The following is a 72,089-nucleotide window of genomic DNA, read 5'->3' as shown; positions in this document are numbered from 1 at the left end:
CCGCAGCAATACTTTCATGGGGCCCTCAGATGTAGGCACTCTTGAGCAATGCCACCTACCCCTGCTCTATGAATAGGATTTAATTGGGCAATGTACATTCTCATGCAATCTACATTGCATATAGTCCATGGGCAGTAAGACAAAGTCAGGAGGTGGAGGAACACAAGAAAGTTAATAGTGAATACATCAAGTACCAACTTGGTACCCTCTGCTCCAGGGCCCCATAGTAGCTGCTTTGGCAGCTATGGCTATTGCTATGCCCTTGTTGGGGCTTCTTTCAGCCTCTAGAAGTCACATGTATCCCACGCCGCAGCTCCTGTCTTCTCCCGGGCCCTCTGGTTGCCTCTGCAGTATCGTGGCCACATCAAGGAGAGCGTACTGTGCATATGCAGTACTACCGCACAGGCGCAGTATGCTCCCGGTGACATAGGCACGAGATTGCGCGCATGCGCAGAAGACACAGACCCATCATGAGTTGGCAACACAGCAGAGGCTGCCAGTGGGACTGGGTGAAGACTGGAGCTGCGGAGAGGGACACACATGACCGCTAGGGGCTAGAAGAAGCCCCAGGTAATTAAAGCTAACATTTATTTTTCGTCTCAGATATTCATTAAGGTGGCCATACATCTTGTGATTTGGCGGCCCGATCAACCAACCGCTTCGATAATTAATTGAATCGAGAGAGAGTCAAGTTTGTTCCAGTATGGGCAATTAACAACCTTTGAATGAGATCTGGTTCAATCATGCTGATTTGTTGATTGAGCAGGATGGAAGATACTGTAGATCGTAAAGGAATCGGCTATCGTTCACATGATTTTGATCGACAAAGAATCAAGTTTTGGATTCAGAGTATGGTGGCACAACATCGTTTAGATCGATTAGTGAAGGTGAATTGCATAGAATATCACTTATAGGGCTTGATTCACTAAACCGCGATAACTCATATCATGGCTGTGCTAGTGTTTTCGCGTTTTGTCTGCGTTTTTGTGCGCAGTTGCGGATTTTTCGCGTTTGCACGAAATTTCATGAATGCGCGCGAAAATGGTAGCGCGGACGTGATATGAGTTATAACAGTTTGGAAAATCAAGCCCATAGTGTGTGGGCCGCTAGTTGATCAACTCTTGACCAACCGAACTGTAGTTGATCGCTCAATGCAAAATCACTCGATGTACGGCTACCTGTAGTTCTGTCAGGTGATCTCTGTGAAATTTTCATTGACTTCTCTGGTCTCCCAGAATACTCGGGGGGGGGGGGGGGGATTCTAAATAATAAACAGCATACAGCCTCAGTGGGAGTGTAGGGCTATGTACCGACATACAGCAGAATATATAGGAATTGTTTTTCATGCTGAAACCAGGATATTAAGGCTGCTTTTACACTAGGCCTCTTTTTCACGTTGCATTGCCCTTTCTGCATGCAGGGTAACGCAACAGCAAGTCTATGGGTCCTAGTACACTTATCCTGTTGCATCACATTGGACCGGAAGTTTCCAGGGACGGCAAAGGACGTGCGGGGATGGGGGGCGGTCTGCACTAGGCATATGACCCTGTCGGAGCACTCTGCCGCAGGGTCATATGAATGTAGTTTTTGGCATTATGGTCAGGGGCATAATAATAGACCTTGCAAGGGATGCAGCCGCAGAGGGCCCAGAAGCCACGGGGACCCTGTCCTGAGAGACTGACAATTAAGGGCAAGGAGAGAAAAAACTTTCTGCTCTCCCACAATTGTTCTAATGACTCCATCTGCTCAGCCACTCATAAGGAATCATACAACGTTTTGTAGACAAAGGTTAGTAGACAGTCCCTATTCATTGTGCAGTAGGGTCTTGTGTATAGTGTTTTATCACAGAAGCTAATGTAATTGATAGAGAAAATGTGTGCAGTGCTTCACTGCTGTCAGTTTTTATCTACATGGGGAAAACACATTCAAGTGTGCACTAGCCAATTGAGAATAACATTGGTTCTCAGTTTACCTGTGCAGAAAGTGGGGGAAATAGGGGGAGGGGGGTGGGAAGGGGGCCCCAACCACAGTTTTGCAAGTGGGCCCAGTGATTTCTAGTTACGCCACTGATTGTGGTGCAATACGATGGGGGCTGCACATCGCACAGCAACACTTTGGCCAGGCGTAAAACCGTCCTTAATATAACAGTGGGAATCCTGGATAATGTACTGCATTCTACTATACATCATTACAGTTCCTCTATAAAGAGGAGCTGTCAGTCATACTATCTCAGAAAAACAACAACACATATATAAGTAGATAAATACTTGCTCTCATTGCATAACATATGTATTGCACTGTCCATGTTTTGATTTTAGTGATTTTTCTACAGTAAAAAAGGAGAAAATCCTTCTTAGTATTTCTCATTTTAAGTGTGGCTATTTTGAAGCCAATTCTGATGTCATTTCCTTCATTTAGTCTTCTCTGCCTGATTTGCCCGCCCTTCACCATAGAAAGTGCTTTGTCTCAGAATTAGAAATATTGGCCAATCAGAGAGGAAGAGAGGTGTGGGAGGGGAAAACAGGAGGGAAAGAGGCTTCAGCCAATCAGGCTGCATCAATTATGTCTAAGGGGAAGTACAGAAGAGTAAAAGGACAACCCAGCATGCCCTGCAACTTCCTTTTTGTGTACCAAATTTTGTGTGTACCAAATAAGAGTCAGGTAAACAGGGGAATGATCATTTATCAACAAGAAAAGTAATAGAGATTTTAACTTTTGGATTGCCTGGTTAGCATCCTTATTACTTGTTTACCAGATAAAAATAAAGAATTGATTTTTTATTTTATGCCCAACAGTTCCTCTTTAACATCCTGTGTGGTGCTCATTGGAATCTAATTTCGGACCTAAATAGAAAAAAAAAAAATAGAAGAATTGAAGCTGGACAATATTGCTCATCTTTAATAAGCATAACTTGCACACATAATGACCCACGTCCTGAAATGCATTACTTCTGCCTCCCATCAAAAGGATAAAATTGGAAACATCTTAAAGCACAAGCTCGCCTTTGTAACATTTTGCACCTGTTCCATATTTGCTGTGTATCCTTTATGTTCTCAGTTACATTCCCCTCTCTTACCCCTATTCAGGATCCTTCTCTTGTGTCTTCTCGTCTGCCCCCCACCCTTCCAGTTTTGTTGGTTGTCATGGTGATTTGTACACACATGGAACACATATGTGTGCCAAACAAAACGGCCACCAGAATGACCCTGACCTGCTTGTAGCTGCCAGTCATGCACAGCAGAGCTCACATCACCTCATTGCTTTTTTTTTTTTTTTTCATCCTTTGGAACCAATTCCCCTTGTTGCTTTGCTTTTTTCCCACTGAGCTCTGTTTTATGTCTGATATTTAGATTTAAAATTGGAAAGTTATTTGGCTACTAAAATTGTTAAGCTACTCTACATTTTATGTCTACCTCTAGAATATTGCATAATATATTTTTTAATTAGTAGGAAAACAAAAATCAGGTACAGTATTAACAAAAAAGCCCCAAGTGAAAGTGATTTACCTACAGGGGCCCTAGCTGAGGTTATCAACCACAATGTTTTTTTGGCATAAGATGTGCCAATAGTTTGAATATCAGTAACATAATGTTACCAATATTCTTCTGTAGGTAGCAAAAAATCTTTATTGATCGGCTGTTTTTCCAATGCCCCCCTTATATCCTCCTTCTACCCTATACACTAACACTCTTGACGATAATACACCTAACACTAACCTTCCTACCAATATGTTTAACACTAACCTTACTACTGATATGCCTTACACTAATCTTACTACAGATATGCCTAACACTAACCTTACTACTGATATGCTTAACACTAACCTCACTACTGATATGCTTAACACTAACCTCACTACTGATATGCCTAACACTAACCTTCCTACCCATATGCTTAAAACTAACCTCACTACTGATATGCCTAACACTAACCTTCTTATCGATATGCTTAACACTAACCTCACTACTGATATGCCTAACACTAATCTTCTTACCGATATGCTTAACACTAACTTCACAACTAATATGCCTAACACTGAACTTCCTACCGAACCCAGTGCGTAACACTTGCCCGGCTTGCTGAATCCTTCTGATGCCTGCCACCACTTGCCTAAACACTTACTGATATCGGCTGCCACTTACCAAACACTTATGCCGCTTGCCAAATACTTGTTAAATCAGGGCCGGTTCTAGACTTTTTGTTGCCTGAGGCAAACTTTTGAGGATGCCCCCCCCCCCCCCCCCCCCACTGAATTGGAATGATCGCACAGCACCTGACAATTTGCACCGCACATTAATTATAGATGCGGTGAGCCCCCCAAAAACACCCTCACTATAGGTAGGTAGCCAGGTATAGGTGCTCCCAGTATTGGTAGGTAGGTACAGTTGCCCCCAGTATAGGTTAGCCAGGTACAGTTGCCCCCAGTATAGGTTGGCCAGGCACTCTCTTAACTTATTGTTTGTGCTTGGTGCTGTCCCCAGACTTCTGCCACCTGAGGAAGTCACCTCACTTGGCATCATGGGTAGACCGGGCCTGTTGTTAATGCCTGCTGCTGCTTGCCAAACACTTTCTGATACCCGCTGCCACTTACCTAACACTCGCACTGCTGGACGCATCACTCGCACCACTTGCCAATGCCCCATGCCAAAATAAACATTGCAGTGTATAGTACTTGCGAAATGTGCATCGCCCTTGTGGTGCCTACTGTACATGATAGATTATTAACATTCTCAAAACACATGTTGCAAAATCATGCTGAGCCTGACAACTGGACAGTGAGAGATCACCCATCACAATACTCAAATACTGGAGCTATGGGCAGACGATTGCTGGTGCAGACTTGGGACCTGAGTAAACTCCTCCATGAAGATCTTGGTTCTTCCAGCACCCAAATAATTGCCTGGAACCAACAATCAGCAGTTTGGAAAGGTTACAGAAGGGAAAAAAGGGAAAAACGAATTAAACTATTCAGGAAAATTCAACGTTAATAAAATCATATTTTACTAATTTCACAATATTATTGTAGTGATTAATATTAGTTAATAAGATACTAATGGTTTGGAGCTAATACACATATAATGTTCATTTTATGCAGCTTGGACTTGCACTTTACTTGTCAGTATAATGAAAAAAAAATGTTATCTTTATGACTTATTTCATGCATTTCCCCTGCACTGCAATAATCCATCAAAAAACAAATGAAACACCTCATGATTCCTTAAAATACGGCATAAGGTTAAACATCTTAGTGAAATGTCATGCAGTTTTTCAGTAAAATTTAAAAGAGTGGGGAGTCTTGACACCCTGAGGAAAAAAAGACACAAAGACAACAGGAGCCTGAACAGCACAGCATGTTGGTAGCTAGAGAATGGTGTATAATAAAAAAAAACCCCACAAAGGTGTGTTCCAGGAAGGGCAACCAACCACTTGAGGCAGGTGGAGACACTGAACCCGACTCCGCTCAGGGTGTCCCAACGGAACAGGGTGCGGTCGCCCTCTTAGTTCAAAAACAACCGGATGTCACAATGGCGTTCCACCCTGTGACACCAGAAGGATCCTCTCCAACCTTGATGGGATGGGGGGTGGTATGCATACAATATGGGTAAAGAGGTGCCTAGTTGTAAAATACCAAACTCTTACCACATGTGATAAAATCGTATTGAATTTTAGAGAGTATCGGTGCATTGTGGGTAACCACAGAAGTTCACTTTAAGCTGAATTATTGCAAATAACTTCTGTTTTAAGAAGGCAAAACACACTAAGGAATGAATTTGGAAAAGAGCCTAAAACAATCAATGTGACATTTTACTAACCCTTTATTTTTTAAGTGTGTCTTAGTGAATTGAAGCCATTGTGAAACTCCCTGATGCGGCCAAACCCAGTTCACACTTTAACTGCCATCATTCCTGCTAAGGCCTGTCTTTGTGAGACCACAATAAGAGGGCAGATGGGAGGTATACAACTAAGACCTCTGCATCTGTTACTTCAATATTAGATCACAAAGCCCTGGTGTACATCTGCATTGATGGCTTACAGCAGCATCATAAGTACTGTGTTCTCATCTATGGATACCAAACACAACGCGTGGCTGTGAGCCTTAATTGGATTTTAAAGTGCCCACAGAGCACACATTTACCTTACACATAGACTGGTCTACTTATTCAGAGGCCTGGCTATTGATCACAGCTCCGTCATCAGTAAACAACATCAGTTTGTAGTCATCCCAAGAGGGACTATTGAGTGCTCGGAACCCTGCTGCTTGGTCTGTGAATGGAGATGGTATGAGCTGTCATAGCATTAGCAATAATTGCACAGTGATTAAAATGCAATCTGACCATCTCTGAGAGTGTGAGGAGTCTAACGGGCAGCTATAGATGACTTTATAAAGCCTGGCACAAAACATTAAGGAGGAAGGGCAGAGCTCGTGTGGAGGTGATAATAAACAGGGATTATTCCCACTTCCCACTTCAGCCACCACTCTTGGGCTTTTTTTCTCTTGGATATTTGTGCATAAAGCTGAATGCTCACCTGAAGATGGATCGGGGAACCTCACAGCGACGGCACCAGAGGAAGAGCGTCGCCTGATCCGGAAACGCGCGATGCACATGACGGGCACAAACGAGAGCGTAATCGATCGCAGCACTTTGTGTGGTAGTTATTGGGAATCTTAAAGATCCGATCCTTTGTGACGGTCGTAATCGCTGGGTGTTGCAAAACGCCATTTGTGTAATAATACACATGTACCCACGTCGCAAGATCGCGCAAATGATCACTTGTTGCTCACAAAAATCGCCAGTCATCGGAAGAATTGCGCAAAAAATCACGACGTGGGTACGAGCCTTTACGTTGTGAACCCCTGACAGTGATGAACGTAATCTGCTAATTGTGATTACGCTAAATTTTGTGTAAAATGTAGCAAATAATGCCACACATGATTACGAGTTGGAAATGTAATTGATTTCACGGAAATCATTCATAATTTTGCGTAAATATGAGTAATTTTGTCCTGAATTTAGCGGTTAATAGCAAAGTCCCCATACATGCTATCATCACCATAATTACTAAATTTCTTTCAAAAAGACCTTGTAGTTTTTGAGGAAATCGATTTTAAAAAATTCAAAGGAAAAATGGCTTTTAAAAATATAATTTTACTGAGTTAAAAAAAAAACATTTTTCCTTTGAATTTTCAAAATTGATTTTCTAAAAAACAACAAGGTCTATTTGAAATGTTTTTTTTACTTGTTCCCACTATAACATATGTAGCAATTTTGGTGACAATAGCATGTGGGGGCTTTGCTGCTAACCACTAAAATCTGCACAAAATGATGGGAAATTGTGAAATTACGGTTCCTGATTACAGTTACAAATGAAATTAATTATGATTTTTTTTCTAAAAGTTCTCATTACGATTTTGCATTGCAATTGCAAATTACTATGCAAAATTATGATTATGCGGAATTCATGCTGATCAATAATCCCTGATGCGTAGCTCCCAACAGTCCCTTTTTCGGCTGAACAGTCTCTCTATGGGAACCAAATCCCTTTGTCCCTCTTTCTTCCTTATTTGTCCCTCTTGTAGGACTGATGTACAGATCTATATAATTGTATTTATTTTCCCACTGAAAAATGGCTTTGATTGACTGTAAATTTTATTTACATGCTTTAAATTGATGTTATTTTCAAATGTTCTTATGAAGGAACGTTAATGATGGTAGAAAGTACCACTGTGGCCTAAATAAAACCACTTCTTTTGCTTATGGATTTTGTGTGGTAGGCATGACTAGGGGTGTGGTGGAGGTCATGATAAGATGATGATCAGAGGTGTGGCCGGGACGTGTGAGAAAGATGTTCCTCTTTCTTGCCTCAGAAAGTTGGGAGGTATGCTGATGTGTCCCTGGAGTGAAAAATATTGTATGTACAGTACATGTTTGTGGCACTCTTTCACTCATTGACTTGAATTGCTGAAGTTTCAGTCACCTGACAGCAACTTGTGGTTAAAGTGATTTTCAGGTCAGACAAGCTGCCCAAGTTCAGTTTCCATGTCCTGTGACATTAGAGTCTGACCCTCTGGAATCGCTTCTCCTTAGGCAACACCTAGATTCCCTGTTGTCTACCATTTATGCTACTTTGGTGGGCACTACCACTGATAGAGTTGAAAAGGCTTACGGCTGGTGGCAGGAAGATATCCCTATTTTAGATGATCAAGAGTGGTCAGATCTTCTGAAAAATACAGGGGATTACCTCATATCTATAAAGGATAGATTGGTCCAGATTAGAGTTGGGCCGAACCTCCGATTTTAGGTTCGCGAACCGGGTTCGCGAACTTTCGCGGAAGGTTCGGTTCGCGTTAAAGTTCGCGAACCGCAATAGACTTCAATGGGGATGCGAACTTTGAAAAAAAAAAAAAATTATGCTGGCCACAAAAGTGATGGAAAAGATGTTTCAAGGGGTCTAACACCTGGAGGGGGGCATAGCGGAGTGGGATAGATGCCAAAAGTCCCCGGGAAAAATCTGGATTTGATGCAAAGCAGCGTTTTAAGGGCAGAAATCACATTGAATGCTAAATGACAGGCCTAAAGTGCTTTAAAACATCTTGCATGTGTATACATCAATCAGGTAGTGTAATTAAGGTACTGCTTCACACTGACACACCAAACTGTTCACTGAACAGAACAGGTATGCAGTGGCGGGTTCACTGAACAGGTATGCAGTGGCAGGATCAATGAACAGGTATGCAGTGGCAGGATCACTGAACAGGTACGCAGTGGCAGGATCAATGAACAGGTATGCACTGGCAGGATCACTGAACAGGTATGCAGTGGCAGGATCAATGAACAGGTATGCACTGGCAGGATCACTGAACAGGTATGCACTGGCAGGATCACTGAACAGGTATGCAGTGGCAGGATCAATGAACAGGTATGCAGTGGCAGGATCAATGAACAGGTATGCACTGGCAGGATCACTGAACAGGTATGCAGTGGCAGGATCACTGAACAGGTATGCAGTGGCAGGATCACTGAACAGGTATGCAGTGGCAGGATCAATGAACAGGTATGCACTGGCAGGATCACTGAACAGGTATGCAGTGGCAGGATCAATGAACAGGTATGCAGTGGCAGGATCACTGAACAGGTATGCAGTGGCAGGATCACAGTACAGGTATGCAGTGGGCTGAGGGCTCACTGAACAGAACAGGTATGCAGCCAGGAAGAAGTTAAGCCTAACTAATCTTTCCCTATGAGAGACTGCAGCAGCTCGCCCTACTCTCACTAATGCAGGCACACGAGTGGCCATAACGGCCGCCGCTGCCTGCCTTATATAAGGGGGGGTGGGGCTCCAGGGGCTAGTGTAGCCTAATTGGCTACACTGGGCCTGCTGACTGTGATGTAGAGGGTCAAAGTTGACCCTCAGGTGCATTATGGGGCGAACCGATTTTTTGCGAACTTTTGCCGCAAAACGTTCGCGTGCGACACCCGCACGCGAACCACCTAAGTTCGCGCGAACCACGTTCGCCGGCGAACCGTTCGGCCCAACTCTAGTCCAGATGAAGTTCATATTTAGGATCTATTATACCCCGCTCTAGTTAGCACATATGTACGATGATAGATCGGAGTTGTGTCCTAGATGTGGCCTTGTCGCGGGTGATTTTATTCACATTAGTCTGGTCGTGCTCTCATATCCAGAGGTGCTGGGACTAAGTGGATAAGATACTTATTAAAATCTTTGAGAAACCCATAACGCTTGACCCTAAACTGCATTTACTGGGAATTGTTGGGGACACAGTGTTCTTCCAGAGGTTAATGCTACTATGGAGTATGTTGTGCTTCTATGCTAGGAAAAACTATTATCATACATTATACAGTGGATCGGAGATAAACTTTTACTCATTGCATAATTGTGTTCCTTTCATATTGTTTATAATGCATTCCTCAAGCCAAATACATTTTTGTTTTTGTTTTAATACTCTTATTACCTATAAACTAAACAAGCTTCACCCACAGCTTTTCAGAGTGCCTTGGCATTTTCAGACAGTAGCAAGGGCTTATGGGAGCTCAGTCTGGGCAGGAGGAGGGGGAGGTGTTACTAGCCAGAGATTTCAGAGGCAGAGGGGAATTAGGTTTTCACAGGCTGAGTGCTGGAGATGCAGATCAGCTTGCCTGTGTGTAATGTTTACAAACAACCTGGCTGCTGTCATTGTATAACAGGAAGAAATAATCATATTCTGTTGAAGCTGTTTGCAGCTATATTTGCTGTGTAAACTATCTAAACTTTAAATAAGATATATAGACAAGTTACTTGTTATAGTTAGTTTTTCATCTCTGATCTACTTTAAACAACAGGCCCCTTCAGCAGGAAATTGGGTTAAAATGGTGAATGCTGTGCTCCCTATGCACAAATTGACCTAATTGCAGAGGGATTGCCCTCTTAAGTTTGACAGAATATGGACTCCATGGGTGGAATACCTAAAGGATCAGGGTATTGATTATGAACAACCTGATTCGTAAATATTTTCATTGTTGCTGGGTTCTCCCTGGCAGACTGGACTGTGAAGGGATAGTTGGTGGGGTTGGGGATATTAATGTTTTGTATTTTTTGTACTGCTATTAAAAATAATAAAAATATAAAAAATGGATGCTAACAATGTGTCTTATCATTACATTCTACCGCCTCTTCTTACATTTAAATGTTTGTTAGAGGTTTTTTTTTTTACCCTACTTCAGTGGGCTGCCATCTGCAGAAATAGCATGCAGAAAAGGACTGCTGTAATTAGCAGTAGCAATGAGCAAACAAAAGCTTCCATCAGCAGGGGTGGGGAGATAGTACACTGTGCTTCAAACAGTTTAGAGAAGTCACACTTGATTACCTTCACTCCTTCCCATGGATAAATACAGGCTGAGGGAAAGTGGGGGGGGGGGGGGGGGGGGGGAAGGATGGAAGCTTCTACAGTTATAAGACAACAGGACAAACTGCACGTCTTTCAGACGGATGGCTAAACTGCTCACTTGTTGAGCAATTCAGCCTGCAATGAGGTTACCCCTTCAGCAAAAAAACAGCTGTGACTCGATATGGTGTCTGCCTCTTTATCACTCGTGCAGAGCACTAGTAAGCGCAGGAGGAGTGGACAGGTGATCAATTCACCACCTTCAGCCTCCTGTGTGAAAGAGGCATAAAGTCTTGTACACATGCTAGATGAAACTCTACTGAGGCGGCCAATAATGATCATGTCTGCTGAGAATCTAGCTCCCATACAGCCGTCTCCTATCCCCACTGACACCTCAGCAGAGTGCTGGCTGAGAGCATTGTTTTCCCTACTCACCATGGTCATCGTGTGACATCACTCCTGTGCCTCACTGTTGGCCCTTCACCCACCCCTGCTCCCCTCATAGCAACAGAACACATAGCTAGCTTGCAGGCTGGTGATGCATCTGTACCGCCTGATCCCTGCCTGAGAGTTGCCTGAGAGATCTAGTCCCAATCCCTGCTGGGCGTGATGCCTTGTACATGTGTAAATGCTTAAAAGAAACTTCAGGTGTGAGACCTATGGAAGCTGTCATATTTACAGTGGCTTGCAAAAGTATTCGGCCCCCTTGAAGTTTTCCACATTTTGTCACATTACTGCCACAAACATGAATCAATTTTATTGGAATTCCACATGAAAGACCAATACAAAGTGGTGTACATGTGAGAAGTGGAACGAAAATCATACATGCTCCCAAACATTTTTTACAAATACATAACTGCAAAGTGGGGTGTGCATAATTATTCAGCCCCCTGAGTCAATACTTTGTAGAACCACCTTTTGCTGCAATTACAGCTGCCAGTCTTTTAGGGTATGTCTCTACCAGCTTTGCACATCTAGAGACTGAAATCCTTGCCCACTCTTCTTTGCAAAACAGCTCCAGCTCAGTCAGATTAGATGGACAGCGTTTGTGAACAGCAGTTTTCAGATCTTGCCACAGATTCTCGATTGGATTTAGATCTGGACTTTGGCTGGGCCATTCTAACACATGGATATGTTTTGTTTTAAACCATTCCATTGTAGCCCTGGCTTTATGTTTAGGGTCGTTGTCCTGCTGGAAGTTGAACCTCCGCCCCAGTCTCAAGTCTTTTGCAGACTCCAAGAGGTTTTCTTCCAAGATTGCCCTGTATTTGGCACCATCCATCTTCCCATCAACTCTGACCAGCTTCCCTGTCCCTGCTGAAGAGATGCACCCCCGAGCATGATGCTGCCACCACCATATTTGACAGTGGGATGGTGTGTTCAGAGTGATGTGCAGTGTTAGTTTTCCGCCACACATAGCGTTTTGCATTTTGGCCAAAAAGTTCAATTTTGGTCTCATCTGACCAGAGCGCCTTCTTCCACATGTTTGCTGTGTCCCCCACATGGCTTGTGGCAAACTGCAAATGGGACTTCTTATGCTTTTCTGGTAACAATAGCTTTCTTCTTGCCACTCTTCCATAAAGGCCAACTTTGTGCAGTGCACGACTAATAGTTGTCCTATGGACAGATTTCCCCACCTGAGCTGTAGATCTCTGCAGCTCGTTCGGAGTCACCATGGGCCTCTTCATTGCATTTCTGATCAGCGCTCTCCTTGTTCGGCCTGTGAGTTTAGGTGGATGGCCTTGTCTTGGTATGTTTACAGTTGTGCCATACTCCTTCCATTTCTGAATGATCGCTTGAACAGTGCTCCGTGGGATGTTCAAGGCTTTGGAAATCTTTTTGTAGCCTAAGCCTGCTGTAAATCTCTCAATAACCTTATCCCTGACCTGTCTGGTGTGTTCTTTGGACTTCATGGTGTTGTTGCTCCCAATATTCTCTTAGACAACCTCTGAGGCCGTCACAGAGCAGCTGTATTTGTACTGACATTAGATTACACACAGGTGCATTCTATTTAGTCATTAGCACTCATCAGGCAATGTCTATGGGCAACTGACTGCACTCAGACCAAAGGGGGCCGAATAATTATGCACACACCACTTTGCAGTTATTTATTTGTAAAAAATGGTTGGAATCATGTATGATGTTCCACTTCTCACGTGTACACCACTTTGCAATCGTCTTTCATGTGAAATTCCAATAAAATTGATTCATGTTTGTGGCAGTAATATGACAAAATGTGGAAAACTTCAAGGGGGCCGAATACTTTTGCAAGCCACTGTATTTCCTTTTAAACAATACCAGTTGCCTGGCAGTCTTGTTGATCTTTCTTGTCAGTAGGGTCTAAATTACACATCGGAAACAAGAATGCAGCGAATCTTGTCAGATCTGTCATAGACATCTGATCTACATGCTTGTTCAGGGTCTATGGCTAACCACTTTGCAACCAGACCTTGTTTCCCCCTTATGGACCAGAGCAGTTTTGACATTTCAGCTATGTTTCTGTTTAATCAGCAATAACGTTATCCCTACTTATGACACCTAAATGAAATACAGTGGTGTGAAAAACTATTTGCCCCTTCCTGATTTCTTATTCTTTTGCATGTTTGTCACACTTAAATGTTTCTGCTCATCAAAAATAGAGTTGGGCCGAACCTCCGATTTTAGGTTCGCGAACCGGGTTCGCGAACTTCCGCGGAAGGTTTGGTTCGCGTTAAAGTTCGCAAACCGCAATAGACTTCAATGGGGATGCGAACTTTGAAAAAAAAAAAATTATGCTGGCCACAAAAGTGATGGAAAAGATGTTTCAAGGGGTCTAACACCTGGAGGGGGGCATGGCGGAGTGGGATACACGCCAAAAGTCCCCGGGAAAAATCTGGATTTGACGCAAAGCAGCGTTTTAAGGGCAGAAATCATATTGAATGCTAAATGACAGGCCTAAAGTGCTTTAAAACATCTTGCATGTGTATACATCAATCAGGTAGTGTAATTAAGGTACTGCTTCACACTGACACACCAAACTGTTCACTGAACAGAACAGGTATGCAGTGGCGGGTTCACTGAACAGAACAGGTATGCAGTGGCGGGTTCACTGAACAGAACAGGTATGCAGTGGCGGGTTCACTGAACAGAACAGGTATGCAGTGGCGGGTTCACTGAACAGAACAGGTATACAGTGGCGGGTTCACTGAACAGAACAGGTATGCAGTGGCGGGTTCACTGAACAGAACAGGTATACAGTGGCGGGTTCACTGAACAGAACAGGTATAGAGTGGCGGGTTCACTGAACAGAACAGGTATGCAGTGGCGGGTTCACTGAACAGAACAGGTATGCAGTGGCGGGTTCACTGAACAGAACAGGTATACAGTGGCGGGTTCACTGAACAGAACAGGTATACAGTGGCGGGTTCACTGAACAGAACAGGTATGCAGTGGCGGGTTCACTGAACAGAACAGGTATACAGTGGCGGGTTCACTGAACAGAACAGGTATACAGTGGCGAGTTTACTGAACAGAACAGGTATGCAGTGGCGGGTTTACTGAACAGTACAGGTATGCAGTGGCAGGTTCACTGAACAGGTATGCAGTGGTGGGTTCACAGAACAGGTATGCAGTGGTGGGTTCACAGAACAGGTATGCAGTGGTGGGTTCACAGAACAGGTATGCAGTGGTGGGTTCACAGAACAGGTATGCAGTGGTGGGTTCACAGAACAGGTATGCAGTGGTGGGTTCACAGAACAGGTATGCAGTGGTGGGTTCACAGAACAGGTATGCAGTGGTGGGTTCACAGAACAGGTATGCAGTCAGGGACAAGCTAAGCCTAACTAATCTTTCCCTATAAGAGACAGTGCAGCAGCTCGCCCTACTCTCACTAATGCAGGCAGGCAGTGGCACACGAGTGACCGTAATGGCCGCCGCTGCCTGCCTTATATAAGGGGGGTGGCGCTCCAGGGGCTAGTGTAGCCTAATTGGCTACACTGGGCCTGCTGACTGTGATGTAGAGGGTCAAAGTTGACCCTCATGGTGCATTATGGGGCGAACCGAACTTCCGCAAAAGTTCGCCTGCGGGACGCGAACGCAAACCACGGAAGTTCGCATGGAACCGTTCGCAGGCGAACCGTTCGGCCCAACTCTAATCAAAAACCGTTAACTATTAGTCAAAGATAACATAATTGAACACAAAATGCAGTTTTAAATGATGGTTTTTATTATTTAGTGAGAAAAAAAACTCAAAACCTACATGGCCCTGTGTGAAAAAGAAATTGCCCCCTGAACCTAACAACTGGTTGGGCCACCCTTAGCAGCAATAACTGCAATCAAGCATTTGCGATAACTTGCAACAAGTCTTTTACAGCGCTCTGGAGGAATTTTGGCCCACTCATCTTTGCAGAATTGTTGTAATTCAGCTTTATTTGAGGGTTTTCTAGCATGAACCGCCTTTTTAAGGTCATGCCACAACATCTCAATAGGATTCAGGTCAGGACTTTGACTAGGCCACTCCAAAGTCTTCATTTTGTTTTTCTTCAGCCATTCAGAGGTGGATTTGCTGGTGTGTTTTGGGTCATTGTCCTGCTGCAGCACCCAAGATCGCTTCAGCTTGAATTGACGAACAGATGGCCGGACATTCTCCTTCAGGATTTTTTGGTAGACAGTAGAATTCATGGTTCCATCTATCACAGCAAGCCTTCCAGGTCCTGAAGCAGCAAAACAACCCCAGACCATCACACTACCACCACCATATTTTACTGTTGGTATGATGTTCTTTTGCTGAAATGCTGTGTTACTTCTACGCCAGATGTAACAGGACACGCACCTTCCAAACAGTTAAACTTTTGTCTCGTCGGTCCACAAGGCATTTTCCCAAAAGTCTTGGCAATCATTGAGAAGTTTTTTAGCAAAATTGAGACGAGCCTTAATGTTCTTTTTGCTTAAAAGTGGTTTGCGCCTTGGATATCTGCCATGCAGGCCATTTTTGCCCAGTCTCTTTCTTATGGTGGAGTCGTGAACACTGACCTTAATTGAGGCAAGTGAGGCCTGTAGTTCTTTAGATGTTGTCCTGGGGTCTTTTGTGGCCTCTTGGATGAGTTTTCTCTGCGCTTTTGGGGTAATTTTGGTCGGCCGGCCACTCCTGGGAAGGTTCATCACTGTTCCATGTCTTTGCCATTTGTGGATAATGGCTCTCACTGTGGTTCGCTGGAGTCCCAAAGCTTTAGGAGTGGCTTTATAACCTTTACCAGACTGATAGATCTCAATTACAGTACTTTTGTTCTCATTTGTTCCTGAATTTCTTTGGATCTTGGCATGATGTCTAGCTTTTGAGGTGCTTTTGGTCTACTTCTCTGTGTCAGATAGCTCCTATTTAAGTGATTTCTTGATTGAAACAGGTGTGGCAGTAATCAGGCCTGGGGGTGACTACAGAAATTTAACTCAGGTGTGATAAACCACAGTTAAGTTTTTTTTTAACAAGGGGGGCAATCACTTTTTCACACAGGGCCATGTAGATTTGGAGGTTTTTTTTCTCACTAAATAATAAAAAACATCATTTAAAACTGCATTTTGTGTTCAATTATGTTATCTTTGACTAATAGTTAACAGTTTTTGATGAGCAGAAACATTTAAGTGTGACAAACATACAAAAGAATAAGAAATCAGGAAGGGGGCAAATAGTTTTTCACACCACTGTATATACTGTTTTTTTCAAGACTAACTAGGCTTTCATCCTATGACATTTTTTCCCTTGAACAATTTTGTTTTCAATGTATTTTAATGGGGAAAAGAGGGACAAATTGAAAAAACACATTATTTCTCACTTTTACCAATTCCAGTTTAAAAATTAAACACACTACTGTAAATAAAAAACACAAGTTTTGTTTGGCTATTTCTGTTTATCACAAAACTTAAATTAAGTTCCTGTCACAAATTTATGATGAGGAAATGTGATTCTGAAATAATGCTACTGTGTGTTTTGGTGTAATGGAAAGAACTGATCTTATTGGCTCAGGGAACATATATTCGCTTTCACCAATTAGTGCTGCAGCAGATGGTGCCAGAGGTTTTGCACAGGAGCCAGTCAAATCAAGCACAGCACTGCTTCAGCTACAAGACGTATATCTACGTCCTCGTGGCTTAGATGAAGTCAGAAATGACGTAGATATACTGTAGTTGTGGAAAAAGTGGTTAAAGGGATCCTTAAGCCTGTAAAAAAAAACAGCTTTACTCACCTGGGGCTTCTACCAGCCTCCTGCAGCTGTCCCGTGCCCTTGCAATCACTCGCAGATCCTCCTGTCCCCCGCCACCAGCTAGTTTAATTTTTGGCCGACAGGCTCACTGTGCCTGCGCAGGCCTGGCCACACGTCATCTTCTTCTCGTTTCCGTCTGCAATATCACTATTTCGGACAGGAATGCGAAGAAGACTACGCATTGCAGACCTGTCGGGCCTGTTGGCGAATCGAAACTAGCTGGCGGTGTGGAACAGGAGGATCAGCCAGTGACTGCGAAGGTACGGGACGGGGTGAGTGCTCTTTGGGAGCCTCTTTAGTTAGTAGCCTCTTTAAATTATTAGAGGCAGAGGATCAGCAGGACAGCAAGGCAATCTGCATTATTTAAAAGGAAATAAACATGTCAGCCTCCATATCCCTCTCTCCTCGGGTTCCTTTTAAGTTTTCTATGGTGTGTAGCAGTTAAGTTTGCAATATAATGATTTGCTGAGCAATGGTAAGATTAAAGAATAGTATTCTAAACATTGCTGTAATTGCAAAGCATTCCCATACATATCAATAGAAACAGCTAATGGCAGTGATTGTCACTATAGGGCAACTGTTGGTTGTGATTGAGGAAGAACTCACAAATAAGCCACTCTCTGCACTGTGCTGTGCCATTACCCTGAGAGTTATCAAATCAAAGATAGCTTTATTGCCATGACCAAGATTCATACAGGCATTGCCAAAGCAGGGGTGGGGTGGACGTGGAACAGTGGGTTAGCAGTTCACAAATAGTTCATTTATGTAACTTTCAGTCCGTGGCATGATTTGACATAGTGATCTAGTATACAGGTGGCTGGCTGAACGGCCCAATTCAGGTGAAGTGCAGCTTTCGCATCAAATGGATTCTGCAAGGTCATCAAAGTGATGCCTGTTGTTTTCACTGTATGCATTTCATTGTCACATCTAGTGTAACTGAATGAGGCCTGCGCTGCTGTAAATAAACAGAAACATGATGGCCATGCATTGTAGCCCCCTGAGGTTTATAGCATGAAAGCCTAAGGCCTCGTTCATATATTCTGCGTTTGGTGTGCTTGGGAAACGCATCAGAAAACGCATGGACAAAACGCGTACATTTGTACGCGTTTGTATGCGGTTTTTAAATGCGTTTGTGTGCGTCTTTATTTAGTATGCGTTTTTGGACACCTGGACATTTCTCAATAAAGGTGTGTTAAAAAAAATTTGTTTTTTTCTTTTCTTGATGTCACTTCCTTTCTGTGTGGGTTTTGTAGGAAGTGTGAAGGTGATAGGAGTGTGAGAGATGTCGGTCGCCATCTTGAGAGAGAAAGGAAGAGGAAGTGAGTCACGTTGTCCATCCCCAAACGCATCGCCAAATACGCATAAAAAAACGCATGGTCATGCGGCCATCTGCGTTTCCATTGACTTTCATTGCTATGCGCTTGTTCGCGTTCCGCACACATATGCATGCATCTATGCGTTTCAAAAACGCGTACGTTGGAAACGCATAGATGTGAACGAGATGCATAGCAATGCATTGTTTTTGCCCTGCACTAAAAAAACGCACACATCCGCAGTGGGAAAAAACGTACAGCACCGCATTTGATGTGAACGAGGCCTAAAGCTAGAACATATATTAGGAATCTCAGGTGACAAGACATAAGACTGTTTGGCAAATACTGGATTTTTGGACTCAAAAAGGAGCAGATGTAGGCAGTTCCTTCCTCACCTGTTTCAATAAGGAAAGTTGACAGCCTCATTCCATAGAGATATTCCAGCTGACTAGAAACTGGTTGTGCAGGATAATAAATATTTGCAGGTAGAAGTACACATTATAGCCACATAGGTCAGCTCTTATCATCTCATCAGCAGGGTTAAGCTAAGTAAACAGTCACCTGAAGCAATTGTCAGCCAGGGATTGTTTAGTGCTGTAGTTTTGTGATAAGCTTTGCACAGACACAGAATTTAGCTCATAGCTGAGCAGGTGGTTCCTCTGCTCTATGGAGAGGGAAGGGGAATTGAGGCACAAGTGACACCCTGCTGTAGGAACAATAGGGGACAGGTGAGGCAGATCCGTTTGTCTGAATCTCCTCAGGGCATGCATATAATTAAGGTGCCAGAAAATTTGGGCGCGGTAATTACTGTTCCATCTCCAGACCGCCATGGACGTAATACGTAATTCAGCTGTCAGCTATTGCTGACCTACCCTGAAAATAAGCCCTAGCTGGAATTTTAAGCATGCTTAAAATATAAGCCCTACCCCGAAAATAAGCCGTGGCGGAAGTTAAAGAGGAGGAAGAGGCAGCCAGCAAGCGGAGACACAGCGGTACAGTGCCAATCGGGCACCGGTCCTGTCATCCCAGCACACAGCCAGGTTATCAGCTGTGTCCGGGGGGACAGGGCCGGTAGGTACACATTGCACAGGAGGAAGAGGTGGACAGCCAGCGGGGACACAGAGGTGCAGTGCCAATTGGGCACTGGTCCTGTCATCCCAGCACACAGGGCAGGTGCCTGATCAGTACAGAAGCATACCTTCAAATCTAGGGACAGCACAGTATAAAGGAACAAGAAATGTTCTGCTGAGAGACACTTCCTGATAGAAATATAAGACATCCCCTGAAAATAAGCCCTAGTACATCTTTTGGAGCAAAAATTAATATAAGCCACTGTCTTATTTTCAGGGAAACGCGGGTAGTAATTTGGGCTCCATCTTTTGATGGTGCCCAAATTACTGTCTGAGAACCGCTGTAGCCGTGAATAACATTACGGCCTATGGCAGCGCATGGTACGCCCAGGGTACAGTGTGATCTGTAAATAATTAGCACCGGGTGTCAAATTCCCTAGCTACGCCACTGGATGTATATACAGACACTGTCACCGAATTCAGTCATTAATAATCACCTTAGGTGACCAGGGCTGGATTTCTGGAAAGGCTAAAAAGCTCCAGGCCTTGGGCGGAAGCTCCAGGCCTTGGGTGGCTGTTGCCCATGGGGGCACATGGATGTGAAAGAGGGGTTGATAAACATGAAAGAAGAGGCTGCAATTGTGGAGAAAAACATGAAAAAGGGAAGCTGATGCCCAAGGGAGCTGTGCATGAAAGAGAAGAGCACTGTCCATGCACATCCTGGGATCACGGTGGGAAAGTGCATAGCACTCTCGCCTTGTAGCACTGGGTCCCTGGTTCATATCCCAGCCAGGGCACTATGTGCACAGAGTTTGAATGTTCCCCTCATGCCTGTGTGGGTTTCCTCCAGGCACCCTGATTTCCTCCAAGACCCCAAAAATATAAAAAATTGGCTTCCCCCAAATTGTCCCTAAACTACGACACATACACTACACGATGCATACATAGACATATGACTATAGTAGCCCCTATGAGCAGAAATGGATTAATATGTAATGGGGTCCTAGGCAAGTTAGCAGTTTTTTGCTCACCGCTGATGGTCATCTAGCTTTTTTTTGTAAGATTTGGTGGGGCCTATCATCCACCAGGCATCTAGACTTTCTCCAGGCCCTAGGCAACTGCCTAGGATTGCCTTGTGGGTGATCTACCTCTGAAAGCTGGCAAGACAATATACTCTGTACAGCGCTGCGCAAGATGTCAGTGCTATATAAATACTAAATAATAATGATAAAGAGGGGGCTACACGTGGAATAATGTGCTGCTGCACATGGAAAAAGTATAAATCTGGCCTTGTTAGAGACACATGTGTCCGGCCTGGTGCACACCAAGTGTTTTTGGTAGCGTTTTCAAAAACGCTGCCACCTGTGAAAACTCTTAGCTTATGTATCTCAATGAGATCGGGCACTCCAGTGGTTTGAGTTTTTTTTTAGCAAACCGCAAACGTGGCTCCTGCAGCATTTTTGCGGTTTGCAGATGCGTTTCTGCCTCAATGTAAAGTATAGGAAAAGCTCAAACCACTCTGAAAAACGCTAGATCAGAGCAGTTTTCCAGGCGTTTTTGTTACAGTAGCTGTTCAGTAACAGCTTTTACTGTAACAATATTTGTAATCTGCTACACAAAATGCTCCAAAAGCTCTAGGCATGTTTAGAAAACCTCTCTAAACATGCCTGGAATTGCTCTGAAAATCTGCTTCAAAAACATCTAGCGTTTTTTGCGGATCTGTTAGTGCAGGGGTCCCCAAACATTTTGGGTCGAGGGCCGCGTCAACATACTTCAGACTGCTGGGGAGCCGGAGTATACATAAAATGCTGTAGAAGTCTTTGCGGGCCAGACAGTGAAGCATACCCAGGTGACAACCTGCAGTCCAAATGGACAGCAGTGTCACCTGATGTGGAATTTGATTGGAAACCAACTGCTTTCTGGCTTCCATGAGGAAGGGTGGTGCCAGCACTGCTATTCTATATGCGGACCACCAATATTTAAAGATGTCGCTGACTGCATCTACAAGTAATTCATTTTGTGTGTGGGGGGGCCGGTAAAAAAGCCTCAGGGGGCCACATGAGGACAACTGTGTTAGAGGTTTTTGGTGTACACTGGGCCTATGTTAGACTTTTCCATCCATCAATACTGACTGTAAAGTGCATAAAACATCTATAAAAAAACAAATCTGAAATGCTTTTTAAAACAACACAATGCCACAGTGATTTGCTTCAGTCAAAGGACAGAAAATACAGCAGTGAAGTGATTTATGAGCTCGCAGAGAGCCGTTCTGGGAGTGTCATAGAATTTAATTAAGAGATTTTTTACAAGGCTGGGTCATCTTAAGCCTCAAGTACATAATGTAATCCTATCCCAGGTCTCCAGAGAGTGCTCAGGGGTCACGCAGAGTGCCCGCTCTATCCCTCTCAGGAAGGCTCTCTTGTTTAATTGACTCAGATGGACCTTTTTGAGGCAGAAGTGCTTTTATTTACTGAACTGACTCCTATGCTGAGATATGGATTCATGCGATGGATTAATGCACTTTGCGTGTCTTTTTCGCTCTTTACAATGTCTGGTTGAATAAACCCAGCTGGCTTATTTGATAACAGGGACTAATGTATTCATTTATTCTATCAGTTCATAGAATGCCAGTTTGTAGCAGCAGTTTATGGAGAACACTGAATGAATTGCACTCCTAATGTCTGAAAATTATAGTGTAGCATATGAATTACACTGGCCTACAAATTTTTTGCTTCCTGAATAATCTTTGGTGTCTCTGATACCGCTTTTGATGCTGATCCCAGAATTAACGTTGAAATGTGCATCACGTAACGTTTTTGAGAAACTGCCAATGTTGTAATTCAAGCTGGTTACATTTCAAATGGTGAATGTTTTACATTATAAAGTAAAAACAACATTTTTCTGCTTTGTCGGAAAGTTCAGCTTATAGATTTGCTGCTGATCACGAAAAAGCACATGTAAAAGTATGTAACACATACCAGCTGAAATAAGAAAAGTTCATTTTACACTTTCTCTTTGTAATTTAAGGCTGAATCCTAACCTATTTCTTAAAGCACAACTGAACCAGTTGCTTTTTACTTACCTGGGGATGCCCCCCCCCCCCCCCCCCCCCAAGTCTTTAAAGTGGTCTGAAGCTCCGACATAACATTCAATAAAAAATGTGTTTTCCTGCTTATTACTCATACAGTTATCATATTTGGTTTTGTGCATAAGTAATATTGGCTGTTTACAAATTACAAGTTTCCAAAGTGTAGTTTATCGTGCCCTAAATGCTGCCATTGCATTTTATTCAAACTGCTTTTTATTATATATTAACATCTTCTAATGAGCTGTTCTGAGCTGTTTGTGTGCTTGAAGCACCGAGAGCTTCACAGAGAGCTCCTTTTAACTTGTTACACTGTGTTTACACACATGTATCAACACTGGAATGCAAACAAAGATACTGTTATCTCCAGTTTGGATGCGGATTTGAAGCTGAATAGCAGGACAAAGTGCTTTGCTTAACCATTTTAGTGATGTTCTGCTAAAAAATATGGGATAGTAGCCTTTAGACTTTCAGACCACTTTAAGCAAACATAATCTGAAAATTAAAAGTCAAAATAAACATACTTACCTCCTGTGTCTACTCATCTATCTCTTTCTCCTCTCCTGTGTCCTGTTTGTTCACTGTGATCGAAGGTATTCTCAGTTTTCCATCTTGGCGATGACCCTGTCACAGCTTCCTGGTCAGCACACTGTTAGGCCTTGTTCACGTCTAAAAACGAAAACACAAACGCAAGTGTCACAGACCGCAAGGCCGGTCTGCGGATAGGGTCAATCGATCAGCGTCAGAAATCCTCTCACACAGTCATTGTGTTCATCACGAAGGGTAACCCGACTTCGCAATTTGATGAATCGACTCGCGGAGGGAGCGTTCAGACGCCAACAGACTCACCTCACACATACAATTCAAAGATCTGCCACCAAGCGGGTTACACAGCCCGCTACTGTAATGATACTAGGACTTCGAGAACGCTCTATTAACCCTTAGCAGTATGCAGGAATCTGGGTCAGATCGTTATATCTGGGCCGGGTTCTCGCATACGGGTTATAAAGGCACACCTAAACACAGGGTAGCGATTTCAGGAGAATAGGTACGATTGTGTATGTTCAGCAACAGGTCATAACCGCTAAACGATTTTTAAAACGTTTAATAACAAAATTGCAATACATACAGTTGCATACACCAATTAACATATACACACAGAGCTTAAAAATAAAAAGGAATAAAATCAGAAAATTCTTACTTAGTTATGGCTGATAGTCTATTTGAAGAATGAAGAAACAGAGTCCAGTTTAAACGTAGGCATTCATGTTAAGAGTCCTTGAACACAGCATGCGTCGGTTCTCCTTGGAACGCATGCCTGGACTTTCCTGGTCGATGCAATTTGGAGAACTGGGGAGGTTTGGTCCCGCCCCACTTTTATAGGACCTGAGTTTTGGGGCTGTCACTACCTGAAAAGTAGGTGTGTTTAAGGCAGGGTTATCTCCTGGCATCCAGGTTGCCACCTCCAGACTAAGAGCAAGAAATGTACCAGTTATTAATAATCTGTGTGACTCCGCCCCAGATTGGCGCATCGCAAATCCGAGACTATATTCAGAAGCGGCCTGCGACCCTGTATTAAACGAGGCTACACATGCCTATTCTATTGCATTCGCTCTACGCAGGCCGGATAAAGTGGTTTCTCTACTGATTCCTGATAGCTAGAACATTGTAATTCAGGTGAATGATAGAACTGTTTTCTAGGTATCAGGAAATGTAATTTTTGTCTTGCTGTGCCAAACCTATTTTGAATTATTAATAAATTAAAGTTCTCTTTGTTTGAGTCTATGAGCTTGGAGGGAACGTTTATCTCAGCCAGTTTGAGCTGGCTTGGGGGAGATGAGCTGTGTAGCCAAATGGCTCTACCCAGGGGGGTTGGCCAGGTGTGAAATTCTTTCCTGACCTGACACAGGATGTGGGGGTGAGGGGCTGTGCTGTCAGTGGAAGAGAGCAAAGGAAAGATATTTGTGTTATTCTACACAGGACTGACAGTCACTTTTCCAAGCACTTTTCCAGAGCGGTTTTTATATTCACGACCTGACGCTTGTCAGGAAGTGAACTATTTGACCCGGAAAATAATAAAAACAATGTATTTATTCTCAAAAACGCGAACGCAACCGCTGCACAAAGCAATTTTGTGAGCGTTTGCGTTTTTCCTACACCTTCCATTGAGACAAAATTGCCTAAAAATGGTACAGTCACCGCTTTGCTGAGCGGATCGGAAACGAAACGCTCAGATGTGAACTCTCTCATAGGGAATCATTGCACAAGCGTTTTTATGGCGATTTTGAAATGCCCTGCCACTTGAGGGAAACAAGGACATTAGGGAAACAAGGACATTACCTTGCACATCAGTTGTCCTTTCAGGTATAACTGACAGCAACTGATATATAACTGATAGCAGCTGGACAGTATACAGTATTTCAGTTCTGACAAAATCTTGTCAGAACTGGACGGAATTACTAAGCTTCTGTGGGGAACTGACGGCGAGGTAAGTATGTAATATTCATTTGCAGGCACATCATGTCTTTATTTAAAATAATTTTACTCCGTTCAAGTTCCCATTAAGAGCCCTTCAGTGATTTCTGGATCCCCTATATTGTGTTGCCGTCATATGCTTCAACCCAGCTGGGTCACATCTATGGTGCATGTTTGATTCCATCCGCACGCCTCCTTAATTGCAATCACATAGCCAGGAGCATTCTGCCCAAACACTGGTATAATTCTTTGTGAACTGTGCATGTGCAGAAGACTCCTGGCCACGGGAGCATGGCCAGGAAGGTACGGAGACAGGACTGTGCATGCACTGTCCAGCTTTTAAAGAGGAGCTGTCAGCCATACTATCTCAGAAAAAAACACACATATAGAAGTAGATAAATACTTGCTCTACTTACATAACATATGTATTGCACTGTCCGTGGTTTGATTTTAGTGATTTTTCTACAGTAAAAAAAGAAAAAGAGAAAATCCTTCTTAGCATTTCCCATTTTAAATGTGGCTATTGTGAAGCCAATCCTGATGTCATTCCCTCCCTTACTTTTCTTGGCCTGATTGTGTATGCCTCCACTATAGAAAGTGCATTGTCTCAGCATGAGAAATATTGGCCAATCAGAGAGGAACAGAGGTGTGGGAGGGAAAAACAGGAGGGAAAGAAGCTTCAGCCAATGAGGCTGCATTAGTTAAAGAGAATCTGTATTGTTAAAATCGCTCAAAAGTAAACATATCAGTGCGTTAGGGGACATCTCCTATTACCCTCTGTCACAATTTCGCCGCTCCTCGCCGCATTAAAAGTGGTTAAAAACAGTTTTAAAAAGTTTGTTTGTAAACAAACAAAATGGCCACCAAAACAGGAAGTAGGTTGATGTACAGTATGTCCACACATATAAAATACATCCATACATAAGCAGGCTGTATACAGCATTCCTTTTGAATCTCAAGAGATCATTTGTGTGTTTCTTTCCCCCATGCACTGAAGTTTCAGGCTGCTCTTTTCTTCTTGCAAACAGCTTTGCCCTTGTTTGTAATTCCTCAGTATGTGAAAGCCCAGCCAGCTCAGAGGACGATTTATCCAGCTGATTAGAGCAGCTTCTCTCTTCTCTCTTATCTAAATACACAGGCAGTGTGCATAGAGGGGCCAGAAAGGGTGAGTTCATAGCAGAACCACAACACTGAAGAACTTGGCAGCCTTCCAGACACAGGCCGACAAGTCTGACAGGGGAAAGATACATTGATTTATTACAGAGACTGTCATAGTAGAAAGTGCTGCAGTTAGCCAGAACACATTAGAATAGCTTTTGGAACATGTAGGATGATAAAAAACAGGATGCAATTTTTGTTACGGAGTCTCTTTAAGTCTGAGGGGGAAGTATAGAAGCAAAAAAGGACCACCCAGCATGCCCTGCAACTTCCTTTTTGCATACCAAATTTTGTGTGTACCAAATAAGAGTCAGGTAAATTGGGGAATGATCATTTATCAACAAGAAAAGTAATAGTGATTTTAAGTTTTGGATTGCCTGGTTAGCATCCTTATTACTTGCTTACCAGATAACAATAAAGAATTGATTTTTGATTTTATGCCCGACAGTTACACTTTAATGAGACTTAAAGGGAACCAGAGACGCCAGAAAAAAGATTTTATACATACCTGGGGCTTCCTCCAGCCCCATACGCACGGATCGCTCCCACGCCGCCATCTTCCGTTGCCTGTATCAGCTGGTACCGGGTCCCGTAGTTTCGGCCAGTCGGCGTCAGCACGCGGCCAGTTGTCCACATCACAGGGGCTCCCAGCATACCCCTACGCGTGCGGCTGCATACTGCGCACCCGCATGCGGAAGGATATGGAGGGATCCCCTGATCATGCGGACAATTAGCCGCATCCGCCGGAAGTGACGGGACCCGGTACCCCCCTGATCATGCGGACAATTAGCAGCATCCGCCGGAAGTGACGGGACCCGGTACCGGTGGATCCAGGAAGCGGAGGATGGCGGCGTTGGAGCGATCCAGGCTTATGGGGCTGGAAGAAGCCCCAGGTATGTATGAAATCTTTTTTCTTTTTCCATGTCCGGCGTCTCTGGTTCCCTTTAAATCAACATTTTTTGTACTGTTACAGGTGTGCTTTAATGTAGGCATGTAGTAAGAAGTTTTGAATCATGGCTTTCGGATAATAAGATTTTTTTCAGACTCCTTCCTGTAGACTGACAAAATATTAGCGTACACAGCTTATATACATTTGAACATCAGAAGGGGGTACATAGATTTTTTTTGAAAAAAACAGGTAGCTATTCGACATAAGAACACCTGACTTATGAACAACCCGCATACACGAACAACCACAAAAAGGTGAAACGTGTCAAAAAAAAAAACACATTTTTCAAAAAGACCTTGTGGTTTTTGAGAAAATCAGTTTTAAAAAATTCAAAGAGAAAATGTTTTTTCTTTAAACTGGTGAAATTACATTTTGCTGCAGTACACTGAGGGCACAGGGAGACACAGAGGGACTGAGGTGGAACAGGGTTTCAACTTATGAACATTCAGAACCAACATACAGTCCCTATCTTGTTTGTCAACCAGGGACGACCTGCATAGGCAAATGTAGGCATTTAGCTCATAGTAAACCATCATTTATAGGTATGTCCAGGGGTGTATTCAAGGCAGCTTGCATTACGTAAATGGAAATGATCAAGTTATATTATGTTATTATATTATATACAATATTGGACCCGTTCCTATTCACTTTTTGTCCAAGGTTTTCTTCTGGGGGATATTTTCACTTGTTATGGATACCGTAAATGCCTCTTAAAGGACAACTGTAATGAGAGGGAAATGAAGGCTGCCATATCTATTTCCTTTTAAACAATACCCGTTTCCTGGCAGCTCTGCAAAACTATTTGGTTGCAGTAGTGTCTGAATAACACCAGAAACAAGCATGCAGATAATCATATCAGATTTGACAATAATGTCAGAAACACCTGATCAGCTGCATGCTTATTCAGGGTCTATGGCTAAAAGTATTAGAGGCAGAGGATCAGCAGGACAGCCAGGCAACTGGTATTCTTTAAAGTGGACCCAAATTAAAAATACAAGATTTCACAAATAAAATCTATTTTCTAAATTATAATAATAAATAGCAGCCTTTTTTCAGCTGCATGATAACAAATATAAAATATTTTACATTTATTAGAGAAACCCCTCCCTTCCTTTTATATTGCCGGAAAAGAATCCGGCAAACTGGTGGAGTAGGAGGTGTCCGGCAAAGGAGGAATTGCTAATGGCTGCCACCAGTATAACCCTAGTTATGGAAAGAGGAGGGTGAAAAGCATGCACTGAAACGCGCATGGGCTTGAAGGAGTGTTTATTTATCTTTGTATGTGTCAGAGTGGTGCAACTAAATATTTTGAATTAAAAAAAATGTTTGGTTTGGGTCCGCTTTAAAAGTAAATAAATATGGCAGCTTCCATAAACCTTTTGTTACAGTTGTCACCAGCAAGCGAGAAAATCACGTCACGCACCATGTGGAACGCATCTCCGTGACTCTCTCCGAACATAAAAATATTGAACTAAAAGTTTCATTTGCATTTGCTAATGGGTTAAATAGGCAAAATAATACAATTTTAGATATACTTAAAACAATGTGCTGTAACCTATTTTAGTATGTTTGTACTATTATAGAACCTGCTAAGCACCATATTATTTTTATATTTATGATACACATGTCCTTAGAATCGAAAGTGGGTGTTCTTTGTTTTTCTCATGACTGTAATCAGGGCCGCCACCAGAAATTTTGGGGCCTCTCACACATAATCAGGCCTGGGCCCTCCCTCCCTGGGCCCACCCACTGGTTGCTGTGCCCGCCCACTAGCCACCCCACCTCTGTGTCCGTGCGCGAAGTGCGCTGCAGCGAAAAATGTGCATGGCACCGACACTGAAGACAGCGGCATGCACAGCGTGATGCTGCAAAAAGTGGGTGTGGCCATGACATGTTGTGGGTGGAGCCAAATACTAGCAAAATACAGGTAGTCCCTGGTTAACAAATGAGATGGGGACTTGTAGGTCCGTTCCTATCCTTTATCCGTTCTCTTTTGGCCCCCTCTTTTCTTCCTGTGCCTCTTTTCTCCCCCTCTGTCTCTCCTCAGTTTGTGACCCTTTTTTGTCCCTTTGTGTGACCTCATGTTCCCATCTCATCTCTTTTTTCCCTGTGCCTCTTGTGTCCGCCTCTGTTCCCCCTTTGCCTCTTTGATCCCCCTGTGCTACCTCTTGTCCCCAGCTCGTCCCCCTGCCCTAGCCAGGTACAGGTGCCCCTAGTATAGGTATCCAGGCATAGGTGCCCCCAGTATAGGTAGACAGGTATAGGTTCCCCAGTATAATTAGCCAGCTATTGGTGGTGCCCCAGTATAGGTAGCATGGTGTAGATACCCCCAGTATAGGTAGCCTGGTATAGCTGGTGCCCCAGTGTAGGCCAGCAAGATACAGGTGCCCCAGTATAGATATTCAACCATAGGTGGTGCCCCGGTATAGGTAGCCTGGTATAGTTGCCCCCGGTATAGGTAGCCTGGTATGGGTGGTGCACCAGTATAGGTTAGTCAGATACAGGTGCCCCAGTAAAGGTAGCAAGCTATAGGCGCTCCAGTATAAGTAGCCAAGTATAGGTGGTGCCCCAGTATAGGTAGCCAGGTATAGGTGGTGCCCCAGTATAGGTAGCTAGGTATAGGTGGTTCCAGCCCCAGTATAAGTAGCCAGGTACTGTATAGGTAGCCTGTAGCAAGATATAGGTGGCGCCCCAGTATAGAAAGTCGGCTGTAGTGGGCTCACTCAACTGCTCCCCACGTTCAAGGGCTGATGTCACTCTTCTCTCAGTGCTGGAATGTGGTGTGCTGGTTAGTGAGCCACAGGCCCGCAGCCAGCACATGCGGCCCTTCCAGTGCTTTGGGGGGCCCAGGGTCCACAGAAGCCCGGGGCCCCTCACTGCAGTGTCAGTTGTCCTGACCTGATTGCTGCCCTGACTGTAATGTCTCATGGTGAATTAAATGGCACATCTCTATTGTTCTTCTTATTCTAGTTATTCTAGGGCTGGAATATGTCATAAAGGTACATTTATAATACTGTACATTCATTTATTGGAGCAGTTGTTCATAATATTTTATTAGTGCTTTAAATATCATGTAGAACGTCTGGAATAGGATTGAAAAGGATTATTATCTTGTAACTTGTATTTTCAAGCAAACAATCACAGTTCCAACAAGTTTAATAAAATTGTACAACACATACAAAATCACATTAAAGGATACCTGAAGTGACATGTGACATGATGAGATAGACATGTGCATGTACAGTGCCTAGCACATATATAACTATGCTGTGTTCCTTTTTTTTTCTTTCTCTGCCTGAAAGAATTAAATATCAGGTATGTAAGTGGCTGACTCAGTCCTGACTCAGACAGGAAGTGACTACAGTGTGACCCTCACTGATAAGAAATTCTAACCATAAAACACTTTCCTAGCAGAAAAGTACTTTTGTGAGCAAGAAAGAGATAAAAAGGGGAATTTCTTATCAGTGAGGGTCACACTGTAGTCACTTCCTGCCTGAGACAGGACTGAGTCAGCTACTTACATACTTGATATTTAACTCTTTCAGGCAGAGAAAGATAAAAAGGAACACAGCATAGTCATTTGTGTGCTAGGCACTGTACATACACATGTCTATCTCATCATGTCACATGTCACTTCTGGTATCCTTTAATTGTAGGTACACATGTTGCTTTGCCGCTATATAGATGCGTTCGATTGATACATTCCGTCATGTCCGATATTACTCTCGATCGTTTTACAGCTCTATTTCTCATAGATGTGAATGGAAAAAGATAAGAAAAATGAGCGGAAGATAAGAGAATCGAGCGGAAAAAATGATTGCGCAGAGAATTAAGCGGAAAAAATGTATTGTGTGTACCCAGCATAACAGTCACTGTAACTGAGTCATTATACATTCTAATTAAGGAAGGAATAATCTTTTATAAAATTATTTTACTATCAATAAAGTTTTATAAGTAAAGGAGATTTTTGTCATGTACAAAGCATACAGTACAGTATAATGTAAAAATAAAGTGTTGAAACATTGTTGGAATTTTTCTTTGGCTTAAAGGGGAACTGAAGAGAGAGGTATATGGAGGCTGTCATGTTTATTTCCTTTTAATCAATACCAGTTGCCTGGCAGCCCTGCTGGTCTATTTCTCTGCAGTAGTATCTGATTAAAACCAGAAACAAGCATGCAGCTAGTCTTGTCAGATCAGACTTATAAGTCTGAACCACTGAAACACCTGATCTGCTGCATGCTTGTTCAGGGGCTATGGCTAATAGTATTAGAGGCAGAGGATCAGCAGGGCTGCCAGGCAACTGGTATTGTCTAAAAGGAAATAAACATGACAGCCTCCATATACCTCTCTCTTCAGTTCCCCTTTAACCTCCCCCTCTCATTCAGTAACACAGTGGTTCCCTCTAAATCCCTTTAAACCCAGCAGGATTTTTTAAATTGAATTCAAGGCCCCATGTAGACAGGGACTGGCTTAAAGAGACACTGAAGCGAGAATAAATCCCGCTTCTTGTCTCATAGTCAGCAGGGGCATGTTTGCCCCTGCTAAAACGCCGCTATCCCGTGGCTAAACGAGGGTCCCTGACCCCCCAACCCTCCCCGCAAAACCTACAACCAACTTGGTCATAGATTTTGCTGCTCTTGAGGCAGGGCTAACGGCCGCAGCCCTGCCTCTCAGCGCCGTCTATCAGCGGCGCATCGCCGCCTCTCCCCCGCCCCTCTCAGCGAAGGAAGACTGAGAGGGGCGGGGGAGAGGCGGAGATACGCGCTGACAGACGCGCAAGAGGCAGGGCTGCGGTGGTTAGCCCTGCCTCAATCCGGAAGAGGGGATGCGCTGCTCGGAGGGGATTTCGGGGGGTAAGGGACCCCCGTTTAGCCGCGGGATAGCGGCGTTTTAGCAGGGGCACACATGCCCCTGCTGACTATGAGGTCTGAAGCGAGATTTATTCTCGCTTCAGACTCTCTTTAAGGGTAAACTGGTGATTTGTATATGCTATTTTTATGCAAATGTATGCAGCTTGAAAATAGATTGATTCTGCTGTTGCAGAATTTGATTGGTCCCATTTGAAGCTGCATTACATTTGCATTACCAAATCCAAAACCCTGTATCAACTTAAAAGTTAAAGTTAGCAATAAAACACCAGCAGGAGCAGGAGGAAAATGTATGAAATACAACTAACTGAAGGACCCTTTCAGTCAGGGCCGTACTTAGTAGTAAATTGTGGTGGCTGGAAAGTGTGCTGGTTAAGGGCTCTGCCTCTGACACAGGAGACCAGGGTTCAAATCTCGGCCCTGCCTGTTCAGTAAGCCAGCACCTATTCAGTAGGAGACCTTAGGCAAGTCTCCCTAACACTGCTACTGCCTATAGAGCGCACCCTAGTGGCTGCAGCGCTGGCGCTTTGAGTCCGCCAGGAGAAAAGCGCGATATAAATGTTATTTGTCTTGTCTAAATTGTCATCAAAACTTTAGCAGTCACAAGACTAAATTAAAGTAACTACAAGATCTCTTTCAGAACGGGCCCTTCTAAGTATTAAACTGGCAGTTAGAAACCAGCAGCAGTATCTACATAATAGCAAGGCCCTATTGCATCAAGTATTCCAAGAAATAATTTGACTGGAAGATGACATCAGCAGAAGCAGGACTTTTGAAGGCAGAACCCTCCATTAGTGTGAGACCCACACAATTTAAATAACAAAATGAAGAAGAAAAGTCACAAAGTAAATGTCAGCTGCAGTGCAAGACCTATGTAAATGTATGAAGTACTAATGTCAGGTGGCTGGGGCCAGGCTGTGCAGAGGATCTTCAAGGGAGTGGTGCTCAAATTTGACACAGGGCCCCTAATCAATTGTGCTCTTTCCAACCAAGTGTGTTGACTCCACCACCCTCAAATCAGAAGTGATAGGTGCCCAATATTTGACTCACCTATCATTACTGGGATCTCTGTCCCTTTTGATCAGCCCACAAGCTTTTTTTTCAAGAAGAAGAAGTGGTTGCCAATATGCAGTGGTTGCTATGCATTAGAAGGTGCAAAATTGCAGTACGTGCCAAGGTTCAGTATGTGTCCAGATGCAGTGGGTGGTAAGATGCTAAAGTTCAGTTTGTGCTAAGTTACAGTGGGTGCTGAGGTGCCAAAGTCCAGTCTGGGTCAAGCTACAGTGAGTACCGAGGTCCAGTTTGTATTGGGTGTTTTTTTTGCAGAGGGTGCTAAGCATTATTGGGTGCTGACAGAGTAGCAGATGGTGATAAACAATAGTGGGTGCCATGTGAGTGCGAATTGGTGCAGGAGCCATGTAAGTGCTGGGTACAGGCCCTGAGGTCTATAGCTACGCCACTGATAGGTGCAGTGGGCAGGACATGAGTGAGTAGGCAGTGCCATGTGGGGTCTGGATGTGTGACTGCCATGGGAGAGTACTAGGTCTCATGTGGGTTTATACTATTGGTCGGTTCTGGATGCTACCTGGGTGATGGCCATGGAAGGGTACTAGGTGCATATAATGGCTTGGGGACCTGGTGCAGTGTAAGTACTGTGCAATGTGGGTCCTTATTATGGGGGGCATAGGTGCAAATACTGTGTGCCAAGTGGGTACTGGGAGTGAGTACCTGGTGCCATGTGGGTGATGGGTGCTGGCTAGTGAGGTATTGGTTGTCATGCGGCTGATAAATACAGTTGCAGGGTGCCATGTAGGGTCTGACTACATGGGTGGGTATCAGGTATCAGGAGGGCACTGTGGGAGGTAGAGGTCAGTGTGGGTGCTGAACGAAAGGTAGGTCACTGTGGGTACTTGGGAGGGAGGTCACTGTGGGTGCTGGGGAAGCTTTCTCGAAGACCTGGGGACAAAAATAAAGTAGTAACATCAGACAGTTGTGACAGCAGCAGCAATAGAATAAGTGACAGCGATGTACCCAAGCCCCAAGATTTGGAAAAACGTATAGTATAGTAATGACAGACACCCTTCCCTGGCCAGTAACAGTTGATGATGTAAGAACATAGTGGTCCTTGGCCATGCAACTCCCCAACACACACAGACACGCACGCACGCACACACGCACGCACGCACACAGACACACACACACACACGTAAATATATAAATGTTAGTTCAGCTCCTTCAGATCCTTATTACTGAGGGTTCAACAAGTCTAAAATTGGTGTAAAGGCAGCAGTAAGATGTTTGGTGTAAAGCAGCAGCAATAATCATATTAGTTAGGGCAAGAACCCTATTAATAAGTGTCCTAGAAGTATAACATTGTGTTTAAAGGCATCAGAACTAGCAGCAGGAGTTTAAAGGTGGGAGGAGTCATATTAGGTGGGCTGGCTACCATAAGGTGGGTGGGGGGAAGGTTGAGGGAGTGGGGCACATGTAGCTACCATACTAGGGAAGAGGGGGGGGGGGGAGTCCATCTGGCTACCTTAATGGGGTGGGAGGGGGGCACATCTGGCTACTTTACTGGTGTGTGAGGGAGCACATTATTTAATGTAAGGGGGTGGGGACCCGGGTCCAAATTCCGCATCGGGCCCTGAGGTCTATAGCTACGCCACTGGTAGGGTATCTCCTAAGTATAAAAATTGGCAAGTAGACACCAACAACAATTTCATCACCCAAACCATACCCAGACTGTGATAGCATTGCGAGGGGGTGCATCAAGTGAAAAGATCTCCACCTAGCCCTGCTGTGAGGTACTGCATACTCCCAAATCTACTGGGATAGAAATAGGATCAAGGGGGTAGGTAGTGGAGTGTGCTTTAGAGATGACCAAAGGGTTAAGAGGTGCAGAAGAAAGTATAAAACTTAGTTAAGTTTGTGATAGTGTGCAGTCACTAGTTCAAGGCTGGAGAAAGAGGGTAAAGTGATGAGGGAATGCAGAGAGACTGATAGAGTCTGGAGAATAATGTTGCATATGTTTCTGTGCGCTTGTATGAGAGACTGTAGTGGGGAAGCAGACAGATTAGATGGAAGAGTGTATTTGAGTAAGTTGCGGTGGTAATACTGTAATAACTGATGATACGTCATTGGACAGGAAGAGGAAAAGCGATGCTGAAAAGTAGTCTACAGAAAGAGCTACTGGGCCTGGAGAATGGTAGATAACAGCAATTTGGAAGTGGAAGGGAGAATACATGTGGACTGAATGGGCTTCAAAACATGAAAAGGAGAAAGCAGATGCAGTACAAAGAGGGCTAAATGAGCAGTGTTGTGACAGCAGGATGTCCACAAGTGTGAGACCACTGTGCAGGGTAAGCAAGCCTGACCAAGGGCCCTTGCCCAGGGTTAGGTAATACATGCACTGGCCATTTTATTAGGTACATCTTGCTAGTACTAAGTTGGACCCTCTTTTGATGCAAATCTCCAGTTCCACTGCATCCCAGAGGTGCTCTATTGATGAATCGCTGCATCCACGCGGCTGAACGATGTATTTAACCCCCCAAAATCCCGGGGCAAAATTCCATGACTTTCCAGGTCATGGATTTTGCTGCCCGGGGGATGCAGAGCTTTGCGCTGTAGCTCTGTATCCAGTGCAGTCAATCTCCGTAGATCTCCGTCTCTCCCCGCCCCTCTCAGTGAAAGAAGACTGAGGGGGGCAGGGAGAGGCAGAGACACACGGAGATTGACTGGAGCAGAGGAGCAGAGGCAGCTACTGCACAAAGCTCTTCCTTCTCCAGGAAGTACCAGAGGATTTAGCCCCGGGTTTTTTTTGGGGGGGGGGGGGGGGTTAAATACATAGTTCAGCCGCATGCAAGCAGTGATTCATCTTTGCTTATACTGCTGAAGAGGACTAGATAGTAAAAAGAGGTAACTTTATTCACTTCAGACTCTCTTTAACCTTTTGCGAACCTACGCAAGTAAATTCTACGCTGCACTTGTGGCTGCTCTAGGCTAATTCGGCGATTTACACCACCCACTTCCGCTCCCGACGCAGTCGTGTGCACCCAAGAGGGAGGTTTAAGCTGTCATATGACAGCTGACATCTCCCCTCAGTGATCAGAAGCCATTGCGCATGGCTTCTGATCACATGATCACTATGATCCCCGGCAGATCGTAGTGACCCCTGTTACTGATGTGGCAATGTGTGTGTGTGGAGGGGGGGGGGGGGAGAAGAGGACATCTAAACACCTGGCTACCTATTCTGGGGACATCTATACACCTGGCTACCTATTCAGGGGACACCTATAGATCTGGCTACCTATTCTGGGGACAAATAAAGACCTGGCTAACTATTCTGGAGACTCTCTAGTAAGGCCACATCTGGAATATGGAATTCAGTTCTGGGCACCACATTACAAAAAAGATATTGCAGTTTTAGAGCAGGTGCAGAGACGAGCAACAAAATTGATACGTGGGATGGAAGGTCTCACTTACCAATAAAGATTAGATAAACTGGGTTTATTTAGTCTAGAGAAAAGACGCCTTAGAGGAGATCTAATTAACATGTATAAATACATCAGAGGGCAATATAATAGCTTGGCGGATGAGCTTTTTGTCCCCAGGCCTTCTCAAAGGACTAGAGGACATGATCTGCGCATGAAGGAAAAACGTTGTAGCCATTTATTTAGGAAAGGGTTCTTTACAGTAAGAGTGATTAAGATGTGGAATGCATTGCCACAGGAAGTCGTTATGGCAAATTTTATACCTGCATTTAAAGGGGACTTAGATGCTTTCCTTGCGTTGAAAGACATCCATGGCTACAATTAGTAGGTAATGCCTAATGATGTTGATCCAGGGATTTTATCTGACTGCTATCTGGAGTCGGGAAGGAATTTTTCCCTTTTGGGGCAAATTGGACCATGCCTTGTAAGGGTTTTTTCACCCTTCTCTGGATCAACAGGGATATGTGAGGGAGCAGGCTGGTGTTGTACTTTGTACTGGTTGAACTCGATGGACGTATGTCTTTTTTCAACCATAATAACTATGTAACTATGTAACCTATAGATTTGGCTAAGGAAACCTATACACCTGGCTACTTATACTGGGGATACCTATAGACCTAAATGCCTATACTGGGGGCAACCTTTTTGGGAGAACTGCTGCCAGATTATCTGTATTTCTGGGGACCCGCTGCTGCCAGATTAAGTGTATTTTGGGGAACCGCTGCCAGATTATGTGTATGTTGGGGGAACCGCTGCTGCCAGATTACATCTATTTTTGGGGAACCACTGCCATATTATCTGTATTTTGAAAGATCCTCTGCCAGATTATTTTTTGTATGTATTTTTGGTGAAATGCTGTCAGATTACACGTATTTTGGGGGGAAACACTATGGCAAAGCTCAAACTTCCCCAGCAGACTTTTTACAGCACTGCTAAGGTCATGTATATTTAGTCCCACCCATGACCACACCCACACTCTGTTGCGTGACAACTGCCCATTATTCGGTGCGCCGCGCTGGGGGGGGGGGGGGGGATGTAGGTTGGGGAGAGTTCACTCACCTCCTTTCCCAGGACTAGACCCCTGTTTGTATGTTTAGAGTTTCTGCCATATGATTGGCTGATTAACTATTTGTGTTGACAAACAACATGTGTACCTCATAAGGGTATATTCAATAAACTGTGGTAATCAGAATATCATATGTGTAAAGTGTTAGGCACAATGGCCTCAATTCATGAAGCTTTATCAAACATTTTATCGAACGTTTGATAATTTACCTCATGGGTAAAATCTAATTTTGAATTCACTAAGGTGTTATAGATTTATCAAATGTTTTATTGATAAAATGGTCAATAAATCTAGAACATCTTAGTGAATTCAAAATTAGATTTTACTCACGAGGTAAATTATCAAATGTTTGATAAAGTGTTTGATAAAGCTTAGTGAATTGAGGCCATGAGTACAACATAATGCAATAGACTACATGCAATGTACATTGCTTTACTTATCGTGTGTAACCCTGTACACATGATATTCTGATTACTGCAGTTTTAGTGACTATACCTTGAGGCCGGTTTCACCTTAGCAGCCTACGTTTGTGTTGCGGTGTGATCGGATGATCGTATCACACCACAACACTAAAAAGACTAAACTCAGTAGTTCTGAGCCTGCGCAGTACAGCCCGGAGGACGTCCGATGACGTCAACGCGCCGCCGTGAGGCGCATTTTGGAGCGCACAAGAAGCCCGACCTGGCCGCCGGCCTGGCTAGGTCGGGCGCGCCACTGGAGACCACCGGGAGCCTGCGGAGCAGCGCCGAGGGCACCTCCTGCCTGCCACGGGCTGGAGGAAGCCCCAGGTAAGTGGATGGGGATTTTTATTTTTTTGGGATAGTCCCTGAACCATCTCTTTAAGGCCAAGCTGCAGAGCTGCTTATCTCAGCATACAAGTGATTCCCCCCTCCCCCTTTTCTCCACCAACAGAGCTTTCTGATCGCCCCTCAGATGTTTATTTTTTGTAAATATTTATTACTTTATTTTAATAATACATTTTGCGATCTTCTGCAGTAGCCGGCCCCAGGACTTGACACCAATTGGCGTTAGGCGGTCCTGGGGCTGCCGCCGCGGCCACGCCGATTGGCATGGGGCGGTCTTAGGGTAGTTAACTTACACAACTTCCGGTCAATGCACGTCGTCACGGATGTTGACCCATAACGCCCTGATGCGTTTACGCCAGATGCAATCGCACCGCATCCGGTATGAGATGTTCCATAAACTGTCATTGCTTTAGTTTTAGACTGCGGTAAAAAAGGTAACGCAACGCAATGAAAACATCCTCGTGTGGAAAGGGCCTGAAGTGGTCAAGGATTGTATATCCCTAGCTGCAATTAAGAAGAGGAGAGAAAGTGAGAAGAAATGAGAGTGCGATTTAAAGTATACCTGAACTACATAATAAATATAAGAGCTGGCCCATTCCAGGGAGTTCTTAAGCATCCCCATAACTTTGGTAACCCCTCAGCTTTGCCAACCGCTAGGCTCAGCGTTCCGGAAAATTGCTGCAGGGAAACTTGTGGTCCGTTCTGCGGATTGTGTGGAATGGATCCGTGTGAACGGATGGATGTGTTCGGATCTATAGGTTAACATCTGTTTGTACAGTATCCGTTCCAAGAACGGACCGTTTTTTAACGTAAGTGTGAACCGGGCCTAATGCATGTTGCTATGCTTCTTACAGATGTACGAAGGAAGGCAGAGCAATGTGATAGATAACTAGAACACCTATAACATATATACTTGGCTTTGATCATATGTCTGGATAGGTGTTATGGTTATATACATTTACTCTGTTAATCAGCAGGAAGTTGTCCAAATAGCAGTATAGCATAGCAGGTATTTTCTTGCAGGTGGGTGTGTTTCTGCAATCCATTCTGCTAGCAGATGATTGACCAGAAGTAAGCTGATGGAACCGGAGCTCCATCTTGTGGCTTACAGTAGAAATAGCTTTACTTAGATGGAATTTCAAATAGGGTTCCAGTTCAATTTTGCCTTTCTATTTACAACTACTCAGCACAGAGCTTCTCTCATGAAGCAAGGTGAAACATGATTTGCATCAGGTGCAGAGATTACAAGAGCACCATGTTAGTACTGTGTTTACACTAACAGCATGCAGCCAGAGTAGCAGGAGAAGCGAGAGTAGAGATGCTCCGAACGGTTCGCATGCGAACTTCGGTGGTTCGCGATCGAACGCGAACTTTATGGCGGTTCGACCCGCCCTACTGTACTACATCATTAGGGTCAACTTTGACCCTCTACATCACAGTCAGCAGGCACAGGGTAGCCAATCAGTCTACACTCCCTCCTGGAGCCCCCCCCCCCCTTATAAAACGCAGGCAGCGTCAGCCATTTCACTCACTTGTGTGGCTGCTGTAATCAGAGAAGCAAGAAGTTTTAAATCAGGATGATACCATTTTTGGCTAACTAAAAATGAATAAAAATAAGCAAGTTTTCGGCCTTGCAGCCTTCGGCGGGCTTACATCCTGTAACACACATCTGTGTTAGCCATCAGTAAAAGCAAGAAGTTTAAAATCAGGATGATACCATTTATTGGCTAACTAAAACTGAATAAGAATAAGCAAGCTTTCGGCCTTGCAGCCTTGGTCGGGCTTACAGAATGTAAGCCCGACTAAGGCTGCAAGGCCGAAAGCTTGCTTATTTTTATCCATTTTTAGTTAGCCAATCAATGGTATCATCCTGATTTAAAACTTCTTGCTTTTACTGATGGCTAACACGGTACAATACCCTACTGTAATTAGAGAAGGGAGAAAACCTTGCTGCTGCTGCTGACATAGGGAAAGCTTAGTTAGGCTCTTGTGTTAGGCTTGTTAGCTTGCTCCTTCTTGCTGATCTTATTGCTAAAAAGCACTCCTCATCCTCAACAGCTCTTTTGAGAGCTAATGTTGTTCTTGTGTTGCATATACAGCCTTGGTAATTCCTACTGTGCCACTGCCAGGCCCAGCACATTCAGTGACTACCTGTGTGTGTGACAGGCAGCTTCACATTTATAATACCAATCATTGCATACCCACCTGTTGTTGTTCAGTGCACCTACCTACCTACGTGACCGCACGCAGTGCCACTGTACCTGTTCACGGTACCTGTGTGTGTGTGTGTGTGTGTGTGTGTGTGTGTGACAGGTGCACATTTGTAATACCAATCACTGCATACCCACCTGTTGTTCAGTGCACCTACCTACCTACGTGACCGCATGCATTGTCACTGCACCTGTTCACGGTACCTGTGTGTGTGACAGGTGCACATTTGTGACAGGTGCACATTTGTAATACCAATCACTGCATACCCACCTGTTGTTCAGAGCACCTACCTACCTACATGACAGCACGCAGTGTCACTGCACCTTTTCACGGTACCTGTGTATGTGTGTGACAGGTGCATATTTGTAATACCAATCACTGCATACCCACCTGTTGTTCAGTGCGCCTACCTACCTACGTGACCGCATTCAGTGTCACTGCACCTGTTCACGGTACCTGTGTGTGTGTGTGTGTGACAGCTGCACATTTGTAATACCAATCACTGCATACCCACCTGTTGTTCAGTGCACCTACCTACCTATGTGACCGCACGCAGTGTCACTGCACCTGTTCACGGTACCTGTGTGTGTGTGACAGCTGCACATTTGTAATACCAATCACTGCATACCCACCTGTTGTTCAGTGCACCTACCTACCTACGTGACCACATGCAGTGTCACTGCACCTGTTCACGGTACCTGTGTGTGTGACAGCTGCACATTTGTAATACAATCCCTGCATACCTGTTCAGGGTACATGTGTGTGTGTGACAGCTGCACATTTGTAATACCAGTCACTGCATACCTGTTCACTGCACCTGTGTGACCGCATGCTGTTTATATACCAGTCCGTGCATACCTGTTAACTGCACCTGTGTAACCGCACATTGTTGTACCAGCAGTCACTGCAACCTGTTTACTGCACCTGTGTACCCACACATTATTGTACCAGCAGTCACTGCAAACTTTTCACTGCACCTGTGTATCCTCACGTTGTATTAGTCAAGTCAGTGCATACCTTTCACTCCCCCCCCCCCCCCTCCCAATATGGACAAAACAAAAGGCAGAGCCAGAGGCAAGCCACCTGGCAAGTCTGTTCGAGGTCGCGCTGTCGTGATTTTGTGCGGCCCTCAACCAAAGTACAGTGTTCAGAAGATGGCACGTGCCATCAACCCCCAATATTGTCAGGACATAGTTGACTATTTAACACAGAACTCCTCATCTTCCTCAGCTTCTGCACGGAAGCGTGACATATTTTCCTCCTCCTGCTCTGATTCTGGCACCCCACTTAACACTCCGTCGGCAGCCATCACCAAAGTGCCATCATCACAGGGCTCAGCGGTGTGGAATTTTTTTGTGTGTCTGCCTCAGATGAGAGGAATGCCATCTGTACTCTCTGCCACCGAAAATTGAGCCGTCATAAGACCAAGATCCGCGTAGGGACAACTACCTTACGAAGGCACATGATTACAAAACACAAACTGCAATGGGATGCCCACCTGAGGAAAAGCAGCACACAAAAGCAAAGCCACACACCGCAGTGAAAGATACCAGGCCGCAACAATTTCTCAAAAAAGGCGATACCCAAACTGTACCGTGATGTTGAAAGGCAAGTGGTGACATCTCTGGCACACAGCACTGGGTCAAGGGTCCATCTGACCATGGATGCCTGGTCTGCAAAGCATGGTCAGGACTGCCAGAAGACTAAGTCAGTCACCACACACAGCATCTCTGCCTGCAAGCCGCTTGACTGCCTTCTCCGCCACCACCAACAGGGTCCAGGACTCCAGGCGGATTCCTGAATTTTTAAGGCCGCTGCTAGCAGCGACCACTATAATAATTTTTCTGGTGCGTGTACATGCCTGCCTAATATTTCTGGCTGGGGAAGGGGGGGGGGGGGCACACCCAAGATAATAAGGCCGTTGCTTCATTGTGGACAGACCAAATTCGATCAGCTGGACAGTCACTGTTGTTCTGTCATTGAGCTACCTCTTAAAGCACTTTAGGCCTCCAATTTGGCATGCAATGTGATGTCTGCCCTTAAAACGCTGCTGTGCGTCAAATCCAGATTTTTCCCCGGGACTTTTGGCATGTATCCCACTCCGCCATGCCCCCCTCCAGGTGTTAGACCCCTTGAAACATCTTTTCCATCACTTTTGTGGCCAGCATAAATGTTTCTAGTTTTCAAAGTTCTCATCCCCATTGAAGTCTATTGTGGTTCGCGAAAGCTGACGTGGACCAAACTTTTTGCAAAGGTTCGCGAACCGAAAATCGGAGGTTCAAGCCATCTCTAAGCGAGAGGAGAGTGAGCGAGGTGAAGAGGTAATCATTGGGAAGAAGCAGCTTGTTGTGCTGTGTGAGATGTCTGACAGTGAGTGAGGAGAGGGGAGACAGAAGAGCAACAGTGTTTCATTTGACTTACACAGCAGAAAGGAGGAGGTGGAACTGCTGTCCTCACTTAGGAGGAATGGAGTGGCTGAGGGTGAGCAATTTGTTTGTCACAGGCTTACAGCCAGCCAGCGTGCTATTGTGTTTGAGCTCAGCATGTCATATGAGAACATTGAATGAAGCAAAAGTACATTGTCGGGTGCTGTGTGATCATTCCAAATGGGGGAAGCACATCCTTACAAGTTTGCCTCAGGCAGCAAAAGTCTAGAACCAGCCCTGCTACTCGGTTTCATATAAGAAACAAGTGAGACGTAGCTACCATAGTGCATTAGTTCAGGCCTGTGAGTGGATATCAATGCAAATTTGCTATCATAAACGAAAAAGGGTGGCAGGACCAGAGCCTAGGACACCTTTCATACTGTGTCCATTGCGTTCCCACTCCTTCATCTCCAATTCCCATCACCAGTAGTTCTTTTGATGCCGCTGCAAGTTTTCTACAGATCATTGCAGCATTTCAGCTTGCCATGCGATACAAGTCTTGACATTTGATAGGATGTTTTTGGGTAAACTCAGCTGTTTTCTTTTTGTTGTGGTAATGCTTAGTGAATTGAAGTCATTGGGCTTGATTCACAAAGCGGTGCTAACAGTTAGCATGCTGGTGAAAAGCCCCTTATCACGCCTAAACTCAGTTTAGGCGTGATAAAATAAACTCGTGCACAGAGCCTTTTCCTCTGAGGAGGAAGCTTTTATGAGGTCTAATGAGGAGGATGAGCCCAGGGGCTAACTATTTAACATGTCTGTCCACATGTTGTGATCCTTTCACAGTATTAAAATGTGGGATGAATATTGGGTCACCCATCTTCATTCCTCCTACAAAGGGAAAGTTTCAGAGTTTATATGAAACCCAGCTCAGGAAAAAGCATAACTTGTTAACTTAAGCATAGTACTTTGTGAATTATCTGTGTGCGGTATTCCCACCACCTCCACAATCTGCACAATTTGGGTAAAGAGGTGCCCCAGTGTGAATAAGATTGGATTAAAAACAAGATAAAAAAAAATTAAAAATGAAGTGGCTTACCTCAATGATGAGATCTTTGTATAGACAACTAAATATTTATTTAGCACAGGCAATGCATTTCATGGGTCTGAGTCCGCTTCCTCAAGCCAATAACAGTGCCAATTACAAGTAACCGATCAGCAAAAGGAGCCTCTGCCATAACCATAGCGATAATCACTTTTTCCCAAGGAGATCGACCACACTCATGTCCGGCTGAACCACCCCGAGTGGAGTCGGGTTTGTTGTCTTCACCTGCTTCCTGTGGTCGGTTGCCCCACAGCAACCTGCCTTGTGAGTAGTACAATTACCTTACCTGTTGATATCCCGTATATGAAAAGATATTGCGCTATTGGGCTCCCGTTTTTTTGTCTCCTGTGTCTGTTTCTCTAGGGTGCTGAGACACCCCTACTACTCTACCTCCACAATCTACACATGGATGTCAGGCAGCCACCACCTCCTCCTCCTCATCTTCTAACATGTCATGTCATTCCTAAACAAGTCATGGGGACATTATGAATGCCTGGGTAAACCTCCTGTCACCTCCTCAACCATCTCAATCTCAGGTCCATAATCACAGACAATGGCTGGTACGCATGGCAGATGATTACATAGGTTTCCTTTGTTGGGGCTGGTGGTGATGATTATGCATATATAGGGAGTAGTGACCCCATACAGTTTTGTGTTAACAGGTTTCACATCACCATGCCATTCAAGTTCTTTCTTGCTTGCCATCCAGTGTTCTGTCCGAAAGAACTTTTAGTGCTGCTGGCTGTATGGTCAAGGACCATAGAGCATGACTATTGGCGGATAATGTCAATCGCCTCACTTTTTTAAAGATATGAATGAGAGACAGGTTACTAAAAACTACCAGCCACCCACTGATGGTGTCATAGATTCATGTCAGCAAGATGTCAGATCATAATGGTTCTATTAACCCAGACATTTGCTGACAACACAGCTCCCACACTCACAGTTGCTGCTGTATTGGCCCAATTTTTCTGCAAGTTAGAGTCAAAATTTTTGTTGGCATTCGTGTCATCATCATGCTACAAACTGGCACTCTGGTCTATATGTTGATCACTCAAAATTCAATTTTTGGAAAATGTGAGCAGTGTATTCCACAGAACTTTGTTAATATGTTGCGATGATGCCAGCATGTGGACTATTCATGCTGTATGAAGCGAAAAATCGTTCGAGCAATCAGAAATTGTGATCGGATTGGTTGAAAATAATCTCAGTTGATGGGCACAATCGATTATGAACGATTTAAAAAAAAAATCATCTAACTGGATTTTTGTCCAAACAAAATCTGGATTTTTTTGATTGGTTGTGATAGATAGGAAGCAAAGATTGGTTCGTTGATGGTGTAGTGAACGAATTTTCTTCCGATCAGAATTTCTGATCACTCGAATGATTTTTCGCTAGAAATTGGACCATTAGTGGCCACCTTTAGTGTCTGAGTTTTTAGTTGCATTTATTTCATTGTGGTGAAATCTAGCAATGAAATGTGTATATATATATATATATATATATATATTTTGTATAACTAGTGATGGTCATGTCTAGGATAACTTATGGCGAAGCATGTGATTCATTTGATCAGTTGATTTGCAAAGCTCTGATTTGCTGTGATCACATCCTGCTTTAGCACGTGATCATGACTAGCAAATCAGAGACTTACATATCTATCACCTGACCAAACTGATCACATGTCTATTCATGAGTTATCCTAGACATGACCATCACTATTTATAATGCAACAGTCTATTTTTGGAAGTGTGGAGAAAATACGGTAGTTCTGCTTTATGAATACTATCTACATGGACTTTGTATGTTCTCCCTGTGTTTGCTTGAGTTTCCTTTGGGCATTCAGACAAACAAACAAAGACAAATAACATTTATATCGCGCTTTTCTCCTGGCGGACTCAAAGCGCCAGAGCTTCAGCCACTAGGGTGCGCTCTATAGGCAGTAGCAGTGTTAGGGAGACTTGCCAAAGGTCTCCTACTGAATAGGTGCTGGCTTACAGAACAGGCAGAGCCGAGATTCGAATCCTGGTCTCCTGTGTCAGAGGCAGAGCCCTTAACCATTACACCATCCATTGCATTCCTGTTGCTTCCCAGTCCCACATTCCATAAACATACGCGGATAGGTTAGTAGGTCTCCCGCTCTCAAAAAAATGGCTGTAGGCCAAGTTTCCACTTGTGCCAAACACCAATCTCCGAGATGGACGCAGTACTTGTGCTTGGTGATTACACATCTGAATCCTCCGAGTTGTGCAATGCACGCCCATGCATGGCTAGAGGGATTCAGATGCATTGTCTGAAAATCTAAAGCAGTACGTCAGTTCTCTTTCCCTGTACGTGACTTTGGAAGCAGCCTATTGAAATTATTAATGCAGAATCACCCCTAGTGGAAACAAGCTCTTAGACTACAATAGAATCTTGTTATAGTAAATTCTGATATAATGAACCTATAATAAAGTCAGTCCTCATGTCCTGACATGCACATGTATTAATATACGATGTATGATCAATTCTGACATAGTAAACTACTTGGCCAGGTCCCTTGAAGTTTACTACAGAGAATTTTACTGTACAATATGAGCCTAAAATAATGATGAATAACAACGGCAGGCATTAGATTGTGCGCTTTTTTGAGGGCCAGATAGTGACATTATATTTAGGGGTAAGCCAATTAATGTATCTGCATGTTTTTGGGGTGTGGGAGGAAACTTGATTGTCCAGAGGAAACCCATGCATAAACTAGTTCTATATTTAAATACACGTATTTATTTATTTATTTTCAATGAATACACATTTAGTTTAATCTGTGTTTCTTCACAGAGAATTCAACTTTATTGCTGAGATCAAGCCTTGCATTTAAAGTTGCCCACTGTAAAGTCACCATCAGATCTCTTATAGTGTAGAGCTCTCCAATTGACGACATTTCCTGCTGTTCCTCTCCTTTTCTGGAAGTCTGTGATTTCCTTCGATGTCAATACTTTGTCCCATACATGAACATCTGTCACCTGCCCCACCTCTAACTTTGGTTTACCCCCTAGGAAAATCTGACCAGGGCCTAAGTAAATGGTAGGGGTTTGGTAGTACATTCCTCTTATTGGGTATGCTCTTTGCTCACATATCTTTCCATTTACCCAAAGAGCCATCTCTCCATTTAGAGAATCCCAACTCAGGCAGATACTTCTCCATGGTCTTCTGTTTTGGGCAGGGAAGTTCACATCTACTCTTTGTCCTTCCACCCAGATCAAACCAGTGTTGGAATCGGGACCACTTCCGAGAATGAGGAACAGATGGTCATACAGGAGACCACTGATAAGGCTAAACATAACACTCTCAGTAAGGTTCGCACAGGCTCTCAGACAAACTGTGAATGTGAAATTCGGACCATCTCCATCGTACATCAGTTGTGCAGGCAAACTGTAGTTCTTGGCAAAAATGAAAGCCTTGCAAGCCATATCTGCAATGGAAAAAGTTGATTTCAGAAGTTAAAATAGAATATAGTAACTGCTTGCAATGCAGGGTCAGGTTGTAGACTGCATAATAAACACAGAGCAGTGGGTAATTGGAATTTGATTTTATGGCTGACATCCTGCTTTAACCACTTAAGCCCAACTGGACGAACATTCTCATCCAGTTGGGCTGCACGCTCCAGCCGCCGGCCTTTAGCCCAGCGATCAATGAAAGGGATTATAGATCCTTTTCATTGATCGAAGCCTCTCGCAGGAAAGCTGACAGCGTCTCAGAAGACGCTGCGGTTTTTCTGAGTTACAAAAAGTTCCCCGTCTTCATTCTTCTTCCTGGAAGCATACGATCACGCTTCCAGGACTTTTCACTGTGACCATCTTGTGGCCAAAGAATAAAACTACATACACATCAATTTTTTAATAAATAAATTTTTTTTTTACATTTATAATTAGCTGTTTACCTCCCACACCAAAAATTACCCACATACAATTTTTAATACAAAAAAATAAAAAAAATTACAATAAAAAAAAAAATAGTTACGTAAGGGTCTGAACTTTTTAAATCTGCATGTCAAAGGAGTATATTAATATAATTTTTTAAATTATGGGCTTGTAAATAGTGATGGACGCAAATTGAAAAAATGCACCTTTATTTCCAAATAAAATATCAGCGCCATACATTGTGATAGGGACATAATTTAAATGGTGTAATAAGTGTGGCAAATGGGCAAAAAAAATACATGGGTTTTAATTATGGTAGCATGTATTAATTTCAAACTATAATGGCCAAAAACTGAGAAATAATGATTTTTTTCCAGTAATTTCTTAATATTCCTGTTAAAATGGATTTAGAATAAAATAATTATTAGCAAAATGTATTACCCAAAGAAAGCTTAACTGGTGGAGGAAAAAACAAGATATAGATCAACTCATTGTGATGAGGAGTGATAAAGTTATTGGAAAATTAATGGGAGGTGAAAGTTGCTCAGATGCAAAAAATAAACAACCCTCCGGGCTTAAGTGGTTAAAGGGACCCTGATCAGTAAAAATAAACGAAATTGGTTCTTATCTGGGGCTTTCTTCAGCCCACCATAGGTCGGGAGGTCCCCTGGCATCCTCCTGGCTCCTCTCCCGGTCCCTCCGCCGCATACAGCACCGGCGACACCCGGGGCGGGTGTCGGGCTCCCACTTCCTTATCAGTGACGCTCGTCGACATCACGCAGGCCGCTGAGCGCCGGTGTGATGACGCGCAGCGGCCGGCGTAATGATGACGAGCATCACCGATAAGGAAGTGGGAGCCCCACACCCGGCCCGTGTCTCGCCGGTGCTGTATGCGGTGGAGGGACCGGAAGAGGAGCCAGGAGGATGCCGGGGGACCTACTGACCTACGGTGGGCTGGAGGAAGACCTAGGTAAGTACCAATTTCATTTATTTTTACTCCTCAGGGTCCCTTTAAGATTATGCACAAATCCCCAAATGTCATTGAACACCGAGCCCCATATGCAATTCACTTTTTCTCCTAGGTGCTATTTTTACAACGTGTCATAAAATGCCCTTTAAGTCTCCAGCAAGCAAGAAAATACTCAAAATAAATTCAATAGTTCTTTTTCTACAACTTTTGGGTACTTTTTAAATTGCAAAATGCTTAAAATTTAGTTTACAGAGAAGATGAAAATTATCTCCTAGGAGATAACTCTCCTAGGAGATAACTAACCTGGGCCCGTGTATATTCGCCTATGGCTATGTTTATCTCCTTGGAGTTTGATAGCTCCTCTGAGCTTGTTTACATAATTACCCTCTGACTAGTACTGAATGAAAACGGCAACCTTGAATAGAGAGGGGGCCAGATATTCTGGAATAATGGAGAGGACTAATAACTCTCACCCCAAACTGAAGCTTCCTTGAGCCCAGCTCATGCCACTTAACTGTGGAATTGGACCTCATTTTTTAGAACCCTTGCCTTTTCTTAGTTATTATGCAATGTTTTCTTTATACAAGAAGACAGAGGCAGAGCTTGTTTAACCTTGAGAGACTGTACATATACTGTACATGGAGCTTTTCCTTTAATGTACTGTTGTCATGTTTCTTTGGTTGCTGAGTTTGCTGTTCACTGGAAATGCCTCCATGTGATGTTTGCACAGCCATGTTTGGTCTCTGTATCGAGCCAAAACAAAGTACAGATAAGAATTGATAGAGTTCTTTTTCTATCGGTTCATAACAATACAGGACCTGTGATTAGAACAAATGCATTTAAAAGGAAAGTCATCCTCACATAACCTTGCTTTATTTAATAAAACAGTTCGGTGATAAAAACACAAAAGCCATCCATTTTCTGAGATTAAAACAAATCTGCTAAAACCAGCAATGTTCTTAGATGATTGTCTTATGATGCATCAGTTTTAGGTCAGATCTCGTGAATTGGAATACTGAATAACAATAATAAATACTGAATAATGAATTGCTGAATATCTGTGAGGTGTCCCCAGGTGAACAAGTCTAATTCAGAAACTGGTAAGCTGGTCTTCTTTTTTCCCTTCATAATGAAACCAGTGTTTAACCACTTGAGGACCACAGTCTTTCTACCCCTTAAGGACCAGGCACTTTTTCCCCATTCAGACCACTGCAGCTTTCACGGTTTATTGCTCGCTCATACAACCTACCACCTAAATGAATTTTGGCTCCTTTTCTTGTCACTAATAAAGCTTTCTTTTGGTGCTATTTGATTGCTCCTGCGATTTTTACTTTTTATTATATTCATCAAAAAAGACATGAATTTTGGCAAAAAAATGATTTTTTTAACTTTCTGTGCTGACATTTTTCAAATAAAGTAAAATTTCTGTATACATGCAGCGCGAAAAATGTGGACAAACATGTTTTTGATTAAAAAAAACCCCATTCAGTGTATATTTATTGGTTTGGGTAAAAGTTATAGCGTTTACAAACTATGGTGCAAAAAGTGAATTTTCCCATTTTCAAGCATCTATGACTTTTCTGACCCCCTGTCATGTTTCATGAGGGGCTAGAATTCCAGGATAGTATAAATACCCCCCAAATGACCCCATTTTGGAAAGAAGACATCCCAAAGTATTCACTGAGAGGCATAGTGAGTTCATAGAAGATATTATTTTTTGTCACAAGTAAGCGGAAAATGACACTTAATGACAAAAAAAAAAAAAGTTTCCATTTCTGCTAACTTGCGACAAAAAAAAAATGAAATCTGCCACGGACTCACCATGCCCCTCTCTGAATACCTTGAAGTGTCTACTTTCCAAAATGGGGTCATTTGTGGGGTGTGTTTACTGTCCTGACATTTTGGGGGGTGCTAAATTGTAAGCACCCCTGTAAAGCCTAAAGGTGCTCATTGGACTTTGGACCCCTTAGCTCAGTTAGGCTGCAAAAAAGTGCCACACATGTGGTATTGCCATACTCAGTAGAAGTACTATAATGTGTTTTGGGGTGTATTTTTACACATACCCATGCTGGGTGGGAGAAATATCTCTGTAAATGACAATGTTTTCATTTTTTTTACACACAATTGTCCATTTACAGAGTTATTTCTCCCACCCAGCATGGGTATGTGTAAAAATACACCACAAAACACATTATACTACTTCTCCTGAGTACGGCGATACCACATGTGTGGCACTTTTTTGCACCCTAACTGCGCTAAAGGGCCCAAAGTCCAATGAGTACCTTTAGGATTTCACAGGTCATTTTGCGACATTTGGTTTCAAGACTACTCCTCATGGTTTAGGGCCCCTAAAATGCCAGGGCATTATAGGAACCCCACAAATGACCCCATTTTAGAAAGAAGACACCCCAAGGTATTCCGTTAGGAGTATGGTGAGTTCATAGAAGATTTTATTTTTTGTCACAAGTTAGCGGAACATGACACTTTGTGAAAAAAAACAATTAAAATCAATTTCCGCTAACTTGTGACAAAAAAATAAAAACTTCTATGAACTCACCATACTCCTAATGGAATACCTTTGGGTGTCTTCTTTCTAAAATGGGGTCATTTGTGGGGTTCCTATACTGCCCTGGCATTTTAGGGGCCCTAAACCATGAGGAGTAGTCTGGAAATCAAATTCCGCAAAATGACCTGTGAAATCCTAAAGGTACTCATTGGACTTTAGGCCCTTTAGCGCAGTTAGGGTGCAAAAAAGTGCCACACATGTGGTATCGCCGTACTCGGGAGAAGTAGTACAATGTGTTTTGGGGTGTATTTTTACACATACCCATGCTGGGTGGGAGAAATAACTCTGTAAATGGACAATTGTGTGTAAAAAAATCAAAAAGATTGTCATTTACAGAGGTATTTCTCCCACCCAGCATGGGTATGTGTAAAAATACACCCCAAAACACATTATACTACTTCTCCCGAGTACGGCAATACCACATGTGTGGCACTTTTTTGCACCCTAACTGCGCTAAAGGGCCCAAAGTCCAATGAGTACCTTTAGGATTTCACAGGTAATTTTTGTTTCAAGACTACTCCTCACGGTTTAGGGCCCCTAAAATGCCAGGGCAGTATAGGAACCCCACTAATGACCCCATTTTACAAAGAAGACACCCCAAGGTATTCCGTTAGGAGTATGGTGAGTTCATAGAAGATTTTATTTTTTGCCACAAGTTAGCGGAAATTGATTTGAATTGTTTTTCTTCACAAAGTGTCATATTCCGCTAACTTGTGACAAAAAATAAAATCTTCTATGAACTCACCATACTCCTAACGGAATACCTTTGGGTGTCTCCTTTCTAGAATAGGGTCATTTGTGGGGTTCCTATACTGCCCTGGCATTTTAGGGGCCCTAAACCGTGAGGAGTAGTCTTGAAACCAAATGTCGCAAAATGACCTGTGAAATCCTAAAGGTACTCATTGGACTTTGGGCCCCTTAGCGCACTTAGGGTGTAAAAAAGTGCCACACATGTGGTACCGCCGTACTCAGGAGAAGTAGTATAATGTGTTTTGTGGTGTATTTTTACACATACCCATGCTGGGTGGTAGAAATATCTCTGTACATGACAATTGTTTGATTTTTTTTACACACAATTGTCCATTTACAGAGAGATTTCTCCCACCCAGCATGGGTATGTGTAAAAATACACCCCAAAACACATTATACTACTTCTCCTGAGTACGGCGATACCACATGTGTGACACTTTTTTTGCAGCCTAGGTGCGCTAAGGGGCCCAACGTCCTATTCACAGGTCATTTTGAGGCATTTGTTTTCTAGACTACTCCTCACGGTTTAGGGCCCCTAAAATGCCAGGGCAGTATAGGAACCCCACAAGTGACCCCATTTTAGAAAGAAGACACCCCAAGGTATTCCATTAGGTGTATGGCGAGGTCATCGAAGATTTTATTTTTAGTCACAAGTTAGTGAAAAATGACACTTTGTGAAAAAAACCCAATAAAAATCAATTTCCGCTAACTTTTGACAAAAAATAAAATCTTCTATGAACTCGTCATACACCTAACAGAATACCTTGGGGTGTCTTTTTTCTAAAATGGGGTCACTTGTGGGGTTCCTATACCGCCCTGGCATTTTACGGGCCCAAAACCGTGAGTAGTCTGGAAACCAAATGTCTCAAAATGACTGTTCAGGGGTATAAGCATCTGCAAATTTTGATGACAGGTGGTCTATGAGGGGCCGAATTTTGTGGAACCGGTCATAAGCAGGGTGGCCTTTTAGATGACAGGTTGTATTGGGCCTTATCTGATGGATAGGAGTGCTAGGGGGGTGACAGGAGGTGATTGATGGGTGTCTCAGGGGGTGATTAGAGGGGAAAATAGATGCACTCAATGCACTGGGGAGGTGATCGGAAGGGGGTCTGAGGGGGATCTGAGGGTTTGGCCGAGTGATCAGGAGCCCACACGGGGCAAATTAGGGCCTGATCTGATGGGTAGGTGTGCTAGGGGGTGACAGGTAGTGACAGGAGGTGATTGATGGGTGTCTCAAGGTGTGATTAGTGGGGGGAATAGATGCAAGTAATGCAATGGCGAGGTGATCAGGGCTGGGGTCTGAGGGTGTGGGCGGGTGATTGGGTGCCCTAGGGGCAGATGGGGGTCTAATCTGATGGGTAGCAGTGACAGGGGGTGATTGATGGGTAATTAGTGGGTGTTTAGAGGAGAGAACAGATGCAATGCACTTGGGAGGTGATCTGACTGCGGGTCTGCAGGCGATCGGATGGTGTGGGTGGGTGATCAGATTGCCCGCAAGGGGCAGGTTAGGGGCTGATTGATGGGTGGCAGTGACAGGGGGTGACAGGGGGTGATTGATGGGTGATAGGTGATTGGCAGGTGATTGACAGGTGATCAGTGGGTTATTACAGGGAAGAACAGATGTAATTAATGCACTGGCGAATTGATAAGGGGGGGTCAGAGGGCAATCTGAGCGTGTTGGCGGGTGATTGGGTGCCCGCAAGGGGCAGATTAGGGTCTGATCTGATAGGTAAAAGTGACAGGTGGTGATAGGGGGTGATTGATGGGTAATTAGTGGGTGTTTAGAGGAGAGAATAGATGTAAACAATGGATTTGGGAGGTGATCTGATGTCGGATCTGCGGGCGATCTATTGGTGTGGGTGGGTGATCAAATTGCCCGCAAGGGGCAGGTTAGGGGCTGATTGATGGGTGGCAGTGACAGGGGGTGACAGGGGGTGATTGATGGGTGATAGGTGATTGGCAGGTGATTGACAGGTGATCAGTGGGTTATTACAGGGAAGAACAGATGTAATTAATGCACTGGCGAATTGATAAGGGGGGGAGGGGGGGTCTGAGGGCAATCTGAGCGTGTGGGCGGATGATTGGGTGCCCGCAAGGGGCAGATTAGGGTCTGATCTGATAGGTAACAGTGACAGGTGGTGATAGGGGGTGATTGATGGGTAATTAGTGGGTGTTTAGAGGAGAGAATAGATGTAAACAATGGATTTGGGAGGTGATCTGATGTCGGATCTGCGGGCGATCTATTGGTGTGGGTGGGTGATCAGATTGCCCGCAAGGGGCAGGTTAGGGGCTGATTGATGGGTGGCAGTGACAGGGGGTGACAGGGGGTGATTGATGGGTGATAGGTGATTGGCAGGTGATTGACAGGTGATCAGTGGGTTATTACAGGGAAGAACAGATGTAATTAATGCACTGGCGAATTGATAGGGGGGGGGGGGGTCTGAGGGCAATCTGAGCGTGTGGGCGGGTGATTGGGTGCCCGCAAGGGGCAGATTAGGGTCTGATCTGATAGGTAACAGTGACAGGTGGTGATAGGGGGTGATTGATGGGTAATTAGTGGGTGTTTAGAGGAGAGAACAGATGTAAACAATGGATTTGGGAGGTGATCTGATGTCGGATCTGCGGGCGATCTATTGGTGTGGGTGGGTGATCAGATTGCCCGCAAGGGGCAGGTTAGGGGCTGATTGATGGGTGGCAGTGACAGGGGGTGACAGGGGGTGATTGATGGGTGATAGGTGATTGGCAGGTGATTGACAGGTGATCAGTGGGTTATTACAGGGAAGAACAGATGTAATTAATGCACTGGCGAATTGATAAGGGGGGGTCAGAGGGCAATCTGAGCGTGTTGGCGGGTGATTGGGTGCCCGCAAGGGGCAGATTAGGGTCTGATCTGATAGGTAAAAGTGACAGGTGGTGATAGGAGGTGATTGATGGGTGATTGATGGGTAATTAGTGGGTGTTTAGAGGAGAGAAAAGATGTAAACAATGGATTTGGGAGGTGATCTGATGTCGGATCTGCGGGCGATCTATTGGTGTGGGTGGGTGATCAGATTGCCCGCAAGGGGCAGGTTAGGGGCTGATTGTTGGGTGGCAGTGACAGGGGGTGATTGATGGGTGATTGACAGGTTATCAGGGGGGATAGATGCATACAGTACACAGGGGGGGGGGTCTGGGGGGGGGGGTCCTGGGGAGAATCTGAGGGGTGGGGGGGTGATCAGGAGGGGGCAGGGGGCAGGGGGGGAGATAAAAAAAAATAGCGTTGATAGATAGTGACAGGGAGTGATTGATGGGTTATTAGGGGGGTGATTGGGTGCAAACAGGGGTCTGGGGGGTGGGCAGGGGGGGGTCTGAGGGGTGCTGTGGGTGATCAGTGGGCGGGGGGGGGGGGCAGATCAGTGTGTTTGGGTGCAGACTAGGGTGGCTGCAGCCTGCCCTGGTGGTCCCTCCGACACTGGGACCACCAGGGCAGGAGGCAGCCTGTATAATACACTTTGTATACATTACAAAGTGTATTATACACTTTGTAGCGGCGATCGCGGGGTCAACATCCCGCCGGCGCTTCCGTATGGCCGGCGGGATGTTACGGCGGGTGGGCGGAGCCAGTTGCCGGGGGAAGCGCGCGTCATCAATGACGCGATCGCTCCCCCGGCTAAGGAAAAGGACGCACCGCCTTAAGGCGTATTGCGGTCCTTAGGGGATCCACTTTGCCGCCGCCCATGGGCTGTGGGCGGTCGGCAAGTGGTTAAAGAACACTGAAGCGAGGTGGATATGGAGACTGCCATATTTATTTCCCTTAAGGGTCCATTCACACTTGAGCGGGAATCGCGCGATTCCCGCTCAAAGCAAACTGCTAGCGGTTTTTAAAAACCGCTAGCACATGTAACACTATGGCAGTGTTCTCCCTGCTTTAACCGCAAACGTGTTACATGCAGCGCTTTGCCGGCGATTCCGGAGCGATTGCGATTAGCATGTATAGAACCGCTAATCGTGATTGCTCCCAAACCGCTTCAGTGTCCAGTGATTTTTCTGCGTTAATCGCAGAAAAATCACTCCTGCAAAACACTAGCGGTAATCGCCAGCGTTTTGCAGTTTTAGGTGTGAACGGAGGCTTAAGCATTACCAGTTTCCTGCCTCTCCTCCTCCTATGTTATCAATAGGATGCATTAACACCATCAAACGGAATGGAAATGTGCAATGCACGCGCTGGACTGCAAATGCAAAATGCCCCCCTGCTGCATTTTTCCACAACCAAAACACAAAATGCATGAATCAAGCCTATGGGAATAGACACTAGGCTTTCCGGCACGCAAAATAATGCTACCTGTCCTGTAGAAATGCGGCGCTGCCGTTCAGGCTTGTTCCATCCCCACTTATCCAGGACCACTATAGTATAGGGCAGTGTTTCTCAAACCTGTCCTCGTGACTCCCCAACGGTGCATGTTTTGCAGGCAACCTCCCCTCTGCACAGGTGGGGTAATTTTTTGCGTTGGCTAAATGGAATTCACCTAGCTGAGACACTAATTACCCGTTGGGGAGTCACGAGGAGAGGTTTGAGAAACACTGGTATGGCTTCCTGTTGGTTTTCAAAAGAATCAATGGGAATCCTGCAACAGAGAAAATTCTCATTTGTTCATGTGGCCCAATAAGAATCTTCCCTGTTGCTAGGTAGAATTACAAGGTTTTTCTTTACAAACCAGCAGAAAGCCCTATGCTTCTTGGCCTTCTGTTGAACGGTGGACAAGCGTCAACAAGCAGGGGCGGCATGGACGTCAAGAAAAACTGGCAGATGGGTGAGCAACGCAGTGGCCAGTGCCAATGCCACCAGTGCATCTGCTCACACCATTTACGCATACACTGCATTTGCGCTATTGTGTGAACCCAGCCTCACCCAGACCAGCATGAGTATCTATGATTTTCTCCTGTGCTGGTAAACTGGCAATAAATATGTCATTGCATTTCTTTGTACAGTATATTTACATTTATAGGGGCATTAGACTTTGACCCTAAGGAGGGAGAGTTATTGATTCTTTCTGTAAAGTGCTACAGAGAGTGTCATTGCTATGTACATGTTAATTGTGCGTATGGTTATCAACAACATTAGTCTAGTATGGTTATCAACAACATTTGTCTAGTTTTCTTGTTGAAGTCCTAATAAATAGTTGAATTATTTATTATTTCATTGTACATTTATTACAGTGAATGCTGCTATATCAAATTATGAACTTACCAGTTTGACTAATTACTCCAGAAACACTTGCAAGAATCAGCAGAATCACCATTGTTTTCATATTCTGTAAATAATTGCATTCACAAACAGAACAGTTATTAGCGGATGTAACCACGGCTCAGTTGTCATTTCAAGGGTTCTACAATTGAAATGTTTTTTTCATCGAAGTGAATTAAGAGTGTGAGCATAGGGACTGAGCGATTTATACACAACCTTGCAGAATTAGAGGCCCAGGGTTCTAGGTGTATGATGTTACGAAAAAAAAGGCATGGTGTGTGCCCATGACCAAGTAGTACCTTGTTTATAATGGCTGCAGACCAGCTTCTCCGCTAAATTAAAAACACAGCATGTGCAAATTTGCCTCTGCTTGCCAGAATATGCTGCTATGCCCTGCAGGAGTTGGTCCATGCAGTCCACATGTAGGCATCCTTATGCCCCCAGGAGGCAGCCCACAAGAGCAGTACCCTAGAAGAGTTTAGGATGGCCAAAAATACTCTCAACAAAGAACTTAGAGCTGAGCTGATAATTGAAAGTTCTCTGATAAACTGTGGAGAGGAGTTTTACTCACCTGGGCCTTCTTCCAGCCCCCTAGTGGTCACTCTGCTCCTTGCTGCAGCTCTGGTCTTCTCTCCGGTCCCGCTGGAAGGCTCTGAAGTATCACCGATCCCCAGCAAGTCGGCATCTTCTGAACATTTGCAGGCGTGCGCACACACCACGCGCCCCCACAGGCGCAGTATGCTCCAAGTGACATTGGCACAAGGCAGTGTGGTGCAGGCACATGCTCACGTGTGCACAGAAGATGTCGACGTGCCGGGGGTCGGTGATGCTACTGCCAGCGGCAACGGAGAGAAGACCGGAGCTGGAGCGAGGGACCACTAGGGACTGGAAGAAGCCTCTCACTGTAAACGTACTGTTAAGAGAAGTAGACACCCAGGGGTATTTAGTAAAGTTTATATAATAATACTGTTACTTTCCTTTTTCGAAATATTTTGGAAATGATTAAAAAAGACCAAAAAAAAAAAATTCTCACAAATGTGTCAGTAATCTAACAATTATTTTATAAATAAAACATTCTGCATCCCGATTTTGAAAGGTTACCTCTTTTGACTGTGTTTCACTTTTGCACAATTTTTGAAAATTGTTTATCATGTACTGTCCCTTATCTTTTTCTAAAAGAAACTTTGAGAGTAAAAAAAAGTTTAGTTAGTAACCCATCCAGTACCTGGGATGAGGATTTGTTTATGTGTATCTCTTGTATGAGCGAATAAAGCTTGGTGTTGGTGAACTACAAAGACTGTGCCTTTAGACTTGCTTTCAACTCTGTTGAAAGGAGACAAAAACTCTGTTCAAGGAGACAAAAACATCTGCTACCTATCCCATTTTTTTTCTTTTTAACACAAAAAGGAATCTTCAAAACAATGAATCCTGGGAGCGTAAACAGGGTCCGTTTAACCTCAGACCTATAAAATGGCAAAAGAGAGTGCAGAGTGCAAAAGTGACATATACTTACAGTCAGAAGAGGTAACCTCTTCTGATTGTAAGTAAACTCAGGAGAAAAAAAGGAATTGCATATGGCCCAATGGCCAATATGCAATTAACGTTGTCCGCTGAGTTTTCTCCTAGGAGATAATTTTTCATCTTCTCTTTAAAATACATTTTCAGCACGCTGCAACTGCAAAAGTACCAAAATTAGGTGAAAAAGTACTATCAAAATTATTTTGAGTGTTTTTTTGCTTGCTGGGGATTTTAAAGCAATTTAATTGACAAAAGGTATGAAAATATCATCTAGTAGCAAACTCAGGAGAAAATGTTAAAGAAAACGTGTATTAAGAAAACGTCCACTGGAAGGTACTTACCTCATAAGGGGGAAGCATCTGGATGCTAACAAGTCTTCCCCCATCCTCCGGTGTCCCGGCAATCTCCTTCTGCAGCCCCCCGAAGTGCGGCAATAAAAACATTTACCTTTCACGATCCTGCGCAGGCACACTTGACTTCTAGCCTTCAGGTTAAGGCAGAAATAGCCAAACCAGATCAATCCGCTCTACTGCGCAGATGCGAGTCCTTTTGCACCTGCGCAGTAGAGCGGATACGATTGGGCTATTTCCTACTAGCCCGAACGAAGAACCGCTACTGTGCCTGTGCTGGATCCCGGCAAGGTAAATAAATCAAGCCTGTCAGGCTTGTCGGGGCAGTATTGAAGGATTTTAGTGAGCCAGTGCTGGATTCCTTGCAGCTACAGGGATGGGGGAAGTCTCATTGGGACCCTGAGGCTACCCCCTCCCGAGGTAAGTTCCCCCTGGTGGACTTTTTTTTATACAGAGTCTCTTTAATATTTAGAAAAAGTTCTGAAAAAAATATTCTGAGTATTTTCTTGCTTGCTGGTGGCTTAAAGGGCATTTTATTGCTTAGATGTGAAATATCACCTAGGAGAAAACTTAGGAGAAAAAGTGAATGGAAGGGAGCCTAATGTGCTTTGCATAACGCCAGCCTCCCTCACTACAACACCGGCATTGCGCAATGCACATACAGCACATTGAAACACACTAGTTACTTTTATAGCATGAACAATTGTTAAATAACATGCATGTTTTTACCTACCTCCCGATTGAAGACACTGAAGGTATGTCTTCAGAAAACAATTTGACTAATTGAGAAAATAGTTTTGTCAATAAAGTTGTTTTTTGAACATTGGAGTTAAAATGTTTTTGTCAATAAAGTTGTTTTTTAAAACAGACCTCCAGTGTCTTCAGTCTGGAGAAAAGTCCACCACTGCCTCCTTTTAAAGGTTTTTTTTGTGTATTTTATCCACGTCGGCACCTCTGTTTATTGATTTGTCACAGTATCTATAGAAGTTGATATTAATGGAAGTTTCTGGACACTTATTCATATGATGAATTGCTATAAAATACATTTTCTGTGTAGTCAGCGGATATAAGACTATAGCTTACCTCAGCTTGGATGAGAACTTTGTACCTGGTCCTTGCTCAGCGCTCTTCTTCACTCAGATGGAAGCAGAATGAAGAATAGATTGTATGCACAAGAAACTCTATCACGACATTATTTTGTTAATTTAAATTTTGTGTGAAGAAAGCTTTGGTGATTATTTAGTTTACCTCTTATGCACATGTTTTTTTTAATGTCACACCTTATGTAAAGAAACAAGGGATTTGCTTCTGTACACCGTCTGGCCATGGCAAACAGGAAAAAATGGTGTCTCAGACACTTAAAGAAAATTACCTGATTAAAGCCATCTACAGGCTTCAAATGGTTGAAATGGATGATCCACCTGTTCAAAGATGTTTCATCTTCTTAGCATGCATCAATCAAATACACACATTAATAGATTGTTTAATCCCAATAATTCTGGTAAGTGAGTAAAGATGGCTGATGAGTATTACTGAGTATACACTACAAGCTCCCTTTCCCCAGTACATTACATGCAGCTATAATGCCTCCACTCCAGTGCAGAGGTTAAAGTGGACTTACAGTGTATACTGTACATTCAACAGGTGCTCTTCTTATAGCAAGATATAATTTCTTGAGGTGTCTCCCCCCCCCCCCCCCCAAATACCTCCTGTAACCTGGGGGCCTCTGACTTTTGGCACGCAGCCCCACCCAGTGCTGAAAAACACCATGGTGTTTATCTTGAGTACAGAAAACACCATTTAGGTTTTCAGCAGGGGGTGGGGCTATGTGCCGGAAGGCAGTGGCCCTTGGGTTCAGGAGAGGTTTGGGATACAGAAATAATAAGATGTATAAAGATAATTACAACTTGCTATAAGAAGAGGACCAGTTGAATGTATAATATGCACTGGAAATCCTCTTGAAAGCAAATCTGAAGCAAAATAAACTTATGATATATTTAATTGTATGTGTTGTTCAGATAATAAATAGAACATTTAGAGCAAAGAAAAGATCAGATTTACAACCACTTAACAGTTGCTTCATTGATTGTTAAAGGACCACTGTCGCAAAAATCTTGAAATTTAAAAAATGTATAAACACACACTAATAAGAAGTACATTTCTTCCAGCGTAAAATAACAGAATACTGTTACTTACAGTAAGTAGCAGAAATCTGACATTACCGACAGGTTTTGGTCTATCCTACCTAGTAATCTACAAGTGCCCCTGCGTCCCATGTCCGTGTGTTAGTGCTTTTATGCTACTGCGCATGTCCTGCACTGACACGGCTGTTGGGACAGGACGCAGGGGTCAGGAGGCGGGCCGTCCGCGCGACAGACCAAAGCCAGTTTGTAAATGGGCTTAGGTCACCAGTTCTTTTCAAACAACACTCCCTGGAAAAGATTTATACAAACATGCTGGCCAGCCTCCCTGCTCACCGTACACTTTTTGGGCAGTTGGATGGAGCAACTGCTATTTACTAAGTGCTTTTGAAAATAAAGAAATCGCCCATGAGAAAATGGGCTATTCCAAAACCTGCCGGTTCTGTCAGGTTTCTACTACTTACTGTAAGTGACAGAAACATAGGAGAAAAGTAATGTATGGCTCATTTTACTCTGGGAGAAATGCACTTCTTATCTGTATATGTTTACATGTATTTTAAATTTTAAGATTTTCATGACACTGGTCCTTTAACCACTTCACTACTGAGGGTTTTTTTCCCCTTCTGCCCCAGAGCAGTTTTCACCTTTTAGCGCTCCTTACATTCATTCGCCTATCACTTTATTACTACTTATCACAATGAAAAGATCTATATCTTGTTTTGTTTTTTTTACACCAATTAGGCTTCCTTTGGGTGGTACATTTTGTTAAGAAGTATTTTATTCTAAATGCATTTTATTGGGAAAAATAAGAAAAAAAATTGAAAAATTCATTATTTCTCAGTTTTCGTCCATTATATTTTTTAAAATAATACATGCTTCTGTAATTAAAACTCACACATTTTATTTGCCCATTTGTCCCACTTATTAAAACATATAGACATAAGGACTTCCGGTTCCGGCGCCTGCATGGTGGAAGGGTGAGAGCGGAGCTCCGGCCGACAGCCGCACACCCAGACCCGCCGCTAACAGCACAACCCGCCGCCATCCCTCCAAAGATTACACAGGGCACGAGAAACCCCCCGGGCATAAACTACGACCATAAATGGATCGCTATCTTACCCGGCAAGGAAGCAAACCGCAACGTCAGGAACGAGAGGGGGAGACGCCTAAGATGGCGGCGAGGAGATCAGCGCGCAAAGCAACTCAGCAGGCGGAGGAAGGAGAATTGCAAAGCAACTATACCAGCTCGGAGGGGGAATCAGATGGAGACTCAAGGAGAGGAGGTATGCAGTCTAACGTGCGCATAAACTACAAGAAGCTAGCGGAGGAGGTGGGAAAAGTCCTGGCCCCAGAGCTGCAGGCCACCATACAGGAGGCCATTAAACAGGCACTACAGGGCGTACGAAAAGACATACAGCATCAGGCTAAAAGGCTGAAGGAGTCTGAACAGAGAGTGAGTCAGTGTGAGGACGATCTTCATAATGCAAACAATAAAATTGACACCCTCCTTAAAGACAATGCAATTGCACATTCTAGAATCGAGGACCTAGAAAATAGATCCAGGAGGAACAATATAAGAATAATTGGGCTCTCTGAGGACATCCCAGCATCTCAGCTGCCTGAAATCTGCGCGCGAGAAATTCCAGAAGCACTAGGCCTAACAGCACCCTTGAAAGTAGAACGAGCTCACAGGGTGGGACCACTACGCAATAAACAGAAGAGATCTTTACCAAGAATGGTTATGGTCCACTACTTGGACTTCGCAGACAAAGCAAATCTTATGGCAGCATACCGCAACAAGTCACAAGATTTAGAGCTGAGAGAATGTACCCTGAGACTCTTCAACGACTATTCCGCGGAGGTCTCCAAGAAAAGGCAGGCCTTCGTTTCCTCCTGCAACACTCTTAACAGCAGAGGCATCAAATTCATGTTATTATACCCAGCAATTATGCGTATCACTGACCAAGAGGGCAAGCAGCATACCTTTGATACCCCTGAGGAACTCAAAGACTACCTATCCAACATGCATACCTCGCCGAGCACATCTCCAAATAGGCGTACGCCTTCGCCTATTGCAGATCCTTCTTGAGAAGCCCCACAGGATTTCTACATTTAAATGCAAGGCTTTGCCTCAACTTACAGCACAAGCGGTTCTGGCTGTGCAAATAGGCTGCTTCGGAGCTGTAGGAAGGAGCCACCATCAGGGAAGAAGGGAAGTCCCTAAACGGGAAAAGTGACGCTATCCCGCAAATTGTTCACCAGGTCGTGAGTATCGCGTTCCTGGCTGTAATGATCTTCTTAGGTTTAAAAGACTTAGATTTTAAGGTTAATGGGAAAGAATTAGGGAATCAGGGGTATGGGGAGCTAGGGGGTGGGGTATCGGTCCCACTGTGTGGGTCACGAGATAGAAAGATCCCAGCTTTTATATGTACATGGTTTAAAATGCAGGGCTGTGGAGTCGGTCCAAAAATCCACCGACTCTGACTCCGACTCCTCAGTTTAGGATTCCACCGACTCCGACTCCTCGACTCCTCTAATTTGCATATTACAATTTTGTTGATTAAAAGTATGTAACATGAAATCCGTCTCTTAACTGCCAACGCTTAGGAATTTTACAAGACAACTGAAGTGAGAAGGATATGTAGACTACTATATTTATTCCCTTTAGAAACTAGTCCTTGGTAAGAGTACTTGTAAAAGGTACAAACCGGAACAAAGAACATCTATCAGGCCCTAGGCAATGTAAGTGTGGGTACATGTAAGAATGATGTGCAGGTACTCTGCAAGGGAAAGAGGAGATTGTAAACAGAGAACACCTCTGTGTTCAATGTGCACAGCATTCTCAGTGGATTCCCTGCAGCTCTGTGGGGAGTGCATATGTAGAGTATAGTACTACTGTGTAACAAAGTAAACCTGAGACAGATGAAATTAAAGTTTTATACATACCTGGGGCTTCCTCCAGCCGCCTTCAGGATAATCAGTCCCTCGTTGTCCTCCTCCACCACATGGATCTTCTGCTATGAGTCCAGGTACTTGAGCCAGTCGGGCGTAGTGCGCATGCACACACTCCGCCGCCAGGAGCATACTACACCTGTGCAGCACTATTGCGCAGGTGCAGAATGTTCCTGGCTGTGGGAGCGGCATGCGGCCGGACAGCGCTGACTGGCTGAATTACCAGGACTCATAGCAGAAGATCCGGGTGGTGGAGGACAGCGAGGGACTGATTATCCTGAAGGGGGCTGGAGGAAGCCCCAGGTATGTATAAAACTTTACTTTCATCCATCTCAGTTACCCTTTAATTTGTAGTCACCAAACCAAATTTTAACAACATATCAAATTATTTGATTTCATCAGCAAAGGGAGTGCATACATTTGCATAAATCAGCATCAATGCAGAATTCTTTCCATCTCGTTGACCATCTCTATTAGGCCCCGTTCACATTACAAACGCGGATGGCCACGCATGCGGAACGCAACGCATGCGAACGCACGCCATCCGCGTTTGTGTGCGTTGCGTGGCTGATCCCATCACTGAAAAGTGAATGGGACAGCCACGCGTTTTTACAAAAAATGCATGCAGCATGCGTTCCCAGACCGCATGCAGTGTGAACATCAGACATTGCACTCTATGCAATGTCTGATGTCGTGCGTGTCGGCCACCTGCACGCGTTTCCAGAACGCGGCTGGAAACGTGTGCAGTGTGAACGGGGCCTTAGTGACACAGCTACACATCAGGCTTTATTCTTACAGCATAGATGTTATTTAGTATATATAAGAGATTCCTGTGTACACATCATATATACAGTCACAATCAGATATGTATATCTGACCTTAAAAATACCGGGACTGCTTTATTGAAGCAGCACAAGTAACTAATTTTGATTGGTTTATTTCATTTTTGTGGACTAAGCACAGCTATTACTGTATATATACTGTATATATACATTATTTTTAATGACTATTATCTGAGAAATAGAACATTTTATCATATTTTCTATTTTAATTACAGTTACAAATTCATTAGGAGTCGGAGTCGGAGTCGGTGCATTTTTTCCCGACTCCGACTCCAGGCACCCAAAATTGCCCGACTCCACGACTCCGACTCCACGACTCCGACTCCACAGCCCTGTTAAAATGCTTGCTTTATATCATGTGAACTGCGTCATACCATTCGGGTGATTTCATGGAACGTTAAAGGTCTACAATCAGCAGGCAAACGTTCACGCATCCTTAATCATTTAAAGAAACTGTCCCCCGACATCTGTCTCCTACAGGAGACACATTTGAAGGAGGAAAACTTTCATTACATGAGGAAAAAATGGGTAGGAGAAGTTTTTGGGGCCCCGGCAAAAAACAAATCAGCGGGGGTGATGATTCTTGTAAACAGAAATTTCCAAATGAAAAATCCTGTGTGTGACGCAGACTCGTGTGGTAGATGGCTATCTTTAAAATTTAACACTGCTACCGAAACCTTTTGTATATGGAATATATATGGCCCAAACGATAACAATCAACAATTCCATGATTCATTATTGTCTCGCCTTTCCAAGAATTCATCTCCAAACCTGATTGTAGGGGGGGATATGAATTCGGTCGCAAACACTGGCGAAGATAGATCTGAAAAAAAGGCTCAGGTCAGACCTCATGACAAAAGGATTGCCACCCTGATGACAGCCATCAACTTAATTGACGCATGACGCTTCCTGAATCCCACAGCCAGAGAATATACTCATTATTCTCATAGACACAAAACGCATTCGCGAATAGACATGTTTCTAACTAGAGACACCTTGTCTAGCAGAATTAAGAAAGCCTCAATAGAAGACATGGTCATCTCAGACCACGCACCTATTGTCCTAGAAATATTAGACACTACGCCAAAGGGAGACGCTTTCATTTGGCGATTCCCTTCGCAACTGTACAGCGACGAGAATTTTGCGAGTCTGCTCAAAGGTTGGTGGCTGGAATATCAGGGAGACAACATCATACATAGAAATACCCCTATACTCTTATGGGAAACATCCAAGGCAGTCATTAGGGGTAAAGTAATGGCCTACCTAAAAAAGAAAAAAAGGGAGGCAAACGACCAATACAAATCAGCGGTCTCATCAGTAAGATTAGCCTACACTAAATATAGGGGGAATCCCTCAGTGATTAACAGGAAGGCATGGCTAGAGAGTAAGTTAAACTGTGATACCTGGCTTAGAGTGAGAGAAGAGACACACAGACCATATCTGCAGCTTCATTACTATAAACATGGGGAGAAAATTGGCAGACTTCTGGCTTCAATGGCAAAAAAAACACTGTCTACCCGAAAACCTATACTAGTGAGGGACAAAAGGGGAGCGCTTGTTCACCACCCGGCAGAGGTGTGTGAAACTTTTGCCGAGTACTACCAACACCTATATTCCTCAAATTCTCCCCCACAGACGGAAATACACAATTTACTACAAAAAATTCCGCTTAAAAAATTGACAATAGACGAGCTAGAAATGTTAAATGCTGAAATCACCCTCCCCGAAGTTAAAAACGCAATAACCTCCCTTGCTTTGGGTAAGGCCCCGGGGCCGGACGGCTTATCCTCCGAATATTTTAAAATCCTTAAAGAGGAAATCTCACCTGTATTGGTACAAGTTTTTAACAAAATACTAAGTAAAGGGGAATTTCCCACTACTGGACAACTAGCACATATAAAGTTAATCCCCAAGGAAGGCAGAGATGCTGAGCAAGTGAGCTCTTTTCGGCCTATCTCATTGATAGATTTAGACGTGAAATTGCTGTCCAAAATACTAGCTAAGCGCCTAGCGGATGTTATGCCAAGACTAATTCACCCAAACCAAGTAGGTTTTACAAGACAACGCTCGGCGGTGACAAACATCAGAAAGGTGATTGCGATCCTGGAGCAGGTAAGAGCCTATCCCTCAACACACAGATCTGCAGCCTTGCTCAGTATTGATGCCGAAAAGGCTTTTGACCAGGTGGAGTGGGACTGGCTCTTTGAGGTCTTGAGGCTGCAGGGGTTCCAAGGCCAATTCATAAACGCCTTAATGGCTATGTACTCCAAACCAAAGGCGCAGGTTGCGGTGCCAGGATTTCTGTTTAAATATATCTATTTAAAGAGAGGAACAAGGCAAGGTTGTCCCTTGTCTCCCCTGCTCTTTAATCTAGCCCTGGAACCACTGGCTATCCTCCTAAGAAAAAGACTGGAAGGGATAAGAATTGGAGATAGGATGGTCCAACAGGCAATATTTGCCGATGACATTTTACTGTTCCTGTCAGATCCAATCACTCAAATACCAATAGCCTTAGATACCATTCGAGAGGTAGGCGCATGCTCAGGATTTGTAATCAACCCAAGTAAAAGTGAACTTTTGCCTTTGTCACCCAGAGCAGATGTCACCACTTGGACGCAACTGGGGGTAAAAATAAATTCTCATACCATTAAATATCTGGGAATAAAAATATCCAGAGATCCCACTCAAATATATAACCTCAACTATACTCCGCTGTTGCACAGCATCAAATCCCAATTAGATAGGTGGCATAATCTCCCGCTGGGTTTTGCGGGGCGAATAGCCTTAATAAAAATGGTATCAATGGGGAGGCTACTATATCCTCTACAGACACTACCCTTACTCCTTAAACACAAAGATGTTAATTACATTAACTCAGCCTGGACGAGATTCATCTGGCAGGGGAAAAAAGCCAGAATAGCTAGATCTAAACTTTCCTTACCGAAACATTTGGGAGGCTTAAATTTACCTTCTATCAGAGATTATAACTTGGCTTCCATGCTTCGCCACTCACATGATTGGGTAACCTCTAAGGAACACTATTCCAATACCAAACTAGAACAGGAACAGGCGCTTCCCTGGTCCCTCACAGGTATCCTTCATGCCACATTGAAGCAACTGCCCCCCAGGTTAAAAGATAACATCATCTTTAGAGATACTGCTGCAACCTGGAAGGCAGTTAGGAAAAAGTGTAAACTTCCCTGCAAACTATCAAAGTACCTTCCAATATGGGGTAACCCCAACTTTCCCACCAGCATTCAACAAACACAGTTTGCTAGATGGGACGATAAAGGCCTCAAAAGTTTAGGCAACATGTTCAACATGCAAGAGGGAAAGTGGCTATCTTTTGGTGAGCTAAAAGTAAAATACAACTTAAACCCTGGGGACTTTTTGCCCTATACCCAAATTCGCTCACTAGTAGACAGCAATCTGCGCTCACAGACTTCAATTATTTCACCCACACGGTTTGATTCCATTCTAAAACCTGGAGCCGAGGAGAGATCACTGGCTGACCTCTATTTGGCGATAAGAGAAATAGACAACCAAAAGATAGCTATAAATTCCATGAAAAAATGGGATGATATCACCCAGGAACAAGATATAGGAGATAGGATTCTTGAAGGGAACATGATGGTTAGAAAAGTGATCACAGACGAAAAGTGGAGAGCTTCTCATTTACTTTTTATCCACAGAGGCAAATACGCTTTTAACATAAAATATACAGTACCACCTAGTGGATACAAACCCAACTGCCCAAAGTGTGCTTTACACAACGCAGACTTGTATCATTGTATGTGGTCGTGCCCAGCAATCCAAATCTTCTGGGATAAAGTTGTTAAGTATGCTAACAAAATGTGTAAGAAAAAGTTGAACAAATCGCATATGTTGTTGCTCTTTAATTATTACAAATCCCCAACAAATTCAACTGTCAGTCCCCCTTCCAATCTATATCACATCATTTTGATTGCAGCGAGAAGAGCGATCCTGAGTAAATGGCTAGAATCCACCTCACCAAGTATTTATACAGTAAACAAGGAACTCTTGTATATCTTCAATATGGAACATTTAGCCACTTTGCAGACTAAGGAGCGGAAAACTAAAAATTTCTTTAAGATATGGAAAAGCTTTATACTAACCCAATTCTCGTCTCAACAAATAAAAGCCTTAATGAGAGACTTTATTTATACCTCGTGGTACTGCATTGAAGATATAAGCGGAACTCTGGGTGATCTAAGGGTACCTGGACGCAACTAGTAATAACAATAGAGACTGGGATTATATCTATATCTACATAAAAATTGAAACAGAGTAGAGACACAGTGTGACCGAGGGGGGTGGGAGGGGCAGCGGGGGGGGGGGGGGGCTGAGGGGAGGTATCTGAATGAGTACATATATGGCACCTAGTACTGCTGTTTTGAGGTTCAATGTTATGTCAAAACATTTCAATAAAAATTGTTTAAAAAAAAAAACATATAAAATATTTCCCTAGTACAATATATGGCACCAATATTTTATTTGGAAATAAAGGGCCATTTTTTTAAATTTTATGTCCATCACTAGGAACCAAAATATGGGAAGTCATGTCGAAATTGGTTAGAAATGGCATCATGTACATTGCATTGACATCATGTACATTGCATTGGCATTCTTGACCATGTTTTAGGATTAGGAAATCAATCAAAATAATTGATTGCCTCTTGTACTATGTCAAATTAAGTTATTTTAGTAGAACATTTCACCTAATTATGTTATCTGTGATGAGGGCCGTGTGCATATGTTAATATAATTGGTTTCATTTCATTCTTTTTACTTGCTAGTTGTCTTTTTTATCACCACTATAGTCATTACATTTGTCAATTTCCAAGTACAGTAACATCATTACAAAAACATTCATTTTATTTGGTCTGGTACGGGAGGAAGTCAAGGGGTGACACCATGAGCTACCACACTGGGTGACACCAACCCTAGTGGCACCTCCGATAATCCCCCCGTTGTATCTGTTAGTTGACATGATACAGTTGAGGCTGACATAATAATCAACCCACATCTCTTCCCCCACACATAAGGCTTAATGCTAAGGACAATGGCCTCAATTCACTAAGAGTTATTTTAAGGATTGAAAAGTTAACTTAAAGACAGAAGAGTTAACTTTAGGTTTGCCTGAGGTAAAATGTTTCCTGAATACTACATGCCTTATCCCCATGGTGATAATTCTAGAAACGTTATTAAAGACAGGAGATAAGCTTAGTGAATTGAGAAGCCCCTGATAACATAGTATTTAACTGCACCAAATGTTAAGAGGTACTGTGTGGGTTGCAAGCCAGCAACCATTGTATCAGGCAAGTGAGGAAAACCTATCCTCACTTTAGATCTTCTGTGGTGGTTTTCTATTCACAAAAAAAACAGTGAAGAGTTCCAAAGGAACTCAGAACATTATTCCCCCAGGAAATGAGGGATTAGTGAAAAATATGGAGATAAAAATATTGGTGTTCATGCAAATGAATGAATTGGTGGTGGTGGTGTGTGCATGTGTTTGTGTGTATGTGTGTGTGTGTGGGGGGGGGGGGGGGGGGGATTGAATCAGCAACAGTCCATCCGTTTACTTGACCTGAAGAAGCAGGCATAGACCCTCAAAATGCTTTGTCTGTTTTAGGTGTCTAATAAAATTATTCTTTTAGCACTACATATTTTGTATATGAGCCATTTACCCCCCCCCCCCCCCACACACACACACAGTATCTAGGAATACTACTATTATTGGGGAGCCTCTGCTATCTGCATATAAGACTAAATACATAGATTTAAAATGGATGCCCCAAAAGTTTGGGGGCCAGGAATAGCCATAACCAGAATATTAGTAAATTAACAATATTCTACTAGGGATCAGTGAGTTATTCCAATAGTAGAATATTGGTCATTTTAAAGATATTTTAGCCTAACCTCATTCTCACTGAGTTCTCCCTCTACCAATGCCTAAGCCTAACCTCCCCCCTACGATGCCTAAACCTAATAACTTCCTCTCTGATGATTAAACTTAACCAATCCCCTCCAATGTTGAATCCTAACATCTACTCCATCCAATGCCTAAATCTAACCAATGCTTTCTATTGCCTAAACCTAACAACTTCCCCTCCTGTGCCTAAACCTAACCACCCACCTCTGATTCCTAAACCTAGCCACCCCCCTTTAAAGCCTAAACCTACCCACCTACCTCTGATTCCTAAACCTAACCACACACGTCTGATTCCTAAACCTAGCCACCCCCCTCCAAAGCCTAAACCTAGCCACCCCCCTCCAAAGCCTAAACCTACCCACCTACCTCTGATTCCTAAACCTAACCACCCACGTCTGACTCCTAAATCTAGCCACCCCCCTCCAAAGCCTAAACCTAGCCACCCCCCTCCAAAGCCTAAACCTACCCACCTACCTCTGATTCCTAAACCTAACCACCCACGTCTGATTGCTAAACCTAGCCACCCCCCTCCAAAGCCTAAACCTAAGTGTCGTTCTCCCCCTGCCAAAGCCTAAGCTTAACCCCCCCCCCCCCCCCACCCACCATCAAACACTGGAGATGCTGAGATTACTCACATGGACAAAAGGAAGGCAGAGAGGGCACAACTTGCAATTTACAGAATCTATGACATGCATTTTCACTGGAATATACTGAAGGTTTATATTGGCTTCCGCAGGTATCTTTGTTTTGGACATGTAACAAAGTGCTTGTTGACTGTACTGAGAACCATTCCCAGGAGAAGTGTAAATATTTACTTTTCTGGTTTGGAAATGTAACCCTT

At 43.8% G+C, this 72,089-nt stretch overlaps 1 protein-coding gene across 1 annotated transcript; it reads right to left on the bottom strand.

The window, feature by feature from the left end:
* Positions 1-46,873: 46,873 nt before the first annotated feature.
* Positions 46,874-60,536, bottom strand: LOC137531693 (C-reactive protein-like). Its single transcript, XM_068251644.1, has 3 exons — positions 60,444-60,536; positions 57,496-57,559; positions 46,874-47,534 (listed from the first exon to the last, which is right to left on the bottom strand). The coding sequence occupies exons 2-3, from the start codon at positions 57,554-57,556 to the stop codon at positions 46,924-46,926; spliced, it is 672 nt and encodes a 223-aa protein (XP_068107745.1). The 5' UTR covers positions 57,557-57,559; positions 60,444-60,536; the 3' UTR covers positions 46,874-46,923.
* Between the last annotated feature and the right edge of the window lie 11,553 nt (positions 60,537-72,089).

The sequence above is a fragment of the Hyperolius riggenbachi genome, chromosome 9 (assembly GCF_040937935.1).
Source record: "Hyperolius riggenbachi isolate aHypRig1 chromosome 9, aHypRig1.pri, whole genome shotgun sequence".
Lineage (NCBI taxonomy): Eukaryota > Metazoa > Chordata > Amphibia > Anura > Hyperoliidae > Hyperolius > Hyperolius riggenbachi.
Note: the sequence above shows the minus strand (reverse complement) of the source record. Positions and strands in the feature narration are given on the sequence as shown.

Coding starts and splice junctions, on each gene's coding strand:
- LOC137531693 (XM_068251644.1), bottom strand. CDS start 57,556: ATGAAAACAATGGTGATTCTGCTGATTCTTGCAAGTGTTTCTGGAGTA. Junction 47,535..57,495: donor TGGAGTAATTAGTCAAACTG/GTAAGTTCATAA, acceptor TTTCCATTGCAG/ATATGGCTTGCAAGGCTTTC.